The sequence below is a fragment of the Bos indicus genome, chromosome X (assembly GCF_029378745.1).
Source record: "Bos indicus isolate NIAB-ARS_2022 breed Sahiwal x Tharparkar chromosome X, NIAB-ARS_B.indTharparkar_mat_pri_1.0, whole genome shotgun sequence".
Classification (NCBI taxonomy): Eukaryota; Metazoa; Chordata; class Mammalia; order Artiodactyla; family Bovidae; genus Bos; species Bos indicus.
The window spans coordinates 131515121-131587209 of record NC_091789.1 but is presented as its reverse complement, the minus strand read 5'-3'; the positions used below and the strand labels follow the sequence as shown (position 1 = coordinate 131587209).

The 72089-nt window shown below is 43.1% G+C and overlaps 1 protein-coding gene across 1 annotated transcript; it reads right to left on the bottom strand.

Moving 5' to 3' along the window:
- Positions 1-17828: 17828 nt before the first annotated feature.
- On the bottom strand, positions 17829-71166 carry SMPX (small muscle protein X-linked). The gene is made up of 5 exons (XM_019955898.2): positions 70952-71166; positions 67307-67363; positions 55910-55996; positions 49210-49358; positions 17829-18257 (listed from the first exon to the last, which is right to left on the bottom strand). The coding sequence occupies exons 2-4, from the start codon at positions 67343-67345 to the stop codon at positions 49224-49226; spliced, it is 261 nt and encodes an 86-aa protein (XP_019811457.1). The 5' UTR covers positions 67346-67363; positions 70952-71166; the 3' UTR covers positions 17829-18257; positions 49210-49223.
- Positions 71167-72089: the final 923 nt, after the last annotated feature.

Genomic DNA, 72089 nt, shown 5'->3' with positions numbered 1-72089 from the left:
TTATTTATTGAATAGCTCACAGAATTAACAGGAAGGTTTGGAGAATTGGATCTTCTCTGATGGCTCAGATCCACCTGCCAATGCAGGGTATCCAGGTTCGTATCCAGGGTATCCCTGGGTTGGGCATATCCCCTGGAGAAAGAAATGGCAACCCGCTCCAGTATTCTTGCCTGGGAAATCCCATGGACAGAGGAGCCTGGCAGGCTATAGTCCATGGGATCACAAAAGAGTCAGACACAACTTGGCAACTAAACAACAACAATGATTGGAGAATCAGCTCTGACAATGGGTACTTAACTAGGGAAGCCAAGCAGTTGGATCCACTGCTAAGATTACATCATAGGAAGAGTTGATTAAAGAAGTCACCTCTGAACCACTGATGTTGCCCACCCACCCCCTGACTTTCACCTGTGGAGGCCAGTTACTATGGTTGCAGATGTCAAGACTTCTGAACTATTCCCTAGTATCTCCAGATCCAAAATCCCAAGTAGAGGAATTTCATTTTTCTCAGCTCAGATAACATGCAAAAAATTCCAGCCACCAAGGGTCAGAAAAAGCACATAATAGTTTCCTCAGTAGGAGGCAGGACTGTTCTTCCCTCCAAGACTTACACTGTGGGTAGTTTCCTTGACACAGAAAAGGGTGCCAAGTAGATGGAGCTGTCTACCCCTCTGGCTGTCTAATATCTCAGAAGACTCATCTTCTCATACATCTGTTTTTTTAAGTGTTGCCACTTCAAATAATCCAACATATTCTATTCCCAAAGAAAATATCCTAGCTATTTCATCAGTCACTTCTTCCAGCCCTCACCCAGGGCATCTGAGGGATATCTGTTTCTCTCATAATTCCTTCTCAACCACCATCACACTCAGTGCAATGGTGAAGTAAAGGAAAAGGAAACAAAAGGCAATCAGTTTGGGGCTGGTGCACTGGGACGACCCAGAGGGATGGTATGGGGAGGGAGGAGGGAGGAGGGTTCAGGATGGGGAACACATGTATACCTGTGGTGGATTCATTTTGATATTTGTCAAAACTAATACAATTATGTAAAGTTTAAAAATAAAAAAAAAAAAAAATAAAAAAAAAAAAAAAAAAAAAAAAAAAAAAAATATGTAAATAGGGACTCCACCTTCCACTGTGGGTGGAGATGGCAGGGTCGGGGGGTACAGGTTCTATCCCTGGTTGGGGAACTAAGATCCCACATGCCATGGGGTTCGGCCAAAAAGTAAAAAAATAATAATAAAATAAGATGTGTAAATAAGCATGTGGCACAGTGAGGAAGAGAATCTTTGTAGAGAATGTATGGTCCTTGTTTGTGCACCTGATGAGGCGGTATTTATGACTACCCCTGGCCATTCCTCCTTCATGGTCCCATTATCTTCTGCCCCACCTGGGCTGACTGCAGTGGTGTGCTGGTAAGGTTTAACTAGATCTATAAAAAGAAAGATATTCATTACAAATTTTACTGATGTAAAGGATGTTTAGCACATACTTTAATAATAAAACCTACAGTGTTCTTTATTATAAATTCCACATAGCCAATTGATTGTCAAAGGTTGAGGGTTTGGGAAGCATCACTACGAACAAAGCTAGTGGAGGTGGTGGAATTCCAGTTGAGCGATTTTAAATCCTAAAACATGATGCTGTGAAAGTGCTGCACTCAATATGCCAGCAGATTTGGAAAACTCAGCAGTGGCCACAGGACTGGAAAAGGTCAATTTTCATTCCAATCCCAAAGAGAGGCAATGCCAAAGAATGCTCAAACTACTGCACAATTGCACTCATCTCACACGCTAGTAAAGTAATGCTTAAAATTCTCCAAGCCAGGATTCAGCAATACATGAACCATGAACTTCCAGATGTTCAAGCTGGTTTTAGGAAAGGCAGAGGAACCAATTCAAATTGCCAACATCCGCTGGATCATCGAAAAAGCAAGAGAGTTCCAGAAAAACATCTCTTTCTGCTGTATTGACTATGCCAAAGCCTTTGACTATGTGGATCACAATAAACTGTGGAACATGCTGAAAGAGATGGGAATACCAGACCACCTGACCTGCCTCTTGAGAAACCTGTATGCAGGTCAGGAAGCAACAGTTAGAACTGGACATGGAACAACAGACTGGTTCCAAATTGGGAAAGGAGTACGTCAAGGTTGTATATTGTCACTGTGCTTATTTAACTTATATGCAGAGTACATCATGAGAAATGCTGAGCTAGAGAAAGCACAAGCTAGAATCAAGATTGCCAGGAGAAATATCAATAACCTCAGATATGCATATGACACCACCCTTATGGCAGAAAGTGAAGAACTAAAGAGCCTCTTGATGAAAGTGAAAGAGGAGAGTGAAAAAAACTCAACATTCAAAAAACTAAGATCATGGCATATGGTCCCATCACTTCATGGCAAATAGATGGGGAAACAGTGGAAACAGTGTCAGACTTTATTTTTTGGAGCTCCAAAATAACTGCAGATGGTGATTGCAGCCATGAAATTAAAAGACGCTTAGTCCTTGGAAGGCAAGTTATGACCAACCTAGACAGCATACTAAAAAGCAGAGACAGTACTTTGCCAACAAAGGTCTGTCTAGTCAAGGTTATGTTTTTTTTTCCAGTAGTCATGTATGGATGTGAGAATTGGACTATAAAGAGAGCTGAGCGCTGAAGGATTGATGCTTTTGAACTGTGGTGTTGGAGAAGACTCCTGAGAGTCTCTTGAACTGCAAAGAGATCCAACCAGTCCATCCTAAAGGAAATCAGTCCTGGGTGTTCTTTGGAAGGACTGATGTTGAAGCTGAAACTCCAATACTTTGGCCACCTGATGCAAAGAGCTGATTCATTTGAAAAGACCCTGATGCTGGGAAAGATTGAGGGCAGTAGGAGAAGGGGATGACAGAGGATGAGATGGCTGGATGGCATCACCGACTCAATGGACATTGGTTTGGGTGGACTCCAGGAGTTGGTGATGGACAGGGAGGCCTGGCGTGCTGCAATTCATGGGGTCGCAAAGAGTCGGACATGACTGAGCGACTGAACTGAACTGTACTGATGGGTAACAAAACCCCCAAAGGACAAGAAGTGGTTTTGTTTTCTCCCCTCAGAAATGTCAGCAAACCAAGTCTACTGTGGTGGCTCTGTGGACCTAGTTTCCTAATAACACACAGCTTCCACCTCATGGTCCAAGGTGGCCACTCCCGCTCCAACCATTACATCTGCACTGCAGCTAGAAGAAAGAGGAAAAGGGAAAGAAAGAAGTAGCTGACCTCTACCTTCAGGGTCGCTCATCACAAATTATATACACTGTTTTGCTTAATGACCTTTAGCCAGAATTTAGTCACAGGGCTACTGTGAGCTGAAAGAGGAGTAGTTGTGCAGCTAGTTATAATTCAGAGGTTTTATTACTGAGGAAGCGGAGGGAAAGTGAATATCAGTGGACACCTAGATCTCTCTGCCACTTTCAAGACATTTTTACATTTATAGTGGTGAAACTACTTTTGCCCTTTTCTAGGCTCCAATCGGCACCCCACTCCAGTTCTTTTGCCTAGAAAATCCCATGGATGGAGGAGCCTGGTAGGCTGCAGTCCATGGGGTCGCTAGAGTCGGACACGACTGAGCGACTTCACTTTCACTTTTCACTTTCATGCATTGCAGAAGGAAATGGCAACCCACTCCAGTGTTCTTGCCTGGAGAATCCCAGGGACGGGGAAGCCTGGTGGGCTGCTGTCTATGGGGTTGCACAGAGTCGGACACGACTGAAGCGACTTAGCAGTAGCAGCAATCACCCCCAACTCACCGTGGCAGGGAATCCACCCAATGGGAGAGACTTGTTTGCCACCCTTCAACCTCAGGGCATCTCAGGACATCATATAGTGACTTACTCAGCCGCATTTCTGTTGCTGGTGCTTTCATTTCCTCTTCCTTCTTGATGCTGTTACCCTATTTGCCATTTTCACTGCAGAGCCTAGCAGGCTACCAAATCATTGGTATCGATTACACCTTAAGTTCAAGTTCTCTTTCTCTTTTGCTCTTTTTATCAATTCATTCAAGAGTACTTTCTTATTGAACTGATACTTAAGCCCCAAGTTGTGTTCAGTTTGCAATGGCTTACATAAACAAGACTGACAGTCTCGGGTGCTCTGGAGACGTGGGGTTTAACCATGAGGATATTTTATTGGAGCTTTCAAAAACTCCTAATAGATGAAAACATGCTGCTTTTATAGAAAAGGGAAATCTGGGTCTGATCAACAGTTTTTTCTAGGAACATATCTATTTTAGAAATAAAAAACAAGCCCTCATAGTGATAGTAATCTTGTATATTAATTGTATATGGAGCGCAAGATTCATTAATCATGTAATATTTATATTTGTATAGGTATATTTATTTATATATAACTGTATAAGCTGGCTGCAACAGACCACGCATAAGCGTGGCCGAGAGGAGCTACCCCACGTCCGAGGTCGGGGCGGTGGCCAGGAGGAGCTACTGAAACCCCGAGACCAGGGGCGGAGGCCAGGAGGAGCTACCCCACATCCGAGGTCAGGGGCGGTTGCTGGGAGGAGCTACTGCAACCCCGAGACCAGGGGCGGCTGCCAGGAGGAGCTACCCCACGTCCGTGGTCAGGGGCAGCGGCCGGGAGGAGCTACCCCACGTCCGAGGTCAGGGGCGGTGGCCGGGAGGAGCTACCCCACGCCCGAGGCCAGGGGCGGTGGCCGGGAGGAGCTACCCCACGCCCGAGGCCAGGGGCGGCGGCCGGGAGGAGCTACCCCACGTCCGAGGTCAGGGGCGGCGGCCGGGAGGAGCTACCCCAATTGCGAGGCCAGGGGCGGTGGCCGGGAGGAGCTACCCCACACCCGACGCCAGGGGGTGGCGGCCGGGAGGAGCTACTGCAACCCCGAGACTAGGGGCAGCGGCCAGGAGGAGCTACCCCACGTCCGAGGTCAGGGGCGGCGGCCGGGAGGAGCTACCCCATGCCCGAGGGCCAGGGGCAGCGGCCGGGAGGGGCTACTGCAACCCCGAGGCCAGGGGCGGCGGCCGGGAGGAGCTACCCCACGCTCGAGGCCAAGGGCGGCGGCCGGGAGGAGCTACCCCACGCCCGAGGCCAGGGGCGGCTGCCGGGAGGAGCTACCCCACGCCCGAGGCCAGGGGCGGCGGCCGGGAGGAGCTACCCCACGCCCGAGGCCAGGGGCGGCGGCCGGGAGGAGCTACCCCACGCCCGAGGCCAGGGGCGGCGGCCGGGAGGAGCTACCCCACGTCTGAGGTCAGGGGCGGCGGCCGGGAGGAGCTACCCCAATTGCGAGGCCAGGGGCGGTGGCCGGGAGGAGCTACCCCACACTCGACGCCAGGGGTGGCGGCCGGGAGGAGCTACTGCAACCCCGAGACTAGGGGCAGCGGCCAGGAGGAGCTACCCCACGTCCGAGGTCAGGGGCGGCGGCCGGGAGGAGCTACCCCATGCCCGAGGGCCAGGGGCAGCGGCCGGGAGGAGCTACTGCAACCCCGAGGCCAGGGGCGGCGGCCGGGAGGAGCTACCCCACGCCCGAGGCCAGGGGCGGCGGCCGGGAGGAGCTACCCCACGCCCGAGGCCAGGGGCGGCGGCCGGGAGGAGCTACCCCACACCCGACGCCAGGGGTGGCGGCCGGGAGGAGCTACTGCAACCCCGAGACTAGGGGCAGCGGCCAGGAGGAGCTACCCCACGTCCGAGGTCAGGGGCGGTGGCCGGGAGGAGCTACCCCATGCCCGAGGGCCAGGGGCAGCGGCCGGGAGGAGCTACTGCAACCCCGAGGCCAGGGGCGGCGGCCGGGAGGAGCTACCCCACGCTCGAGGCCAGGGGCGGCGGCCGGGAGGAGCTACCCCACGCCCGAGGTCAGGGGCGGTGGCCGGGAGGAGCTACCCCACGCCCGAGGAGCGGCGGCTGTGCGGGCGCAGGAGGGCCAAGAGGAGCTACTCCAAGTTCAAGGTCAGGAGGGTTAGCTGTGAGGAGATACCCCTCCTCCAAGGTAAGGAGCAGCTGGAGCAGTTGCTGGAGCAGTCCTGAAGAGATACCCCACGTCCAAGGTAAGAGAAACCCAAGTAAGACAGTAGGTCTTTCGAGAGGCATCAGAGACAGACACACAAACCATAATCACAGAAAACTAGTCAATCTAATCACACGGACCACAGCCTTGTCTAACTCGGTGAAACTAAGCCATACCTGTGGGGCCACCCAAGATAGGCGGGTCATGGTTGAGAGGTCTGACAGAATGTGGTCCACTGGAGAAGGGAATGGCAAACCACTTTAGTATTCTTGCCTTGAGAACCCCATGAACAGTATGAAAAGGCAAAATGATAGGATACTGAAAGAGGAATTCCCCAGGTCGGTAGATGCCCAATATGCTACTGGAGATCAGTGGAAAAATAACTCCAGAAAGAATGAAGGGATGGAGCCAATGCAAAAAGAATACCCAGTTGTGGATGTGACTGGTGATAGAAGCAAGGTCCAATGCTGTAAAGAGCAATATTGCATAGGAACCTGGAATGTCAGGTCCATGAATCAAGGCAAATTGGAAGTGGTCAAATAGGAGATGGCAAGAGTGAACGTCGACATTCTAGGAATCAGCGAACAAAATGGACTGGAATGGGTGAATTTAACTCAGATGACCATTATATCTACTACTGTGGGCAGGAATCCCTTAGAAGAAATGGAGTAGCCATCATGGTCAACAAGAGTGCGAAATGCAGTACTTGGATGCAATCTCAAAAACGACTGATATCTGTTTGTTTCCAGGGCAAACCATTCAATATCACAGTAATCCAAGTCTATGCCCCAACCAGTAACACTGAAGAAGCTGAAATTGAACAGTTCTATGAAGACCTCCAAGACCTTTTAGAACTAACACCCAAAAAAGATGGCCTTTTCATTATAGGGGACTGGAATGCAAAAGTAGGAAGTCAGGAAACACCTGGAGTAACAGGCAAATTTGGCCTTGGAAAGGAATGAAGCAGGGCAAAGGCTAATAGTGTTTTGCCAAGAAAATGCACTGGTCATAGCAAACACCCTCTTCCAACAACACAAGAGAAGACTCTACACATGGACATCACCAGATGGTCAACACCGAAATCAGATTGATTATATTCTTTGCAGCCAAAGATGGAGAAGCTTATATAGTCAACAAAAACAAGACCGGGAGGTGACTGTGGCTCAGATCATGAACTCCTTATTGCCAAATTCAGACTTAAATTGAAGAAAATAGGGAAACCCACTAGACCATTCAGGTATAACCTAAATCAAATCCCTTATGATTATACAGTGGAAGTGAGAAATAGATTTAAGGGACTAGATCTGATAGACAGAGTGCCTGATGAACTATGGACTGAGGTTCGTGACATTGTACAGGACACAGGGATGAAGACCATCCCCATGGAAAAGAAATGCAAAAAGGCAAAATGGCTGTCTGGGGAGGCCTTACAAATAGCTGTGAAAAGAAGAGAAGCGAAAAGCAAAGGAGAAAAGGAAAGATATAAACATCTGAATGCAGAGTTCCAAAGAATACCAAGGAGAGATAAGAAAGCCTTCCTCAACGATCAATGCAAAGAAATAGAGGAAAACAACAGAATGGGAAAGACTAGAAGTCTCTTCAAGAAAATTAGAGATACCAAGGGAACATTTCATACAAAGATGGGTTCGATAAAGGACAGAAATGATGTGGACCTAACAGAAGCAGAAGATATTAAGAAGAGATGGCAAAAATACACAGAAGAACTGTACAAAAAAGATCTTCACGACCCAGATAATCACGATGGTGTGGTCACTGACCTAGAGCCAGACATCCTGGAATGTGAAGTCAAGTGGGCCTTAGAAAGCATCACTACGAACAAAGTTAGTGAAGGTGATGGAATTCCAGTTGAGCTATTTCAAATCCTGGAAGTTGATGCTATGAAAGTGCTGCAGTCAATATGTCAGCAAATTTGGACAACTCAGCAGTGGCCACAGGACTGGAAAAGGTCAGTTTTCATTCCAATCCCAAATAAAGACAATGCCAAAGAATGCTCAAACTACTGCACAATTGCACTCATCTCACACACTAGTAAAGTAATGCTCAAAATTCTCCAAGCCATGCTTGGATGAAAGTAATATTCAAAATTCTCCAAGCCAGCCTCTTGATAAAAGTGAAAGAGGAGAGTGAAAATGTTGGCTTAAAGCTCAACATTCAAAAAACTAAGATCATGGCATCTGGTCCCATCATTTCATGGGTAATAGATGGGTAAACAGTGGAAATGCTGTCAGACTGTATTTTTGGGGCTCCAAAATCACTGCAGATGGTGATTGCAGCCATGAAATTAAAAGACACTCACTCCTTGGACAGAAAGTTATGATGAACCTAGATAGCATACTAAAAAGCAGAGGCATTACTTTGCCAACAAACGTCCATCTAGTCAAGGTTATGGTTTTTCCAGTGGTCATGTATGGATGTGAGAGTTGGACTGTGAAGAAAGCTGAGTGCTGAAGAATTGATGCTTTTGAACTGTGGTGTTGGAGAAGACTCTTGAGAGTCCTTTGGACTGCAAGGAGGTCCCAGTCCATTCTAAAGGAGATCAGTCCTGGGTGTTCTTTGGAAGGACTGATGCTAAAGCTGAAACTCCAATACTTTGACCACCTCATGCGAAGAGTTGACTCATTAGAAAAGACTCTGATGCTGGGAGGGATTGGAGGCAGGAGGAGAAGGGGATGACAGAGGATGAGATGGCTGGATGGCATCACTGACTCGATGGACTGAGTTTGAGTGAACTCCAGAAGTTGGTGATGGACAGGGAGGCCTGGCGTGCTGCGATTCATGGGGTCGCAAAGAGTCGGACACGACTTAGCAACTGAACTGATATTACTATAGATAGATACTTCCCTGGCTTTATGGCTATAACATTATGATGAAAATGTAGTTTGAAAAATATAGGGGAGTGGGGGTATTTGTGAAATTTATATAGGATGCCCTGTAGAATTTCTAGTTGTTAATTTATTTTCATCATCAATATTGTTTCAAAATGGTTACCCTTGTAGGAAAAGAAACAATGATGCGACTTAGCTATCCAGAAGATATTTTCCCCTTTATTTGTTACGAGAAAATACCAGGAATAATTCATTTCCTGAATCAATTTTGTATATTTAGCTGGTCACATCTTCAATAGAAAATGTTTGTGGTCTACAGTAAGAATTTCGTTTTTGTCCTTTTGTACATAGAAGCTCTAACAGGACCTGTGCCTCACCCATATCCTACTGGCTCCCACATCTCATTACATGACTCAGCTTCCAGGCTGCCAATCACCACGCTCCTTGGTAGTGGGGAGGGTGCTTTCCCCATCTGCAAACAGTACTTTGCCAGCTGGTGGTTAGTTGTTCTTTGTTGATCAGTCATAAGTCATGTCCAACTCTTTGTGACCCCATGGGCTGCAGTACACCAGGCTTCTCTGTCTTTCACTATCACCTGGAGTTTGCTCTAACTCACATCCATTGTGTCTATGATGCCATCCAGCCACCAATAGGCAGCTCTCAATCAGTGATGGATGGGAAGTGGTGTATAAATACCCCAGCTCTCTCCCTTGAGCTCAGACCACTCTGGAGCATGTGTTCTATTCAGACTCCCAGAGCTTCCCCATCGCTGGGTAAGCTCCAGTTACCCATTGTTAGAACTAGCTTCACCACGTCTCTTCAGCTGCCTCTCCTGCCTTATTTATTTCATCTTCCCAGCCCCTGCTGATATTTCCTTCCCTACCCAAATGAGCTTGTTGTTGTTTAGTCACATGGAACTCTTTTGTCACCCCAGGGACCATAACCCCTCAGGCTCCTCTGTCTATGGGATTTCCCAGACAAGAATACTGGAGTGGACTGCCATTTCCTTTTCCAAGGGATCTTCCCCACTCAGGGATCAAACCTGCGTCTCTTGTGTTGGCAGGTGGATTCTTTACCACTGAGCTTCCAGGGAAGCCCACCAAAAAAAGCTACCTTTACTTAAATCCTTGTCTCAGAGTCTGCTTCTGGGGAAAAAAAAAAAAAAAAAAAAACACAGAAGCAAACAAAAAAGAAATGTTTCTTGCTGTGCTTATTGCCCTTGAGGAATCTGGATTGTGGGGGATTTAAATTAAATCAAAATGACTTGAAGCATGACTTAAATCACTAGATAGGTAGATTCATTTTAAGTCATTATTCATAATTTTTTCCCTATGCTTTCTCTCTCCGTATACTCATCAAATATGGCCCTTGTCAATGTCATCCTTAAACCATACTCATCAAAACTGTGGAAGTGTCTGAGTGAAGGAAGGGACTCCACACTGCAGTACTGTTTCCTCCCACAGGGCCCGGCCCTGTACTGGATGGAGGCTCGTTGCCTATTAATTGGGTTGTAGGTTTTATTTTGAAAACATATGCAGCATTTTAAGTGACTGTTTCTCTTTCTGATAGAGCATCCAGGATTGAAATGCCAATCAGCCTGAGTTCAGAGACTAAGCTCTTAACAGTGCAAAAGCCTCGATACTTGCCCCTGAAAGCTAAAAGCAGGAGAAAAGCCTGCTTGGGAGCCACTCAGCGGGCTAGGGCTGAGTTAATCTTGCTAGAGTAAGGAGAGCAAATAAGGGATTAAGAAAGGACTGGGGCCTGAGTCACCTCAGGGCAGTTCCAGGTCACATGTGCATTTGAGACTACGTGACATTTAGATGTCTCAGGTCACCTCAAGCCAGATTATCTTTTAGTCCTTGCTTGGCTTTGCCACATACACTTGGAAGGTCTCACACATCCTCCTTAATACCCTTCAGAAGAAAATAGATGATGAGTGTTCGATTGTGCATGAAAGAGATCGGCTTCTGCTGCTCAGCCAGACCACAGAGAAGCCATGGAATCTTATTCCGTGACCTTGGCTCTAAAGCAAGTACACTCAATCTCCCCTCCTTTCCCCTCTCTCCCTTTCTCATGTTTGCTCTCTTTCTCTCTCGCCCTTTACCTCCTACACACCTTTCTCTTTACTGCCTCTTATGCAGCAAGAGAAGTCTGAAGTTTAAAAGCAGACGTGCTCTGTCTTTGTTTGAGTGAGGTCATATGATACTAGGGCCATGCCCCCCGGCCTCCCAGTCATTCTTCCCAGCTCCCACCTTTCTTGGACCCACTGACCTTGGGTCTGGGTCTCTGTTGAGTTCCTAGTACATCAACAATCAGGTCGAAGGCAATCAAGCTTCCAAAGGAGAAGGCAGTCATTTTGAAAATCTGAATCCCAGAACCACAGCTAGTGATTTCTGCTTATTGACTGGGATGAAAAGTTGGCACATAACCATGGTTCCGAGGATGAGAGACTGTTACATAACCATCCTTTGGCGGAGACAATGAGGTCACATGTTTGCCCATCTAATCACTGATCAGGGACATGTTTGATTGCAGATAATGTGCTCGCTGGCCCACAACTTAATTACTGAATATCTGAATCAACAAAGCTTTCAGATGTAGGTCTGGCCTAATGGTGCATCTATTAGAGACCATCGCCTCCACTCGGCCCCTAAACGAAATGTCTGGGGGATACCAGGCCACTGCCAGTGCTGTGCCCAGTGACCTCTCATAAACAAACATGCCAGTTCCCACGGTTTATTTTCCAGCCAGCAATAGGCATTATTGTTTAGATCCAGAGCTAAATGAAATGAAAGACTCCAGGGTGGCAGATACTGTAAAGCTTCTGGTGGAAGCATGCTCTCCAAGGAAATTAATGCCACAGTCATTTTGGTTTAGAATCTGCAGCTGGAGTCCAGTTATCCAGATGGGAAGATTCCAGAGCCACAGAAAGGGGAGAGTTCCTTTCCCAAACTGGTGAAGAAAATATGTTGGGAGAAGTCTAGGGAAATAAGCAAGGAGTGAAGTAGAGTCACAGTGTTGAATCTATAGGTCAGTGGTCCCGGAAGTTCACCTGGATCTAACTACGGAGTCTGGAGTCTACCGCTGGGCCTGTCAGGCTTCCCAGGTGGCTCAGAGGTAAAGAATCCGCCTACTAATGCAGGAGATGCAGGTTTGATCCTTGGGTCACGAAGATCCCCTAGAAAATGAAATAACCCACTCCAGTATCCTTGTCTTGGAAACCCCATGGACAGAGAAGCCTGGTGGGCTACAGTCTATGGGGTTGCAAAGAATCAGACATGACTGAGACTAAGTACCCACGTACGAACTGGGTCTGTCATTTAGGGACATCTCTTATTTCCTCCTTGTGAATTCCCCACTGTGGGTGTGGGTGTGTGTGTGGTTTGCCTGGATTCCAAGTGGAGCACCTTGCCTCTCCCTCCTCAACCATTATCATCAACCATGATGCCTGCCTGGCAATGACTTTGAGATTTAGAAAATACTAGGTTGGGGATGGGGTGTTTGGGGAGTGTTTTGAGATTTAAAGAATCGTGGTCTATGCACAATTGTTATTAATCACTAGAGACAGCTATGCCTGTTTCCTTGCCTGCAAGTTTAAATAAATGCAACATACCATTTTCAAGAAATTATAATAAAGTTGGGTTCCCCCAGATGATTTTAGAACACTAGGCAAAGGCCTAATTGCCAATACCGAGCAGAAATGTCCAGGACCTGGTGGGTGTCCAGCCCCATAGAAGTGGGTCGAGGAGGGTGAGAACTGCTGAGCCCCAAGATCTTTGTGTGTGTGTGTGTGGCTGGAGCCAGAAGACACAGTAGAAAGCAGAGCAAAACAAAGCTATAAATAAACCTCAAAACCTTCCCTGTTTTTGTTTTTTTTGGTTGTTTTTGTGGGGTTTTGTTTCGTTTTTGCCTAAAGCCTGCCATCAGCTGTGAGGCAGCAGGACTTGTGTGGGCTGGTGGATTGAATGTCATATGTGAAATTCCTCCAGGACCCTCCCTCATCTAGTGCACCATAGAGTCCTAAGCAATATTAGGGAGCAGGAAAGGTTTGCAGAGAAGCCTAGAGCTTCTTCTGTTTGTTGAGAGCAGCCTGCCCACCGGGGTGAAATTCCACTTGTGCCTCCTCTCCCCATCACTCTGCCCAACTCATGATCAGGTTCAAAATGACATTTTTAGAGCGCAGACCACCTTTTGCTTTGCAGCTCAGCTGCAGGCATCTGAAGCCCAAGGGGAGAGTCCTCATTCCCCCTGGAATCTGCTTCTTGACAGTATTCTCACTGAACGAGGGTAAAAGCAGGTCATAAGAAAAAGAGCCCTGTTATCTCCTAGTGTGCACACTCTTAGTCTGGTGTGGCACTGAATTATTTTGCACCGAAGTCAGATGTTATGGGAGTTCTTTTCTCCTGCAATAAACAGGCATAGGGTTGAGGGATATGAGGCCAAGTGCAGCCCAGAATCTGAAAACGATTAGTTAATCAAGGTTGTTTTTCTTTTTTTGAAAAAAAGGTGAAGGTGTTGTTATGGCTGTGATCTTATTTTGCAACTGAATCCCATCTTTTATAATCAGCACATACATTTTTTTTGACAAGTTTGGTCATTCGCTTAGAGAAATAAATGAACTCAGTATATGACCTCAAAGGGTTTTCTTTGCCCAGCAACCTGCTGGCAACTGGTGTTACCCTGAGTAGGTCGCACCGTGCGTAGCTTGTTGACTGAATACACAATTGCATCCAAACGTTGGGGCAATATATCATCTCCTTTGGAGGAGCACAGCAATTTCAGTAATGTTGTGTGAGGCAAGGAACTAGCAGTGGGCCCCATTGATGCATATATTCAGCAGCAGGTTAAAATCCCAAGGGAGCATCAATTACCAAGTTAAATGAAGTTTCTTTTCAAAGCTGAAGATTGCAAAGCAGTGGGATAATGCCACACGCCTTCGAAGGAAACTGGTGTTAATTGATCAACCTGTGGTCCTTGAAACCAAATAAGCTCTGTTCTCATTCTGCCTGAACTTTTCCACATCTTATCTTGCAGCGGGGAACCTAATTCTACATGAGCCCAAGAATGTAAGAGAGGGCATGTCATAGAATGGCATGGCCACATCAGTGGCACTCCTTCTAGGGACCTAATGCTAACAAGAGGCTTCGTGTAAATCCTCTAACTACTCTAGTTCAAAATGAGGGATTTGTTTGGGTAATTATCATGCCCCATGCTCTGGCTGCTGCTGCTGCTGCTGCTAAGTCGCGTCAGTTGTGTCTGACTCTGTGCGACCCCATAGACGGCAGCCCACCAGGCTCCCCCATCCCTGGGATTCTCCAGGCAAGAACACTGGAGTGGGTTGCCATTTCCTTCTCCATGCCCTGGACCTCACTTCAAAAATTCTGGTGTGTCGTTCAGCTACTCAGGAAGTAACCTTGGAAGCTAAGCTATTTACCCTCCAATCTGTGCTCTCAAAATGTAGAAATCATAAGAAGTGAGGGCTTGAGATGATTCCAGAGAGCCTCACTTGTTCCAGATGCCTTCTGCTCCAGACAGAGGAGCTTTTCAGGTGTCCCACGCGGTCCCAGACCCTGCAGGGGCCTTCTCCTCTCACTCAGTCTTGAGGACAGAACACAAATATCCCATTGGGGAGTGGAGGGGCCATGGGGCGAGACGCAAGGGGATGTTCTAGATGAAGATGTGTGTCCCCCCGCCTCACCCACAGTGGGCAGCCAGCTGAGATGGATGAAGGGACTGTATTTTCCCCTCAGACATCCTCACCTGTCAACAGAATCGCTCACTGTTGGACCATTTAGAGCACGGGCACTAAAATCACCACTGTCCCTATGAAAGAAAGTGAACGTGTCAGTTCCTCAGTCATGTCCAACTGTGTGCAACCCCGTGGACTGTAACCCGCCAGGCTCCTGTGTCCATGGAATTTTCCAGGCAAGAACAGTGGAGTGTGTTGCCATTTCCTTCTCATGGGGATCTTCCTAACCCAGGAATTGAATCTGGGTCTCCTGCGTGGCAGGCAGATTTTTTAGCTTCTGAGCCACCAGGGAAGCCCCTATGCTTGCTCTTAATTCCTCGAAACAGCATTGTTTCTCTCTCTTCTAATAAATCTTCAACTGCTTGTATCAATACCTTGTTCCACCCCCGTGGATAAGTTGCATAATAAGCAGTTGTTTACAAACCTGTAAGATAAATAATCATACTGTTTCAATGTGATGTATGAGTTTTTAAAGAGCCATTTAGCATGATACATGTGAGTTTTTTTAAATTATAACTTCACTGAAAATAAAATCTGTCTTTCCCTAGATTATATGTACTGTCCAATGACTGATAAACTATGGAACTTGCTAGATCCCATAGAGTGAATTTGAGTCTTAACAAAATAAAATACCCATTAAGTGAAAAATTAAACAAATACATTGAATATGCCTAATGACTCAGATCTGTGTTATGCTGCAGATTTGAGTTGGGAAACCTCATTAAAATAATGAAGATGGCTTTTATCACATTAAACCTGAATTTAATTTTGAAACTGAACATGGATCATTTATTAATATATATAAACAAACTATTTCAAATCCTAAAAGATGATGCTGTGAAAATGCTGCACTCAATATGCCAGCAAATTTGGAAAACTCATCAGTGGCCACAGGACTGGAAAAGGTCAGTTATCATTCCAATTCTAAAGAAAGGCAATGCCAAAGAATGTGCAAACTACCACACAGTTGCACTCATCTCACACACTAGTAAAGTAATGCGCAAAATTCTCCAAGCCAGGCTTCAACAGTATGTGAACCATGAACTTCCAGATGTTTAAGCTGGATTTAGAAAAGGCAGAGGAACCAGAGACCAAATTGCCAACATCTGTTGGATCATAGAAAAAGCGAGAGAGTTCCATAAAAACATCTATTTCTGCTTTATTGACTACGCCAAAGGCTTTGACTACGTGGATCACAACAAACTGTGGAAAGTTCTTATAGAGATGGAAATACCAGACCACCTTACCTGCCTCCTGAGAAATCTGTATGCAGGGCAAGAAGCAACAGTTAGAACTGGACATGGAACAGCAAACTGGTTCCAAATTGGGAAAGGAGTATGTCAAGGCTGTATATTGTCACCCTGCTTATTTAACTTCTATGCAGAGTACATCATGAGCAGTGCTGGGCTGGATGAAGCACAAGCTGGAATCAAGATTGCTGGGAGAAATATCAATAACCTGATATGCAGATGACACCACCCTTATGGCAGAAAGCAAAGAAGAACTAAAGAGCCTCTTAATGAAAGTGAAAGAGGAGAGTGAAAAAGTTGGCTTAAAGCTCAACATTCAAAAAATTAAGATCATGGCATCTGGTCCCATCACTTCATGGCAAATAGATGGGATAACAATGGAAACAGTGACAGACTTTATTTCCTTGGGCTCCAAAATCACTGCAGACGGTGAATGCAGCCATGAAATTAAAAGACGCTTGCTCCTTGGAAGAAGAGTTATGACCAACCTAGAAAGCATATTAAAAAGCAGAGATATTATTTTGCCAACAAATGTCTGTCTAGTTAAAGCTATGGTTTTTCCAGTAGTCATGTATGGATGTGAGAGTTGGACTATAAAGTAAGCTGAGCACTGAAGAATTGATGCTTTTGAACTGTGGTATTGAAGAAGACTCTTGAGAGTCCCTTGGACTGCAAGGAGATCCAACCAGTCCATCCTAAAGGAAATCAGTCCTGAATATTCATTGGAAGGACTGATGCTGAAGCTGAAACTTTAATACTTTAGCCACCTGATGAGAAGAACTGACTCACTGGAAAAGACCCTGAGGCTGGGAAAGATTGAAGGCAGGAGGAGGAGGGGACAACAGAGGATGAGATGGTTGGATGGCATCACCAACTCGATGGACATGAATTTGAGCAAGCTCCGGGAGTTGGTGATGGACAGGGAAGCCTAGTGTGCTGCAGTCCATGGGGTTGCAAAAAGTCGGACATGACTGAGCAACTGAACTAACTGATAAACAAAGGAAAAACTGAGATACAGTTTGTCACTCTACCCAACTATCCTGATTAGGAAGGGGCGGAATGTTCTGCAGATGATGAGCTGGTGTATTTTGTTCTGCTTGATATTCCCCGCCCTGTATGACTACAGTAGATTTAGATCATCAGCCTAACCCACAGGCCAGTGAGATATCTGGGACCCACGACCAGATAGATGGGCGCCCCTTCAGGAAAACCTAAACTCATCATGCACTGCCTTAATCTACAGCCAGTCACATAGGTGCAATGGTAGTCCTGCTTTTGGAAACCAATCTTGATGAGACAGAAAAGCTAAGGACCAACTTACAGTTGGAATGTTTAAAAGGACATCCAACATTTTTTAAATGGCAGGAAGTTAAGTGATGAAAAAAGTCATGGTGTTGGGGTGTCTGCATACCAAGTAAATGACACACTTATCTCTGAAACAGTGTGAGCTCAAGGACGTGGTCCCTGTGGTCCTCATTTGTACTGGGAAGTTACAGGGATAGCTGAGGAGCTCAGCAGATGCTAGCAGGGCGTGACCAATTCTTCTTGGTTTGTGATTGTTTCATAGAGACTCCATCTTAGCAGTAGGAGACTCATTTCATGTTCTTTGGACAGCTAAGTTATGAGCAGTCTCTTGCTTTCATTCTCATCTCTCAGCTTTACTTTATTGTGCCTTATAATGGACTCTACTCCATCTGGGCCAAGAGAGTTTCTTAGCTTCTATGGAGGTAAAATATACTCACCATAAAAGTTGTCCTTGAAGGAGGAATGTCAGCGATGCCCAGTTCCTCGGGCAATATTTCTTTTGCAATGATCAGTCAGCCATAGCTTTACCTGTGGTACCCAATAATTCAGAATAAGAAGCTCCCATTTAGGTGGTGTGGGATTCGGTTGGTGCTCACATCTGGTTTCTCTCCATGTGGGGGAATATGTAGCTATCTGAACATAGGAAAATTAATGTAGTCTAGAGTCACATTTTACATTTACTCAAATATTTATTTGAACTCATAAAAAGTTTATTGACATAATTTAGAAGGTGAAGAACTCAAATACATTGCAAATATTGACCAAAATAGTGTGGGAAGTAGCTTAGAGAACTTTCCATCAAAATCATTGTTATGCATATCATTGTATCCTTCTCTATAAAATCATATCCCTTCTCAAAACCACACCTTCCAAGTGGTAAATTCTGGAACCGATTTGCTCTGCAAGTTGCCAAATGTGAAAATAAAGTAAGTAGTGCAGCCAACTAGAAGGAAGAGATATAAATGTACAAACAGGACATTTCTGCTACAGTCTTAGGCATTCAGGAGGTACATAATCTTCATACAAATATATAAAACTTTTTATTGAGCCATTTTTGTTTGAATCCATTCTCTTACTCTTCAATTCTTCACATCAAGCCTGCAAAGGAAAAAGCAAAGGACCTGTTAGTGCCCGTGAGATATTTTAGGGACAGCTTGTAAATCAATATGATAGGGACAGGTCGAAATTGAAAACCTCATTTTCACTTGAAAACTTTACCTCTTGAGTCCGTGAAGGTAAAGTGAACTATGAATAGAAGCTGTGACCATCAGTTCTGGCTCTAGGGATCTGAGTGATTCCAAACTAAATGAGGATGACTTCCTTCTGAAGCTCTAGAGTATAAAGTCGACATTAGATCCATCCTCATATCACCGTGAGGAGGATGGGATTCCTCATGCCTGAGCTTGGCCATGTGACTTGCTTCAGTCAAGAGAATGACACAAAAGTGCGCTGGTTCTGAGCCTGCGCCTTGAGAGGGATCACATGTTTTGATTTGCTCTCTTGCACATCTGCCATTGCCACCAGGAGGGTGTGCCCAGGCCCCCTACTGGTCCCCAGTGAAGGATGGGCAACATGAGCACAGCCCCCAGCTCACACCGATACCCAGCCTAGGTCAGTTGAGCCACAAACAGATGAGCCAGAGTAATAAATGCTTTTGTTTTAGGCCAGGGGTCCCCAACCCCCAGGATTTAATGCCTGATGAGCCTGAGGTGGAGCTGATGTAATAATAATTGAAATAAAGTGCACAATCAATGTAATGCACTTGAATCATCCCCAAACCTTCCCCCGCACCCCTGATCTGTGGAAAAATTCTCTTCCACGAAACTGGTCCATGGTGCCAGAAAGGTAGGGGACCTCTGGTTTAAGCCATTAGATTCAGAGATGGTTGGTGATGCAGCCATAGCTAACTGATACAATGCCCTTTCTCTTAAAGGCACTTGCAGTGCCAGGATGGTTGAACATTATTCACCGCTTTGTTTTCCATTATTCTTTGCTGCCATTTCTTGCATGTTTCACTTACGTGGATAGGCTGAATCTTTTCTAAGAAATAGAATCTTTATAGTTTTGTTCTGTGTTTTTTTTTTTGCCAGTAGCTGTAGGAGGGTCACCCCGCCCCTACTACACCTGCTGTGGCAGTCACTATGGCTTGGCTCTCTCTGTGTCCATTCACAATCCCCTTCTCCTTTGCTTTTCTCTGCTACGAAGACTTGTGGCCAAATACTCCCTTTCTCGGTCTCTCTTATAGCCTGGGGCAGCTGTGGGACCCAGCTGTGGCCAGTGAACCCCAAGGAGAATTCTGCAGCAGAGGTCTTTTAGAAAGCTTTGCTTTCCTGTGTATTTCTATAGAGATGACAGAGCCCGTGGCATCATTTTAACATTTATGTAGTGTAGCCATGATGCAGGTTGTATTATACTCATTGTTGGGATGAAACACCTAGAAGTTCAAAGCACCAAGTAGCTCAAAGTCTCAAAGCTGTTAAAGGGATTTGAATTCCAGTGTCCTGGCTCTGGGCCCCTTGCACTCCCTTAAAGGGAAGGTTTGGATGGTTCTAGAACTGGAGGGGAAGGTAGGAATGCATCATTGACTACAGAACTGAAAACGGTACCCCCACTGGCTCCTGTATTTTTATAGCAGTTATTTCCTTTTCATAGCAACTCAGTTTTCAGTGTAGGTCATTCACCAGAAAAAAGCAAAATGCTTCCTCTTTCCCAGTCCATGATTTCCTGGCTGAAATGCACTTTGTTGACCAGCAGCTTCCCAGGGTCACCTGGGGTCCCCCATGCCAGTCTGAGTCTCCCTTGCACACCCTGCACTGAGTTTGTTGCCACTTACTGCTCACATAACATGATTCAAGCCTTCAGGCCTCTCCCTCTTAACTGAAGTTAAGTGGCTGATAACTCTTAACTGAAGTCCCCCCACTCCCGCATGGCTCTCCACATCATCGGTTGCATTGTAGTGAGCTGCCTATACATCCTCTCTCTCCCCTCATCTCATTCCCACCATAGCCGTCCTGTAGGCTGTGACCTTCTGAAGGACATGTTTTTCCACACCCTTGCCTATCCTGGCACCTGACACAAAGCAGAAGTCTAGGGACCAGCAAGTTGGAGCACTGGAGGGCTGAGAGCAGGAGAAGAAGTGGCACTGGAATACTTGTGAGGCCGCAGGAGTGGGCGAGGGGCCACAGAGGCAGGACACAGCAGTGCATCCCCACTGTGCTGTCACACCTGTCCTGGGCCCCAGTCATAGCTCCATCAGGGCCAGTGTGTGCCCAAGCCATGTTACTGCTGTGGTCACTGTGCTCGGTGACATATGGCCAGTCTCTCTGGCCAAGGGAGAGGCCCGTCACAAGCTGCCCTTGAAACCGAGGCATTCATTCCTTGAGCTTCTCTGAACAGCATGGAAAGGGTGATGGTTCATAGCAAATTGTCACCGAAGCTTGTTCTATGAGGAGACATTTCTCTCCAACAAGTGTCCAGACTATAAAGCCTCATCTGCAGCCGTTTCTGAGACAGGCTTAAGATGTACTTTGACCCTCACATATCTGTCTCATGGGGCTAGAATTATAGCTATCCTGAGAAATAGAGGATGAGCCTTTTGCAGCAACCCTTCAGCAACTGTTTTCTTAAAAGCCCTAAGATGCCCCTCATGACTGGGTTCAGCTTGTGGACATCTCTGACTTTAAGACAGTTTTGGAAACATAAGGAAACCTTGACGCAGTTTGCCCAGACTACCATGGCCACTGAGATTTAAGAAAAGCTAACTGTGCTTCATAAGGGGATGCAGGAATCAATGACTTGACATAGTCACCTCGTCTCATCTACAAAGTGAGCCTGGGTCTTCCTTGTAGAAGGAGCTGGCAGGAGGCAGCAGACAGAGCAGAAGAGTCACTGGAGTTGTCATTCTACAGACCACCCTGCCCTCCCTCAGCTTCTCCTCTCCTTCCCCGGCCCCAGTAGAATCTGAGAGGGCCCAGCGGCCCTGGACACAGGACATTGCTGATGGCCAAGGTCACAATGGTCCTTCCAGGAGTGCAGGGCCCCCAGAGGACCAGTGTCTCCATCCTTGGCCTGGTGGGACTCCGAGTGTTCTCAGAATGCCTTTATGTGACCAGAATCCAAGAATTCAGAGACCTGGGTCAGGGCTCACATTTAAAATTGAGAACAATGGGAAGGGATCCAGAGCTAAAATTGCCCCTTCTGTAAAGCACACTTGTTTGTCGGGGTGCTGGAATGCAAGGGTGTTGGGCGGTATCCCGGGCCACACTGCTTTGCCGCCTAGACCACAGCTGTCAGCTATTCTCCTGTGTCCTGTTCTCCTGCCGGGGACATGGGTGAGAACGATGGGGAATGCAAGGCCCCCTGTGGGAAACGTCACTCTCCAGATACCCGGCATCCCTTTTCTACCCTAAGCAAAAAAGTTCACACTGAGAAAAGCACACCTTGGCTGTGGCAGGGGTGATACCCCAGACAGCTCCCATGTGTCACTCTTAAGTCCAGGCTGAGGGCATGTGATGTTTACGCCTTGCCATGACCCATTTATAGCTGTGTTACTCATACTTGCCACGGCCCCACATACATCATTTAGGAAATGGAGTCCACTCAACACCACTCTGCATTTGGTCCTTTACCCAGACACCTGGGGGCGGTGCAATGATAACTTCCTCCTGCGTGGTGCTAAATCATAGAGCCATAAACACAGTGACACTCAAATGTCGTCAAGAGAAAGGCCGTGCCTCATGTTCCACCCAGTTCCATATGGAGTGGCCGACCAGGCTCCCGGAGCACACTGGTTGAAGCTTTGGAGTTTGTTAGAGGGCACTGGTGGAGTCCTCTCGAGTTTACAAAGCACATTCATGTGCGTTGCCCCACATGACCATCGTGACCACACAGAGATGAAGGCGGTGCCGGCTACAAGCACGACTCTTAGTGCCCCTCCACACCAAGGTCAAGGACAAAGGAAGCACACTGTGTGAAACTGCACCAGGGCCACTCCAAACCCAGAACTTTATCTCCACCAGCCACTCATAAAGTAAAAGAAACAAAACTCTCGGTAAAAACTTTTTCCTTAAACTGCAAAATAGCCACGCCAATTGGCTTTGGTACATCACGAAGCCTTTGGTGGCTAAAGTAAAAACTGAAATGTTTCTACTAATTACTAGTTTAAAAAAAAAAAAAAAACAAGGGAGATGAGAAAGACACAAAGAGCAGGACATTTGGGGATTTGGGGGGTGTGATTCTACACCTAAAATCCAGTCAAGCAGTGTACATGCTGGGTGTGAAGAATTTGAGTGATGCTAAGAAGGCAAAGTACATGTCCAGGTGAAATTCATTAAAAATAAGTTCAAAAAGGTGTTTTTTTTTTTTTAATCCTATTATACTGAGAGTTTGTTGGCTTCGATATCAAGTCAGGAACTGGCAGCTGAGATGATATTGAACTTGTTGGTAGAGATCTTTGTGGAATCAGGGGCATAATCCAGGACTAGTTACCATTGGTGGCTCTTGGCTTTGCAGTCAGTGTCTCCATCTGTCAGAGCACAGACCCCCCTGTTTCTAAAGGGGCCACAGATTTTACTGGAAAAACACTGGCCCAAGACTTCTGAGTAAAGCAGGGATCAGTAACACACAGAGGAAGACCAAGTGGTGAAAAAGTCGAGTAGACTGCTGTCTTAAGAGGTTCTCAAGTTTCCAAAGATGGCAAACCTTCTATGTTGTTTAGGCCTGAGCATTTGAGACTTAGGGACAATGGCACTTCCATCAGAAATGCCCAGTATCCTCTTTGAACTGTCTGGCATGGTCTCTGGCAGGCAGAGGTCCTGGGACATCCAAATGGAAAAGCAATTTCTTAACATAAAGTTAACAGAACATATGAAATAAATGTAGGCCTCCCTCCCTGTCTCCAGTAAAGTATCCTGGGAAGAGGGTAGAGATCCCCTTAAAGCTCACTGACATTTTGTTTTGTTTGTTTTCATAGTAACTATGGTAGTGAGTGGTCCATAGTCTCAGTATTCAATTTGAAAACCTGGATATTGGTATACCATCAAGCAAAAGTATAGCTATAAAGCTTTGCAATCTTCCAAAATAGTAAACCTATTTTCAAAGATGGATGAAACTTGAGTTTTCTTATTCCTCTTCATTTTAGAAATTAGGAAATTGAACTCCAGAGGGCTTGAATCACTTGTCCAAGGTCATGTAGCTAGTTAATGGCTGGTCCAAGATTAAATGCTTGTCCGGAGCTCCTAGCCCCTACAATCAGTCTGTACATGTTGATGGTATTAGAGGCACCTCAAATGAATAGCTGATATGTATAAGTGTACCTGTAGTGTAAAAATAATTTGACTTAACATTCTAGTACTTGTCCTAATGAATACCTAATTTTCACTTTAAAAAATATTTTTGCCTTCTCTGAATTTAGTAGTGTTAATATTTTCATTGAGTAAAATGCACAAATCATAAGTGAACAACTTAATGAATTTTTTCCATATGTATATACCCATGTATGGCTGTTATTTTTGCGTAGCTCTTAAGTACTACCATATATGCTTGTATATCATTAAGGTTTTGTTCATTTGTTTGAGAAATATTAGTTCCAAGAGACAATAAAGCAAGTTTCACCTTTGAAAGAAAGGGAAGGAAGGGGGAAAAAAACTTTCCATGGTCAGAAAAATTGAGATTACTGGATCAAACACAGATAAACCATTTTCTTAGTGTTAGGGCACCTTGGAGCTTTAAATGTACAAATATATATTGCATATATTCGGTATGAAGATGATATCATGTAGCATTTCAGAATTTGATTACTGAATCATTTGTCCAGTTTTCTACTGTTTCTATTCTTTTTTTATTTATCATTCATTATGTCACAGCTGGTGGCTTCCCTGTGGCTTAGACACTAAAGAATCTGCCTGCAATGCAGGTTTGATCCCTGGGTTGGGAAGATCCCCTGGAGAAGGGAATGGCAACCCACTCCAATATTCTTGCCTGGAGAATCCCATGGACAGAGGAGCCTGGCGGGATACAGTCCATGGGGTTACAAAGAGTCTGACACAACTGAGCAACTGACACTTTCACTTTCACATCACAGATAGTATGTGTACTATTCCATCAGGTGGGTATACAAGAGCTGACTTAACCATAATCCTATTATTGGACACTTAGGTTCTTAATGAATTTTGCTATCTTAAGTAAGCAAAACTTTTGCCACATATTCTCTTTAGGATGGCTTCCATCAAGGTCTAATTGGGTTGGAGGACATAATAATCCACAATGGCTGGAACTTTCTTCATTTACTAAGGCCCACACCCTCGTCACCTAGGCTGGCATAGCACTTGCTCTACGGAAGACTATCTGTCGAGGATATGAACAAGCCCCTGTTTCATGATCATTTTCCCATTACTTATTGTGAATATTACAAGTAACTTTTTTCATTGAATATCCGTTTAATTACTAATGAGGTTCTCATTTTCTCATGGCTTCTCTATTAATTCTGCATCTGCTTTTGTGAATTGTGAGTTCAGTTCCTTTATTTATTTATTAAGGTATTAATATTTTGCTTCCCAATTTGCATGGGCTCTTTATACAATTGTACTGTTTCATGGGAAACAGTTTTCTTAATAGTGTTTGCCATTTATTTGGGTTTTCTTTTTCAAGTACAGAATTGTTTTATAATTAGCAAGATTTTGAGGGATGTTTTGGTGACTCTTCTATAAAAAGCTCTCCGAGCAAGCTTAAATTAATGCCTTCATTCCCTCCCCCCCCACCCCAAATCATTCCAATCATTATTTTTAATGAGATCAGGTCAGATCAGTCGCTCAGTCATGCCCGGCTCTTTGCGACCCCATGAATCGCAGCACGCCAGGCCTCCCTGTCCATCACCAACTCCCGGAGTTCACTGAGACTCAGGTCCATTGAGTCAGTGATGCCATCCAGCCATCTCATCCTCTATCGTCCCCTTCTCCTCTTGCCCCCAATCCCTTCCAGCATCAGAGTCTTTTCCAATGAGTCAACTCTTTGCATGAGGTGGCCAAAGGACTGGAGTTTCAGCTTTAGCATCATTCCTTCCAAAGAAATCCCAGGGCTGGTCGCCTTCAGAATGGACTGGTTGGATCTCCTTACAGTCCAAGGGACTCTCAAGAGTCTTCTCCAACACCACAGTTCAAAAGCATCAATTCTTCAGTGCTCAGCCTTCTTCACAGTCCAACTCTCACATCCATACATGACCACAGGAAAAACCATAGCCTTGACTAGACGAACCTTTGTTGGCAAAGTCATGTCTCTGCTTTTGAATATGCTATCTAGGTTGGTCATAACTTTCCTTCCAAGGAGTAAGTGTCTTTTAATTTCATGGCTGAAGTCAACATCTGCAGTGATTTTGGAGCTCCAAAAAATAAAGTCTGACACTGTTTCCACTGTTTCCCCATCTATTTCCCATGAAATGATGGGACTGGATGCCATGATCTTCGTTTTCTGAGTGCTGAGCTTTAAGCCAACTTTTTCACTCTCCACTTTCACTATCATCAAGAGGCTTTTGAATTCCTCTTCACTTTCTGCCATAAGGGTGGTGTCATCTGCATATCTGAGGTGATTGATATTTCTCCCGGCAATCTTGATTCCAGCTTGTGTTTCTTCCAGCCAGTGTTTCTCATGATGTACTCTGCATATAAGTTAAATAAGCAGGGTGACAATATACAGCCTTGACGAACTCCTTTTCCTATTTGGAACCAGTCTGTTGTTCCATGTCCAGTTCTAACTGTTGCTTCCTGACCTGGATATAGGTTTCTCAAGAGGCAGGTCAGGTGGTCTGGTATTCCCATCTCTTTCAGAATTTTCCACAGTTTATTGTGATCCACACAGTCAAAGGCTTTGGCATAGTCAATAAGGCAGAAATAGATGTTTTTCTGGAACTCTCTTGCTTTTTCCATGATCCAGCAGATGTTGGCAATTTGATCTCTGGTTCCTCTGCCTTTTCTAAAACCTGCTTGAACATCAGGAAGTTCACGGTTTACATATTGCTGAAGCCTGGCTTGCAGAATTTTGAGCATTACTTTACTAGCGTGTGAGATGAGTGCAACTGTGCGGTAGTTTGAGCATTCTTTGGCATTGCCTTTCTTTGGGATGGGAATGAAAACTGACCTTTTCCAGTCCTGTGGCCACTGCTGAGTTTTCCAAATTTGCTGGCATATTGAGTGCAGCACTTTCACAGCATCATCTTTCAGGATTTGAAACAGCTCAACTGGAATTCCATCACCTCCACTAGCTTTGTTTGTAATGATGCTTTCTAAGGCCCATTTGACTTCACATTCCAGGATGTCTGGCTCTAGGTCAGTGATCACACCATCGTGATTATCTGGGTTGTGAAGATCTTTCTTGTACAGCTCTTCTGTGTATTCTTGCCACCTCTTCTTAATGTCTTCTGCTTCTGTTAGGTCCATACCATTTCTGTCCTTTATCGAGCCCATCTTTGCATGAAATGTTCCCTTGGTATCTCTAATTTTCTTGAAGAGATCTCTAGTCTTTCCCATTCTGTTGTTTTCCTCTATTTCTTTGCACTGATCGCTGAGGAAGGCTTTCTTATCTCTTCTTGCTATTCTTTGGAACTCTGCATTCAGATGTTTATATCTTTCCTTTTCTCCTTTGCTTTTCACTTCTCTTCTTTTCACAGCTATTTGTAAGGCCTCCCCAGGCAGCCATTTTGCCTTTTTGCATTTCTTTTCCATGGGGATGGTCTTGATCCCTGTCTCCTGTACAATGTCACGAACCTCATTTCATAGTTCATCAGGCACTCTATCTGTCAGATCTAGGCTCTTAAATCTATTTCTCACTTCCACTGTATAATCATAAAGGATTTGATTTAGGTCATACCTGAATGGTCTAGTGGTTTTCCCTACTTTCTTCAATTTAAGTCTGAATTTGGCAATAAGGAGTTCATGATCTGAGCCACAGTCAGCTCCTGGTCTTGTTTTTGCTGACTGTATAGAGCTTCTCCATCTTTGGCTGCAAAGAATATAATCAATCTTATTTCAGTGTTGACCATCTGGTGATGTCCATGTATAGAGTCTTCTCTTGTGTTGTTGGAAGAGGGTGTTTGTTATAACCAGTGCATTTTCTTGGCAAAACTTTATTAGTCTTTGCCCTGCTTCATTCTGTATTCCAAGGCCAAATTTACCTGTTACTCCAGGTGTTTCTTGACTTCCTACTTTTGCACTCCAGTCCCCTATAATGAAAAGGACATCCTTTTTGGGTGTTAGTTCTAAAAGGTCTTGTAGGTCTTTGTAGAACCATTCAACTTCAGCTTCTTCAGCATTACTGGTTGGGGCATAGACTTGGATTACTGTGATATTGAATGGTTTGCCTTGGAAACAAACAGAGATCATTCTGTCATTTTTGAGATTGCATCCAAGTACTGCAATTTGGACTCTTTTGTTGACCATGATGGCTACTCCATTTCTTCTGAGGGATTCCTGCCCGCAGTAGTAGATATAATGGTCATCTGAGTTAAATTCACCCATTCCAGTCCATTTTAGTTCACTGATTCCTAGAATGTCGACATTCACTCTTACCATCTCTTGTTTGACCACTTCCAATTTGCCTTGATTCGTGGACTTGACATTCCAGGTTCCTATGCAATATTGCTCTTTACAGCATCAGACCTTGCCAAATCCTACCTTTTGAAGCCATTATCAAAGGTCCTTAATTTTATCACCTTAAAAGTGACAAGAGGTCAAAAACAGATGTTCATGAAAAGAAAAGCATTGCTTTGGAGATATGGGGTTTTATTTAGAAGTTTTGGAAAATCACTCCCTAAGTTGCGGAGGGGTGAGTTTCTTTAAATCCCCCAGAACAGGAGCTCAAATTTGGCTGCACATCGGAATCACCTGGGGAATTATTAAAAATTCCGAGGTCCAGGCTGCCCCACAACTATGACACCAGCATCTCTGGGGGTGGGATCTCCTGGGCCTCTGATGTGCAGCCAAGGTTGAGAACCGCTGGCCTAGAAGCACTTCTCAGACTTTAATGTCCAGAGGAAGCACTTGAGGATCCTGTTAAGCTGCAGATTCTGACTCAGGAAACCTGGGGTGGGGGCCAAGGGCTGTCCATTTCTAGCAAACCTCACAGGGGATGCTGTTGCTGTTGGTCCATGGAGCACACTTTGAGATTCAAGGGTCTTAGGAAGTAGTTCTCAGTGAAAGGGATGGCATTTTGCCCCTGGGGGACTAAATGGGTGGAGAGGAGTATTGGAAGCAATGAACTGAGTTGAAATTACAGAAAAAAGAAGGACCGGGGCAATCAGTGGATAACTGGACTCTGGGGAAAGAATGAATGAGAAGAAATCATAGACTAATAATGGGTCAAGAATTTTTAGGTCACTTTACAATGTTAATCTTAGGTGAAGGTTTGCATTCCTTTTTGAGACCACTTTCAGTGATCAATTGATGTTTCTTTTGGAGGAGACTGTACTTAAACGGTCTTAAAGGTGGAAACCAGATGCCTGGTTTTATTTTGGTTATATTGTATGCCAGAAAATGTATTAGGTTGGCACTGTGGACACACCAATGGGTAGGTTATACCCCTTCATGGCACTGATCATCTAGAAGGAAAATCAGACAATAAAGTAAGTGATGGCAATCCATTCCTCCATGGTGACGGGTGCAGCCATGAGGGGACCAACACAGAAAACTGTGGATGCTTTATCAGTTTGAGGGGCTATGGAAAGGCTTTTCCCAAATCGTATTTAAACTGAGACCTGAATGATGGGTAAGAGTTAGCCTGCTCATGGGAAGGGAAAGAGAGAAATTGGAAAATAATACTCTGAGCATGTATAAAAGCCTAGATTCAGCTTGGCACCTCCATGAGCTGGCTTGGAGCAAGGGATGCCCTGGGTGGGCAGAAATGCCTGTTGGGAGAACCTGGTGAGCCTGAGTCAGTTAGTGCAGGCCCTGGGAGCAGTGAGGAGCCACTAAGGGCTGTTTGTCAGGACGGCCTGTTTATCGCTTTGTGTTTTTACTTTTTTAAAAAAATCCTGTTTGCTGCAGGGCTCTGGTGATGAAAAACCAGGGAGAAAAGGCTTTAGGGAATGAAAGGCACAGGTCACTCTGAGAGCTGTGGGCCACTAATGCTCTGATTGCTCAGAGAGGTCACGTGCATGGCAGCAACAAGCATGGTGGGTGAATGGAGCTCACAAACCTTCTTTCAAGGTAACAACAAGGGTCAGACATCTAAGAAACTCACAGCACTTGTCCAAGTGCTGAAACATCTCCGCTCCAGTCTCAGACTCCAGCAGGGGCTTAGGAAGGTTCCCAAGGGCCTCCCACTTTACTCAGAGAACAAAGTATGAGACAAATCACAAATGACCACAGACTGCCGGCCAGGCTCTCACCTGTCAGTGCCCAGTAGTTTGTGGGCTAGGAAGAATCTGAGCTTCAATAAAGCAGAAATGGACAGTCTTCCGATCTCATGGCTTAATTTATTGAACAGGAAATAAGCCTTGGGAGGGAAACGGACTTGTTCCTAATGATTTAACCATTAATACAGCCCTGCTATAAATGGAACTCAGAAGAAAAGGTGGCTTGTCAGAGGGTGAAAGAGTGGACCCCATTAGACAAAATAGGTCAGGCAGAGAGAAAGTCGTCCTGTCTCCTGACTAGTTATGTTGATCAGAGATGACAGGTCTTGTTGTTTTTTAACTGTTAGAAAAGGGAGAGAGATTATAGAAGTGGTTTCTTTCTGGTTGCTGTCCTTTTTAGAAGATGGCTGTTTCAAAGAGGACCCTGAAAACAAAGGAGCTGATGGTATTTATCGCAGTTTTGACTTTTGTGCTTAAAAATGTGTGTGTGTGTGTTTTCAGAAACAAATTTTTATAGAAGAAAAATTCTGTGTTTCTTCTAGGGAGTCTTCTCTGGTTGATCACTGCCTTTCTTCTTGGACTAATGAGACAGTAACTTCTAAGGAGGATCACCCTTCCATCAGTCTGATTTCTGGTGTTACTCTCTGCTTTTTTCCTGTTTTTGTTTTCACCCTCCCAAATCGAAAGAGAATAGGAACACGATCACAATATGAGAACAAACCGAGGAGAGGGAGCAGTACACAAGCTGATTTATCCCTTCAACCTTGACTTTTTAGCTTACTTCTGAATTTGCCCTACCTAAGAGTTTCTGCTTTCTCCTCCCTCCCTTTGGAGCGCCTGCTGCCTAATGACTCAGGGAAGTGAAGAGAGACCTTTCCCTAGTGCTCAGAGTTTGTGCTTTGCTTGTATGTTGTCTGGTTTATGAAAGCGTCTGCTGTTAAAAACATCAGGGAAACTGGCTTCACATTTGGAAGTAATCTTTCTAATCTCCCCAAAGATAAACAACATTTGGTGTTTTAAATAAATATAAGAAATTGTGAATGATGGGGATCAGTAGGGTTGAAAGAAAAGCAAACACTGAGATGTTAACGCTATGTGACGCTGGGCAAAACCTCACTTCTCCAGACCTCAGTTCTGTCAAATGTAAAAAAAAAAAAAAAAGAAAAGAGGGGTAGGGGTTAGGTTTCTGAGGTAGGCATCCTCCCAGGTGAACCCCAGTGAGTCTTGCCACCTGCTATTCATATTGAGTATTCAACATTGAGTAGGGCTGACTTGTGTAATCAGTAGCATATTACAGAAATGACAGGGTGTGACTTCCAAGACTGGGTCTTAAAAATCATTGCAGCTTCCACCTTGCTCTCTTTTAGATCATTGGGTCTGAGGGAAGCCAGCTGCCATGTTGTAAGGGCACTCAAGCAGCCCAGTGGTACCAAGACCTCCTGATAACTGTCATCATCAATCAGCCAGTGGTGAGAGTACACCATCTTAAAAGAGGATCTTCTAATCTTACTCAAGGGTTCAGATGACTACAGTCCCAGCCAATATCTTGACTGCAACATCATCAGGGATGCCAGAACCACACAGCTCGGCTACTTGTGAACTCCTGACCCACAGAAACTCTGAGATAGTATTCTTGCTTTAAGCTGCTAGGTTTGGGGTAATTTTGTTATACAGCTGCTGCTGCTAAGTCGCTTCAGTCGTGTCCGACTCTGCGACCCCATAGATGGCAGCCCACCAGGCTCCTCTGTCCCTGGGATTCTCCAGGCAAGAATACTGGAGTAGGCTGCAATTTCCTTCTCCATGTTATACAGCAATATATAACTAATACAGTTGCCTTGGGCCAAGTCCAGCTCTTATATTTTATATGTCAGTGAGTAGAGGTTATTAATGGGAATCTCAAAGTTGGCATTTTGTTTATCTCAAAAACCAGATCCTAGCTGCAGGATAAGACCATATTGCTTTGGGCATTTCTAAAAAGACAAGTAGCCAGTCTCTAGAGACTTGCCATCCTAAGAACTCATGGATTCCCCTTTGTGGAAGCAGACCAACACAGCTGGCTGGCCTTGAACCAAAGCTTACAGTGCCATAGTTCAGCAAGCAGCAATTAGTCCTTAGCATATCATACAAACCCCACTTACATTGTGTTTACATCTAGACACTCAACTTGTTAAAGCAAACTTCAGTGGAATGGGGACTTACTTGGGCTCTGCTCTTAATGAGTCATTCCAAAGGGTGCAACTGGAGGAAACAGCACCCCTAGCAGTTTTTAGTCTGAGATGAATTGGGAGAGGGGTTCAAAGTTGCTGAGTTAATGGTTAAACTCAAGTGACTCTCCAGGGCGTGAGAGATATCTGGAAAGCAGGCCCTTTGCATCGGCCTGGACCTTGGTTAGACTGAGAGACATTGATGGCACCCTTACCTGTGATGATATGACTCTGTGTATCTTGGAATAGACACACAACACTAACAAGGCATATAGCACACTCACTAGTGGGAACCACCATATCTTCAGCCCCTTCTAAACCCAACATGGCTATTGTTCTGAACTCATGTGGTAGTCTGGATACTTCAGTATCTCTTCCCCATGTCCTATCCCAAACAGAGGTTGTGGCTCACCAGGGATCACCCTCTGAATAAATGGATATAGATGCTGCCTGGCGTTCAAAGAATGTGTGGCTGTTTTCCACATTTAAGAGACTTTCATTGCAACCATCTTCACATTCAATGAAAGAGATACTTTTCCAAACAAGAAATATTTCAGTTTGGTTTGTCCATGGAGGATCTGAGAAACATTCTCTAACCCAGTCCCTCTGACACAAGTTGCACATTGGACTCAGCTGGGGGTCTTGTGAAGCATACCCTCCCTTATTTTTTGGGAGGGGCTCAGGCAAGTCCAGGTGATCCTAGTGTGTAGTCAGCACTGAGGATGGTCTAACTGTACCCAGCAACCTGCTGCTGCCTGACCCCAAAACTAAAGGAACTAGAATAAAAATAAGTCAGTTGTTCAGAAACTGGCTTCAGTTCTTATGTCATAATATTTGAGAAAAGCTATACAACTGCCCATCAATCAGCCAGGTAGCTGGGATCCTGGCCCTGTTTTGTATTGGACTTGAAAGATGTTCAAATTTAGAACATCTTCTGTGTTTTATTCCCACTGCCTGGACATCCATAACAGTATGCTTGAATGAAGATGATCATACCTGGCTTTTTGGTCTCTGCATATACCTGAAATTTGGCAAGGCCTTCCTTAGAAATATTTCTATAGAGATTGGAAAAGTGACTCCTCTTATTTCTTGCCAATCACTGCATCCAGAGATCTCTGTATTATTTGTTACAACTGCATGCGAGTCTAAAATTATCTCAAAATTAACTAATACAATTATGTAAAGTTTAAAAATAAAATAAAATTTAAAAAAATAAAATAAAATTATCTCAAAATTAATTAAAAGTTTTAATTGAAAATCAGATAATGGGCTATATTTGTTCCCTGGACCCTGGTTTGCCAACCCTTGGACTATATCAGGGTTAAAACTTAACAGTTACAGAAATGAATATTGTATCAGTGAGATTAAGTGACTGGTAGGTAAGTTGATGCCTTATTCCTCATGCATTATATTATGATTATCTCTCATAATTTACACAGTGCATCCTGTGCAACCTTGGGCAAGTTATGTAGCTTCTCTGTGCCTCGGTTTTCTCACCTGTAAAATGCAGCTCTTATGTATAGTAACTTATTTAAGAATTATGAGGTAGAGTACTTGGGACAGTGCCTGACCCTTGGAAGCACTATTGTAAGGACTAATGACTGTTGCTTCATCAACGCATCATGTTATCTGAATTTCAGCAATGAAATGTGGCCAAGTTGCTTTCTATACCTTTGGATACTAGCTATAAAACTGTGGACCAGATACTGGAATAGTTAGGGGATTTGGAATGTCCAGACCTAAACAATCTAGACTGAGGGCTCTAGGTCAGTGGTTCTCAAAGTGTGGCCCCCAGACCACCAGCGTGTTAGAAATACAAATTCTCAGGCCCACCCCAGACCTATAGAATCAGAAAGTCTGGAGGTGGGGCCCAGCATTCTAAGTTTCAGGAAGCCCTCCAGATGGTGCTGATGTTTGAGAAAGTTTGAGAACCACTGCTTTAGGCCAGACTGAAGAGTTTCTGTAGCCATAGCCCACAGGATGCTGTCCTTGGTGCTGCCTTGTCCCCACTCTCCTCAAGATCTCAGTTAAATATAGAGACGAGCTTGCTTCTCAGATTGGCAGATCAGACACACAAAGTCAGCCTGGAGAAACAACTACACTAGTGGATGCTGGAATGTGGACCTGAAATTGTCTCAGTCGGTTGGAAGTGCCAGCCAAAATTTGCAGTTGTTTTGATTTTTAATAGAGTTTTATTTTTACCTAACACAAATTTCTAACTCAAGTTTCTTGGCATTTGAACTCCTACATGTTCAGTGAGGTTGTCAGCAGTGATGTGGGTATCCAGGCACTGTATTTCTAGTTAGCACTGTGGCCAAGATTGCACGATTGCAGCAGGTTGCCCCTGAGTACAGGACTGAAGCCTTGCCCATCACCTCTTGGCATTTTATGATTTCATCACCTAGTGAGGAAGGGTACCACCCAGGAGAAAACAGAGTCTGCAGTTAGTTATGGAGTTGCAGTGAGATGGTGAGGTGACTCAGGGGTCATTCTGATGCAGCTTCATATGCCATCTGTTTTGGTCTCTGGGCATTATCAGCTGTTTTGTCTTATCCAGGCCATGTGCTCTTCCCGTGCACTGGGATTCCCTGCCAACCAGGGGCTCTAAGACCAGCTCAGTTGGTGGTATAGCCTAGTCCTGGCGATGGAAGCAGGTCTATAATTGGCCCTTAATTGGATTGGATTTGGCTCAGAATGACTCCCGGGCTGTCTGTCCCCTGACAGATAACCAGCAGTGAATGTTGTATATAATCCTGTAAGGGATCTCGGATGCCATTTCTTGGCTGTTGCTGACAATGGAGAGCTTTCCAGAAGAGTTGACCTTCAGGATGATGATCTGGGAGTATCTTAAAGAGAAGTTTTCCCCAGGTCCATTTATTTGCCACCTGGTCTTTCTTAAATTAAGACATCCCAACCTGATTTTCAAATTCCAGAATCAAATATGTGTGTGTGCATTGTGTGTGTGTGTGTGTGTGTGTGTGTGTGTGTGTGTGTATATACACATATAGAAATGATACAGTATTTTTTTAATTAGGCAGCAATAAAACAGTAAACAGAGATGGAAATTGAGATAGTGCTTTTCCTTTGAAATATATCTATAGATATAAGTGGGTAACTTAATCCTAGCTCTTTTTCTCTGTGAGAAAAGTCCCTCTGGGTATAGGCAAAACCATCATCTGTCCTGTTCTGGCCCATTGCATGGGTTGTAACTAACCCCACCCACCCCCGGCACCTGCTGCACCCTGAACGGTGGTCCTACCTTTTTGATATATTTGAAATGAAAAGTACTATCTCAACCCATGCAATGGACCAGAACAGGACAGATGTTGGTTCTGCCTATACCCAGAGCTTTTCTCACTGGCAGAGAAAGAGAGCTAGGATTAAGTTACCCACTTATATCTATTGATACAGATGGACTTAACTATACTTAATCAAAAATTAGTCTTAAAACAAACTCTCTTGATGATACATCCCACAGTCTTCTACCCTGAGTGAAGCTGAAAGTCACATAAGAGTGAACTGCAAATTCAATTCCTGTCCTGCCTGTCTCATGGAACTGTTGTGAGCCTCAGAAGAAAATAAACACAGAAGTAGGCTGGACTTTTAAAAATCAAGTGCAAGAACTTGTTAATATTATTACTGCAAGTAGGTTCCAGTTAAAACATGGGATTTAAAACTTGCCATAAAACTCCAAATGAGCCTTTATTTCCTCATTGCCTGGTTCTTGACACCCCCTAAAGTAGCCATTTCATAGTCTCCAAACTGCCATGTTATGTGGCAGTTATATTTAGTACTGACTGCCTACCTGTTTCACTCTTGTTGCAAAGCAGAAATGATTCAGTTGTCAAATTTAGTATCATCAGAAAGAGGGAGAAAACGCCCCTGGAGAATACTAAGAGGAGGAGACTGGATGTGAATGGGGCATAAGCCAGGAGAGGACGTCCTAGAGAAGACACAGGGCTGCTTCTGGATGTTTAGATCAACATGGATCTTGTTTTAGTTTCTGGACCAGACTTCAATAGTATACAGTCTGTGTACAAAAGATTACTAAAAAGATGAGATGCCTGTTTTTGGCCATTAAGCCCATTCAAAATGCTCAGTAAAATGGTGTCTGAAATGCATTGTTTCCCTTTCCCTTGATAGTAAGAGAATGGCAGGTTGACTCTAAATATTTCTTAAACTGATTTTCTTCAGAGAAAGATCAGAAATGCAAACTGGACATATTTGGTTTGAATCAGTTCTAATGAGATGGATGAAACTGGAACCTATTATACAGAGTGAAGTAAGCCAGAAAGAAAAACACCAATACAGTATACTAACGCATATATATGGAATTTAGAAAGATGGTAACAATAACCCTGTGTACGAGACAGCAAAAGAGACATCGATGTATAGATCAGTCTTATGGACTCTGTGGGAGAGGGAGAGGGTGGGGAGATTTGGGAGAATAGCATTGAAACATGTATAATATCATGTATGAAACGAGTCGCCAGTCCAGGTTCGATGCACGGTACTGGATGCTTGGGGCTGGTGCACTGGGACGACCCAGAGGGAGGGTAGGGGAGGGAGGAGGGAGGAGGGTTCAGGATGGGGAACGCGGGTATACCTGTGGCGGATTCATTTCGATATTTGGCAAAACTAATACAATATTGTAAAGTTTAAAAATAAAATAAAATTTAAAAAAAAAAGTGGCCAAGGAGGGTGTGGAAATCCCTTGAGGTCTCCAAAAATCAAATGAAAGTGCTCAAGTAAAATGTGGGTAATTTTACTGGCTTTGGAAACAGTAGCTGCTGCTGGTTTTGAAAAATGGGACTGCAGTGCCTCCTTCTGGAGAAAGATGGTACTTGCAGATTAGAGATCATTTCAGGAGGTCACTGAGACACAAGTCCTCCCAGGGGCTTACAAGGGCCTCGGTGAGCTCATATTAGTCACAAACAATTAATGGGGTTTCTTTTTCAGTGAGCTTTTTCATATTCCCTGGGGAAATATGCAGAACTCCTCTTTAGAGATAATTTCATGTAAAAACCAACCAACTGACACTTGGCCTTGGAAGAAAGGGACGGGGAGCAAAGGGCATGGGTAATTTGAGGGGACAAAAAAGGGAATGACGTTTTCTGGATGCTGATTTGTGCCCGGTGCCCCATCTGAGTCAACTCACTCTCTTTATGTTTGCCTCTCATGATCGAGATAATCATTCCTATTTATAGACGTGGCTCGGAATGGTCGGGAACTTGCCCAAGGTCACAGACTTACTACGTGACACAGCCGGAAGTGAAGCGCAAATGTGTCCCACTCTATCCAGCACGTCCAGTGCTCAGTGTCTTAAGTTCCCTCTCATGGTAGCATACTATCATAATAATAGCTGTTACTGTGTACACACTATGTATGCACCTTGGTGTCTCTCAGCCTCGACACTCCTGAAGTTTCTTGTGGGGGGATGTTTGGTGGCATCCCTGGTCCCTACCGACTAGATGGCAATGGCACCCACCCTGTATTGTGACATCCAAAAAAGTCTCCAAACATTGCTCAGTGACCTTTAGGATGGTGAAAAAACTTGCCCCCATGAGATAGGTATTACTCTCATTTTTCAGAAAAAGAAACCATGATGAGCCAAATCACAGACCAAGAGAATAGCAAAGCCAGGGCATGAACCTGTGCCTGCAGCACCTCTAAAGCATCTGCTCTTCAACCTCCTTTCAATAGAATATCTGTTTTCTAACATCCTGTCTGGAATCTCTGTCACTTGTATTCAAAGGCCACGACTTGTTTCTTTCTTCCTGCTGCAGCCATTATGTGCTAAAGTCCACTTTTACATTCGTCCCCAACTAGACTGGGAGTCTCTCAGGGGACACTGTCTTGCATCACCTACCATTAGTGTCACAGTGCCTGGCATATAGTAGATGCTCAGATGTTCACTTACTAAAGGAGTGAATTCATTCCAGTCCTTTAATCCTTCCCTCCCATTCAAATCCAGCTCATGGTATTAACTTGCTTTATGAAGAAAAAGGTTAATTTGGCTAAAGTAAATTCCAGGTAACCCATATATAGGTGATTCAGAAATGAAAATCAACTTCAATCTATTCTGAATAAATGGATGTTTGAACACGCAGAATTGAATAACCCTGTTTGGTAAGGTTTCAGGATCTGTTGCCTCTGGAACGAAAGGGCAGCCATGATTCCTATCACTTGTATCTAAAATCAGGGGTCAGGCAAAAGCAAGGCAGAAAAATGTATATTATGTGTTCAGGATTCAATTGTGCCTCTGACACTCACGGCAGGTCTTCTGGGGTGGAAAGAAGTGCCACTGTCCTTTCTAGAGGCTTCCAGTGACTTCTGGGTGATAAGACAGGCTTGCTTTCTCCTGTTTTCCCAGCAGTCAAGATGAAATTGTTCTGAGCTGCCTTTGTGCCACCTGCCTGGTCAAAAGCGACTCCAATCTGTCTGCAGCTTAATAGAAATGTCCCTCGGTGAGAAGCCAATTGCCTGACCTGCCTGGGATTAAAGCAGCCACCACCTCACCCTACACATAAAGCCCTAAACCAGAGGGTGTGGACTGATCAGTCCCCGGGCAGGGAGAGGTGGAGCGAAGTACAAGTTAAATGTGCAGGTCTCGTGTGACTCCTTCTCCTCCTCAAATGCCACAATGTGTCGGGGGAGTTAGAGCGAGCAGCGTTGTCACGATGCAGCCGAGCCTGCTGAGACAGCCCGGAATTCACTTCCCCAGTTTTCTGCGTGGGCTGCACACAGCATGAGAAGGAATGAAAGAGAAAAAGCCTCATGGGTAGGAGACTGCCTCTTGATGACACACAGATCCTGCCAAGCCCTTGCTCAGCCCAGGAGCAAAGGCGGGCTCTGCAGAGGCCTGGCCTTCCTCGGACCAGCCGCAGCTTTGTCAGCACCAGGCCAGGGCCACAGCCTCCCAGGCTCGGCCCCTACTGCCCCTCTCCTTCTTCCTCCCCTCCTTCCTTCCTTGCCTTTCACCTCCTTGGCCTTTCTCTCATGCTTGCTCTGATATTTACAGACATTAAGGAACCCTTCCTGTTTTCCATGACCCTTAAAGAGAGCAAATGATTCATGCTTCTAGGCAGTATTCTGCCCATTCACCTGACCCCGGCTAGACTCCCTGATCCGTATTTGAATCCCCAGAGCTGGTATCCTCAGAGCCTGGTGCAGGCTTTATGCTCAATAAATGCTTGTTGACTGACTGAATGCATGCATGAATGGATGGATGAACAAGCAAACAAATGAATGAATAAATAAACCAACATGTCAAAGTTGTGATGTCACCTCTTTGTGTAGATGACAGTTTCTGCAGCCTTTTTAAGCCTTTGCTTGTTTTTCCTGCAAGCTAACACAGTGAAATATTGGCAAAACCCAGAAGACTATAACTAAAAGAACATTTTTAAAGAATGCAGTGGGTGCTAGTGATTAAAAGAACTGGCTATGGAGTGTAATATCTGACCTCTGTGACTTACAAGCTGTATGACTTTGGTCAAGTTAGGCAAACTATCACAGCCTTCTTCCCCCCACATAAATGAAATGGGCATCACAGCATATACTCTGTATAGTCAGCACAAGGAGTAAATGAAATAATGTATGTGAAGTACAGGACACAGTGTCAGGCATATCACAAGTATATAATAAATGTAATGGTGACAATAAAAATGATGACATTGATATTAGTGCTGATGATTACTAATGCTTAATGCCTAACATTCATATTTTAAAAGACTTGATGAGCTACTGAGATAACCTACTGCTTTCTGATACATCTGAGAGGAAAAAGTAACCTACCCAAACTGGTCATGTTTAAGGCCAAATACTGTAATTCAGGAATATGCCATGTATACCATAAATATACTTAGTTTATCAATTAACAAAAGAATATTTAAGAGTGCTTGATTCCTAAGTCTCTGATCAATATGAATTGATTATAAATATTGGGCCATTAATTACTATTCTCTTTTTATTAATGTTTTCATTTCTGTAAAATGCATTGCATTGACTGCTTGGAAAAGAATGTTTGCAAGATGGTCCTGATGTCAGTCTTTGAGGTAGATCAATCAGGGTTACTTACACTCAGCACAACTAACGTTTAAGATTGGATAATTCTTTGTTGGGGAGCGGGACTGTCCTGAGCATTGTGGGACATTGACCAACATCCCTGGCGTGTCCCCCAGTGGCAGCCCATACCTCTCTGAAGTTGTGACCGATTACTATCTCTAGACACTGCCCTCTATCCTCAGAACCACTGGAGATAGAGTAATGAGTTCCGTTGCACTGGGAGTAGGGCAAGTGCCAGTGGTAACCATCCTTTAGCCCAAGGAAATCTACATCCCAGATTACAAACATCTACATCCTGAGTCACCTCTGCCTTCTAGTGAGCTGGCCAGAGCAGATATGCCCTTCTCAGGGCTCAGATCTGCTTTCACCAATTCCAAATCCCTCCAGAGAATCCACACATTAGGCCTTCCAGATCTCTGTTTTAATAGAAACCATCCAGATAGCTTCTGTGTGTTTGCTGTAGAGAGGCTCTTAAAGCAACTGTCACCATCAGCTCAAAGGCTCCTCACATTCACCTTCAAGAATACTTTACACCCACACAGGCTGTAACCAGGGCCTAGAACAAAAGCTTTACCAGGGAGGTTAACAAATGAATAAAACCTTGCAGTTCGAAACCATTGCAAACTCATCTTTATCCTCAGCAATTGGGGAGCAGGAAAAAAAAAAGAGCATCACAAATCAAAAGAAATGTGGCTCCACTAGAGAGTGAAAAATCTCAGCATAAAACCATTTTCTTCAAACAAAGTGAATAGAGCATCTGTAATTGGGTCAAAGCAGGGAACATGTCAAAATTGAGGACAAAAAATTTCAAGCAAACCACAGAGAAGACATTTGGAGAAGTTGTTAGGTTTGTTTTTTGTTTTTGTTTTAAGTTTCATTCTATGTAAAACAATAAATCAGTCCTCTGTCTTCTGGCAGAGGGAAAAGGTTATGAAAACATGATTAAGTCAGACTATGAAAAATAAATCCTCTTAATTCCAAAAGCTACAAGCAGCATAAAACATTTTTATGATAGAGAAAGATAGATACTATACAATCTCACTTATATGTAGAACCTAAAACATACACTCTCATAGAAAAAGAGGTCAGACATGTTGTTACCAGAGGCAGAAGGTGGGAAGAATAATTAGAGGAAGGTGGCCAAAGGTACAAATTATCAGCTATAAGATAAATATTGGGCTGGCCAAAATTTTCATTCGGATTTTTCTGTAACATCTTATGAAAAAACCCAGACAACCTTTTTGGCAAACCCAGTAAATACTAGAGATATAACGTACAACATGATAACGATAATTAACAGTGCTGTATGGTATTTAGGAAAGTTGTTAAGAGAGTAAATTGTGAGGTCTCATCACAAGGAGAAAAAAATGTTTATCTTTTGTTCTTGTCTTCTTTCTTTTCATTATATCTGTATGAGATAATGTGAGCTGAGCCTATTTCTATAGTCATTTTGCAATATATGTAAATCAAACCATCAAGCTGTATGCCTTAAACTTGGCCAGTGATGTATGTCAATTTTTTCTCAGTAAAACTGGAAAAACATTCTTATGAGAAAACGTGAAGTGGAAAAAGATTCAAAACCATACATGTGCTATGAATGATGCTATTTGAGAAAAAAAAATGAAGGAAAAGTAGTTCCCATTTGTGTATAATTACCCCATCCCAGTTGCTGTGCCTAGATATGCTTTTTAAAATACATCTTCCTAATCCTTCATGTCTCCCTAATCCTAAACCCTATGAGGAAGATGCCATTTTCTGCTTTTTATGAAACCAGGAAAATAGAGACACAGAGCTCAAAGTTGCAAAGGTAGAAGGTAGTTACTGCAAATCCCATATTGTTAGCAGCTTTAGTTATATTGCTTCTCCTATGTAAACCCAGGGGGAAAACTGGAAGGGAAGATATCAACGTGAGTACTATACTGAATGATAATTTTATAGGTGAGTACTTTTATTTCCAAGCGTCTATTATGTTGTGACAGTGTTTATACAAATAGATTTTTTAAACGTATTACATTTTATCATTTGAAATGGCTGATATATCCATTCAGACATCAGTTGAATCATCTGCCATTTATGTAGAAATGGGGTAAGCTTACTCTAAGATGATAAAGGGCATGGTTCCCAAATATGGAGCTGCTAGTATTGATTTGACTGGCTGGTCATTAATTTCAGATCTTTGCTCTTTTCTTAATATAGATCTTTACAGCTATTAAATGTAATAGCTCTGATGTGAAGAGCTGACTCATTTGAAAAGACCCTGATGTTGGGAAAGATTGAAGGCAAGAGGAGAAGGGGATGACAGAGGATAAGATGGTTAGATGGCATCACCAACTCAATGGACATGAGTTTGGGTAAACTCCAGGAGTTGGTGATGGACAGGGAGGCCTGGCGTGCTGCGGTTCATGGGGTTGCAAAGAGTCGGACACGACTGAGTGACTGAACTGATCTGAACAGCTATTAATTTCCTCTAAACACTGCTTTTGCTGCATGCCACAGTTTGGTGTCTGTTATTTTCATTTTCAATTGTCTCAAAGTGTTTTCTAATTTCTCTTGTGATTTCTTCTTTGACTCATTGGTTATTTAAGAGTGTGCTGTTTAAGTTGTACACCTTGTGAATGTCCCAAATTTCCTTCTGTTATTGACTTCTAATTTCATTCCACTGTAGTCTGAGAACATATTTGCCATGATCTCAGTCCTTTCAAATTTATTAAGAGTTGTTTTAAGGCCTAACATGAAACAAGTCTTGGACATTATGTCACATGTGTGCCTAAGAAGAATATGTACTCTGATGTTGTTGAGGGGAGTGTTTCCCTAGTTAGTTTACAGCATTACTCACATTTTCTGTTTCTGCTATAGACTGAATGTCTGTGTCCTCTTGCCCCAAATTCATATTTTGAAGAGTAATCCACTGTATGATATTAGGAGGTGGGAACTTTGGGAGGTGAAAAAGTCGTGAGGGTGGAGCCCTCATGAATGGAATTAGCACCCTTATGAAAGAAACCACAGAAAGCTTCCTTGCCCCTTCAGCTGTGTGAGAACGCAGGGAGGTGGCCATCTATGAAACAGAAAGCAGGTTCTCACCAGATACCAAATCTGCTAGTGCCTTGATCTTGGACTTCCCACTCTCTAGAACTGTGAGAAATGAATTTCTCTTGTTTATAAAGCACCCAGTCTATGGTCTTCTTATATACCAGCCCAAACAAATTTCCTGAGACAATTTCCTTGTTGATCTTCTGTCTAGTTGTTCTATCCATTGTTGAAAGTGGAGTACTGAAGTTGCCTGCTGTTATTGTTCAGTTGTCTGTTTCTCCCTTCAATTCTGTTAGTTTTTGTTTCACGTATTTTGTGGGTCTGTTGTTAAGTGATAAACACACTTCATCAAGTGTCTGAGTACATCAATTTTCCCTTCTGCCAACATTCTCAGAATGGGCCTTTGAATCAGCAAGAATAACTGTGGTATGTAGTGCTTAACATTTAGGAGTAATGAACGCCTTATGTTCTCCTCGAGCAGAGATGGCATCTTTCCGGATGACTGGTTGGTGAATATGTCTTATCTGGACATAGATGTTCTTTGAAAAATAAATCCAAAGAACTCTTGAAAATTAAATGATTTTCTTCTGGATTTACATATTTTTCTCCCCCTTTGAGGAAAATGAGCCAATCTTGACATTTTTCCTAATTGTTTTCAGTTTCCCAGAGGAATAAAATTATAATCAATAAATTAAAGTCAAATTTCTGATACCTTTACTGATTGTGGCCAACAATGTTACCTTCAGTCCTTGACAGAAAAGCTAGTCTTGCTTTTAAGTAGTAATCTCCCAGAGAGTGCATGGACCTGGAAAGTCTGTAAGAACACATTTCTACAGACTTGCTGTGGTCAGGGCACCAGTAATGAGGCATGTGTGCTCAAGATGTATCCAGTGTGCCCTGGCCTTTGAAAAGCTATATCCTAGCATAATAAGAAGATTAAAAAAATAAAATGAATAGTCTGATAAGCATTGTGACAGCATAAACAGGTGATGCCAGTGTTGCCACAAAGTACATGATGGAGAAGGCATGCCTCCCCAACAGGGCACATAATAATGGCTCTTTTCAAAACTACAAACTCTAGAATCAAGGCTGGTTGATCAATATTGGGTACAGGATAGAGACTAACTTGACACCATGGGGCTGGATCATTCCAATTCACTCTCACTTACTGCCCTACAGCAATGTTTCTTAAAGTATGGTCCAATGCCCGCTGGGTGACTTTAAAAGACTCTCTGATTCCCAAATGCAAGTGCTTCCCTCAGTTCAGGCCAACTTCCATGGTGGCTCAGATGGTAAAGAGTCTGCCTGCAGTGCGGGAGACCAGGGTTCTATCCCTGGGTCAGGAAAATGCATGGCCAAAAGCTAAGTGGGTTATTAAGAATCACTAAAATTTTGCATTTTTCTAAATCCCTGGTTTTGTCTGCTGTTATCAGATCTGGCTGTCACACACCACATGGCCACGCTGCAATGTCCAACACAGAGAGGAGGAGTTCCTGCCACTTCAGAAGGACAATTTCTTTCTAGTGCTTCATGGCTCCCAGGGCTTTCAATTGCTGCTATCTTTGTGTTCATTAACATAATTGTAGAACTCTTCTTAGGGTTTATCTTTGTTAATCATTCTTCTCCTAATTGCTACATTGCCACTACTTTGATACTTATTTTGTTCCTCTCTAATTCTTTGTTATCACTGAGTTCTTTAACTGCTGGAAAAAGAGAAGAGATGATGTGGGTGGGCTGTAGGATCTTGTTTTGCTCTGCCCTGAAAGTCTAAGAAGTATTGCCCTAGAAGAACTCTTTGGTCTCAGCAGGCTGGTCCGCTAATGATGCTCTGGACAACCCCTACACTCAGAAATTATCTCTGAGCCTCTGTTTAAATCATTCCATTCCTACCACCTCCTTGAAGTTGTCCCTGATGCCAAATCATTGTGAGTCTCCCCCTCTCGTGAGTCATAACCTCACTTTATTCTACTGACTACTAGTCATAGGGGGTCATAAAGCCACAGGATATCTTGAATCACTGAGAGGCTATCTAATTCTTGAATGTTACCTATCTTTTGAAGTATTTTGTATTTATGTTTCCATTAAAATAAAAGTATCCTGAGAGCACTGACCAAGTTTATTTATTCATCTTGTAGAGCAGAATGAAGTGCCCACAGTACAGAAGCTAGTTACAGAGGTTCTTTACTGGGCTCCTGTGGTCTGATCTGAGGGTTGGGAGGGAGCAGAAGTGGACACAGTCTATTGGACAACAGCCCTTAGCAATCCTCCAGGTTTCCAGACCCCTATTCGTGAACTCTGAAGTGGCATCTGCTTCAGCTACAAACAGACAGGCTAACAGTGGCTTTTGACAGGGGACGTGGGGTTGGAGATTCCTGATCATGCAACAAACAAGTAGGTATGTGAGCATAAGAGGGCCCTTGGTTTTCAGGCATTGCTGCTGCTCCTTTCTCTTCATCTAACTCCTAGGCTTGCTTAAATCACCCTCTGGCCACTTTGAATAGCAGCCAGGAGACTCCTGAGAGATACAGGAATGAATACCTGCCTTCCCCTGCCCCAGCATGGCTTAGGGCCCCATTTGGGATTCTCCTGTCTTTCGTGGTCTTGACTCAGTATGTGCTGTCCCTTTGTTGCCTGGTTCTGGTTTCTGAGGAGGTTAAAGGCTAAGTCCTTTGCCATAAGCTGTGATTCAGTTCAGTTCAGTTCAGTTCAGTCACTCAGTTGTGTCCAACTCTTTGCGACCCCATGAATTGCAGCACGCCAGGCCTCCCTGCCCGTCACCAACTCCCGGAGTTCACTCAGACTCACGTCCATCGAGTCAGTGATGCCATCCAGCCATCTCATCCTCTGTCGTCCCCTTCTCCTCCTGCCCACAATCCCTCCCAGTATCAGAGTCTTTTCCAATGAGTCAGCTCTTCACATGAGGTGGCCAAAGGACTGAAGTTTCAGCTTTAGCATCATTCCTTCCAAAGAAATCCCAGGGCTGATCTCCTTCAGAATGGACTGGTTGGATCTCCTTGCAGTCCAAGGGACTCTCAAGAGTCTTCTCCAACACCACAGTTCAAAAGCATCAATTCTTTGGCGCTCAGTTTTCTTCACAGTCCAACTCTCAAATCCATACATAACCACAGGAAAAACCATAGCCTTGACTAGACGAACCTTTGTTGGCAAAGTAATGTCTCTGCTTTTGAATATGCTGTCTAGGTTGGACATAACTTTCCTTCCAAGGAGTAAGCGTCTTTTAATTTCATGGCTGCAGTCAACATCTGCAGTGATTTTGGAGCCCAGAAAAATAAAGTCTGACACTGTTTTTACTGTTTCCCCATCTATTTCCCATGAAGTGATGGGACCAGATGCCATGATCTTCGTTTTCTGAATGTTGAGCTTTAAGCCAACTCTTTCACTCTCCACTTTCACTTTCATCAAGAGGCTTTTTAGTTCCTCTTCACTTTCTGCAATAAGGGTGGTGTCATCTGCATATCTGAGGTTATTGATATTTCTCCCAACAATCTTGACTCCAGCTTGTGCTTCTTCCAGCCCAGCGTTTCTCATGATGTACTCTGCATATAAGTTAAATAAACAGGGTGACAATATACAGCCTTGACGTACTCCTTTTCCTATTTGGAACCAGTCTGTTGTTCCAAGTCCAGTTCTAACTGTTGCTTCCTGACCTGCACACAGGTTTCTCAGGAGGCAGGTCAGGTGGTCTGGTATTCCCATCTCTTGAAGAATTTTCCACAGTTTATTGTGATCCACACAGTCAAAGGCTTTGGCATAGTCAATAAAGCAGAAATAGATGTTTTTCTGTAACTCTCTTGCTTTTTCCTTGATCCAGCGGATGTTGGCAATTTGATCTCTGGTTCCTCTGCCTTTTCTAAAACCAGCTTGAACATCAGGAAGTTCACGGTTCATGTATTGCTGAAGCCTGGCTTGAGAATTTTGAGCATTACTTTGCTAGCGTGTGAGATGAGTGCAATTGTGTGGTAGTTTGAGCATTCTTTGGCATTGCCTTTCTTTGGGATTGGAATGAAAACTGACCTTTTCCAGTCCTGTGGCCACTGCTGAGTTTTCCAAATTTGCTGGCATATTGAGTGCAGCACTTTCACAGCATCATCTTTCAGGATTTGGAATAGCTCAACTGGAATTCCATCACCTCCACTAGCTTTGTTCGTAGTGATGCTTTCTAAGGCCCACCTGACTTCACATTCCAGGATGTCTGGCTCTAGGTGAGTGATCACACCATCGTGATTATCTGGGTCATGAAGCTCTTTTTAGTGCAGTTCTTCTGTGTATTCTTGCCACCTCTTCTTAATATTTTCTGCTTCTGTTAGGTCCATACCATTTCTGTCCTTTATTGAGCCCATCTTTGCATGAAATGTTCCCTTGGTATCTCTGATTTTCTTGAAGAGATCTCTAGTCTTTCCCATTCTGTTGTTTTCCTCTATTTCTTTGTGTTGATCTCTAAATGGCTAGTCACTGGCCTTTATGATTCTTATCCAAAGTGTTTTTTATCTATATTCATGAATAATTCTAGCCATGACACAGGACATGGAACGAGTCTGAAATCTCACTAAAAGAAGTGCTGATCTTAGCTAGAAGGAGGTGCTCCTCTATCTTATGTCTAGAGTATTATAATAGTTATACCCTAGACTTTGAGCCTTGTGGTTTTCATAGCTTGGCTGTTGTTGTTTTAGTCACTCAGTCGTGTCCAACTCTTTGCGACCCCATGGACTGTAGCATACCAGGCTCGTCTGTCCATGGGATTTCCCAGGCAAGAATATTAGTGTGGGTTGCCATTTCCTTCTCCAGGGAATCTTCCAGACCCAATGATCAAACGCTTATCTCCTGCAGTGGTAGGCAGATTCTTTACCACTGAGCCACCTAGGAAGCCCTCATAGTTTGGTACTGTGGAGTTACTCAGTTTTAAGACAATGACCTGTTTGATTAAATCACTGAACAATAATACACAGGGTAGGTGATGAATGGGTGGCCCAAAAAGGAGGAAATCAAATCCAACCAGTGAGGAGCTAGATGATGGCTGGTCCAGGGTATTTACTGTTTATGATTCCAGCTAATCAATCAATGTTAAGAAATCCTCTCCCTCTGTGACCGTAAACCATGACCATAAACCATGGCCATGGAAGTCTCAAAATCTGACAGATTTGCAGAAGAATTGATGCATCAAAATCAAAACAGCTTACTACCTCTCCTACAAAAATAAAGATCACTCCTTGGCTCAAAACAGTGACTGTCTTCATCAGGAGTTCAGATCAACTACCTGGACAATTTAAGTTTTTATATCCCTGTAGAGTAAGGACAAATGGGCTTCTCTGAGTGATTTTGCATTATTAGAATTTTTTCAGGAGGGAAGAATCATTAAAGTCTTCTCTGAGATAATGAAGTAACAAAAAATGTATTCTGGCTATTGTGGTACCATTTTGGTATTTTATTGAGTTGCTATTGTTCTCCATTACCATAACCACAGATTCAAGTCTACAGAATCAATCTCACTGCTGAATAACACCACAGGATCCTCTCTGAACTAATTTTAAAACACATTCCTTTGAATCTTCAAAACCAAATTCTTCTGCAACTGGAACTGGGGTTAAATTTAGGTCAATAAGAATTTCATAAAAGCAAAAACCCTTTAAAGTTTGCATTAAAAATTCATGTGTCTAACTGAACAGCCTTAGTTGGGTGATGATAATAAATATTACCGAAAGTTCATTTCACTTCTGGGGGCTTTCTCACAAGAAACTTCTGCTGCCTCATCCCAGACATACTGGAATATTTCATCTCAGCTTGGCAACGCAAGCAGTACTGAGTACAATGACACACAGTCATCAGTTCATCTCATCCTGGCGTAACGGATACCGAGTGTGTATGGCTTCAGATCAGTTGCTGCTTCTGTCACTTTCTCCTCATCCAGGTTCCTGGATTCACTCTATGGTCATAGAATCTATTGTGTTTTGTTCTCACTTCTTTATTCTTTCATATAACTATGCTCAAAACACTGGATACTGTTCTGTTCTTTTGACTTGAAACAGCTCCTCTCTCTCCACTATAAAGGAACCTTATCAGCAGAAGTTACTTGTAAATGCCCTGGTAAGTCCGCATCAGTGTGACACAAGTAGCGTGGCCATTGTCATGTGTGGGACTGTCTCACTAAGAAGGTGACTAGGAAGGGGAAGGCAGGCCAACATCCTCAGTGGCCATCTGACTGGTCTGGGAATAAGACAGGCCCCAAAGCTTTGTTTACATACTGGAAAACCTTTGTGCCAGAAGCTCTGGTCTAACGTGAGAGCGCCAATACTTAGTAAACACTTCTGGAATTCCAGGCTTCTTCTGTGGAAGGGTTTCATAAACCATTTTTATAGTGGTCTTTTTGAGACAAAGGAAATAGTTTTTCACTCACCTTTTTTCTTCCAACTACTGTTCAGCTTTGGGGACATACTTCAGTTCACTTTTAATGTTCTGGATCTCCGATAGGTTGACTGCAGGTCCTGGAAGTTTCTTAGCTCCTGGAATTGGCTTCTTCTCCTCGTCCGAAGTGGGAGGAGCACCCTAAAGAAAAAATAAAAAGAGAAAAATTTAGCTCACTGAAAAAGACATATGGTCTCTTTGGGTCATGGACATGAAGCCGAAAAAAAGCAAAAATAACATCAGTGTAATTCTAGCAGACTGACTTCTTCTTGTGCTGTTGTGATGCCCTCAGAGTTTCAGGAAGATCTCGTGCAATTTATGGAGGAATAAAGCTGGAAGAAAAACACAAGTAATTTCCCCATGACTTAGAAAACACAAGAGTACTGTGTCTGATACAGTGTCTGATAATTCATAAAAATTAGCACTAGTGAAAAGGATTTATGTTTTCAAGAGAAGTGTCTTACAAAACCAAATTTAATCTAGTGGGAAAGAAACCACCTTGCTGGGGAAAATTGAAGGCAGAGGGAGAAGAGGGTGACAGAGGATGAGATGGTTGGATGGCATCACCAATTCAATGTACATGAACTTGGGCAAACTCTGGGAGATGCTGAGGGACAGGGAAGCCTGGTGTGCTGCAGTCCATGGGGTCACGAAGAGTCAGACATGACTGAGCAACTGTACAACAACAAAGAATCCACCTGCCAGTGCAGGAGACACAATAGACTCAGGTTCAATCACTGGGTCAGGAAGATCCCCTGGAGGAGGAAATGGCAACCCACTCCGGAATTCTTGCCTGGAGAATCTCATGGATAGAGGAGCCTGGTGGGCTACAATCCATAGGGTCGCAAAGAGTCAGATACAACCGGGCCACTGAGCATGCAGGCACGCACGCCCACACACACACACACACACACACACACACACACACACATCATAATATCATAAGATGCCTTAAAGGCAGAGTTTGTAGACCATTAGTACACAGCCACCTCTAACAATGACTTGGTCCAGGAGTTTTCTGTTCTTTCGTTTGGGGCATATTGGCTGCCGGCCTTTGTTCCAATGATGTTTCTGGGGTACAGAAACAAACTGACATAAACAAAGCCTCTTTATATCTGGATGGGAGAGGATGCAGCGGCAGAGGAGGGCTCGCCCCTCCTACTTTGGAAAGTATTTTACGTTTTCTGTTTTTCTGTTGTGGCTTTAGAGCAGGAGCACATTCTATACTTGTTTTGGTGGCTCCTCCAACTACTGGTAGGGGCTTCCCTGATAGCTCAGTTAGTAAAGAATCCGCCAGCAATGCAGGAGACCCCAGTTCGATTCCTGGGTCGGGAAGATCCACTGGCGAAGGGATAGGCTACCCACTCCAGTATTCTTGGGCTTCCCTTGTGGCTCAGCTGGTAAAGAATCAGCCTGCAATGTGGGAGACCTGGGTTCGATTCCTCGATTGGGAAGATCCCCTGGAGAAGTATTCTGGCCTAGAGAATTCCATGGACTGTATAGTCCATGGGATCGTGAAGAGTCGGACACTACAGAGCGACTTTCACCAGTTACTGGTACAGAAGCGCACAAGCACACTTGTGGATAGCTGTTTTGCTGATTAATCCTGAAAATTTCCCATAGTGACAAATCTATGCCTCTGTGTACATACACCAACCACACAGATTTACAGGGGCTGTAAAACAGTAAGATCCATTGCTGTTCGTGACTCCTAGGACCCCAACGAAGTATTGCAGATGGTTGCTGGATAGCTCCTTCCTCCTATTTGCTAGCGGTGAGGTGCCTAGTCTCCGGGGCCCTGGACTGGAGGTGCTGGAGGAACATTTGATCTCTGTGGCAGCCACAAGAGCACGCCTCTCGGATCAGTTTCCTGCAGGGAGGATAATTGAATGACAGCCCCAGCTGCTTTGCCCTGAGATCCGCCCATCACCATGCTGAGGTCACACTTCCCACGGCTGCTCGTGGCCAATGGCTGAGCGTCATAGGATCTGAAGGCGGGCTTGCTTCTGGGAGACCTGGGCCGCCTCTGGGAAGGACTCGAGAATTTTCCTGAGAACAGTACTGTTGTCTAGGTCACTTCAGCCCCACTCTCCGCTCCATGATCCTTCATCTGCATCACGGTCTCATGTTTCCTGACAGGTGTTTTCCCCAGTAAATACTTTGCCCGTCGAATCTCCTTTTTGGGTCTGCTTCTTGGAGGCCCAGACTAACATAGGCTCTCTGAGACTGGCAGAGCTCCACCTGCTGGGCCAGCAACTGAGTGAACCGGTTCAGTTATGGGAAAAAGAATAAGAAAGAGCACGCTTGTCTCAGGTTCAAGCCCTGTGCCGTACGTGTGCCAGCCAGTCCTGTACGTGTGCCAGCCAGTCCTGTAACTCGGGTAGTAAAGCCCAGGCTGTGTTTTAGCCCCCATCGGGCTCCTACATCTAGTTCTCGAGTTGTCTGAACCCTAAAGGGAAAGGGAAGAAAGTTTCCCAGACTTCAACCACTTACGTGGTGCATGTACAGAAACGCTTTTAAATTGTTTATTTAAAGGGCTGAATAGAAATATAAAATAGTGAGGTGCTTGTCTTCTCCTATAGGCTAGTGGTTTTTCCTCTGGTCATTTTCTTAGATTCTGGCACAGTGCTAATGAAATAGCTAACATGTCACCCACACGAAATGAGAGTCATGCAATGTCAACTCTACCTTTGTAAATACCCACAGAATGTTGTTTCCCTGAGTCATTGTACAGAGCCATAGGCTCAGCTTCTTTGCATCCTTTGCACACATTCATCATTTATAAATGCAGATTTAGAAGCAGTAGGTAAAACTGTTAAAGCTCCACCTAGAGGACAAGGTATTCTGAAACCGTGTTCATTAGGCTTTTGAAAATAAATTTTTAGCAAGGCTGTAAGGTGTTCTTTTTAGAAAATATATGTGTAGTGGTGAGATGAAAAATGTGTCCTCACTTATAAACATTCCCATGGTTGTTAGGTGGATAGAGCTTAATACAGAAACATGAAGGAGAAAAAATATTTCTAATTCCTTCTGTTAAGTTCCCGGATAAGTCACAGTCACTTTATAATTTCAAAATGTGCTATATTACCACAATTAACACCTAAAGCCGATGTGTGCAGTTATGTGTCTGTGTGCAAAGATTTATTGTGTGAACATACAGTTAAAGGATGAAAATATTGGACATTAGGCATTTTCCTGGAAATTTATTAAAACCTCAGTGCACTGTGATTTTTATTTATCAAGGTAAAACTTTTAGCTCTTGATTTGGTAGGGTCACAAATAATGGAAAGTTATAAGTGGATATATTTAAGAAGTAGGTTTTAAGACATTGACTCAGGAAGGGGTTAGTGGTGGTACATACTCTTAGTTGAATCTTCTCTCATCTTTTAAAAAATAATGCGAATCAGATTCCATTTTTTTCTATGAATTTGTTATCATAAGAATTTATAATACATTAAGGCATGAACAAGCTGGGTCCAGATGGTGCCATTTGGCTGAGTATGCTCTCTTTTCTTTTTTAAGTAGATATTTGAATTGAGAAAGAACATGGAGGACACTCTTTGGTTTTAGATAAAACTTAAGAGACAGCTTATCAACCCCCAGGCCAGTCCCAGTTTCAGGAATGGCTATTGTCAAACAGAAATGTCCCTTTTGGGGGTGACAGAGTATTTGTAAAATTGAGCAAAATGATTAACCATTTTCCAGCTATCTCACCTTCCTCTTCCTTTTTACTGCCAAGTGCCCTGAGTTTTCCCCTAAATTCTCTTTTGTACAACAGTACAGCCTGATATGCTCATTATGCTCAACCACTGAAGACTGAAAAATAACAGCAAGCACACTACTAACACATTCAATCCTCACATCAATCTTCAATCCACAACCATTATTATCCCTACTCTGCAGTTGAGGAAACTGAGGAACAAAACTAGGGGGAGGGGCAAGAAACTTGCCCATGGCCTCACAGCTAGGAAGTAGTGAGACCAGAATTCAATAGTGTGTTTGCATTGGGAAATAATGAACAGAAAATCCCAATGTGCTATTTTGTGGCTTGATAATGATGGAATTTGAGTCAAAAGTAAGATTTGGGAGACAGAGTAGGGGCTTGTCAGTATCCTTCAAATCACTTTAATCAAGCAACTGCATTGTTTTAGGCAAAAGACCAGCCCAGCTTCTTAAGATCTGGTTGTAAGGCTTCTGTGTCGGGCACACGCCAAGTTCTGGCTGGGCCGAGCAGATGGAGAGTACGCTCCAGCTCTGCAAGCAGAGCAAGGGCTCACAGAGACCTTAGGTGGATGGGAGGCCCAGCCAGTGCTCACAGGCCTTGTCACATGAGCCATCCTGGCTTCCTGCTAGGGTCCCTCCTCTTCTTCACATCTGAGGTAGTGGCAGGATTGAGATGGGGGAGTTCCTGGCTGTGACAGAGATGGGCTGTTCTGTTCAGGGATAGTATATTATGTCCTCGACTCTAGACAGTAGTTATCTTAATGCAAAGCTAGGCAATGAATCCCAAATCTAAGAAAGTGAGCAATTCCAAGGTTTTAAACTGGATAGTAATAGAAAAGCGGGGCAGTACAGGTTAGTTGAATTCAGATTCCATTGTCCCATTCAAACTATGTGACAAGAGGTGGCTCAGGCCTTGCAGCCAAGCCAAGCACCTAACTTTCCCCCTGCAATACTGTTTTCATGAGAACCTTACTCCAACATTCAGCCCAGATACCGCCCCTCCCGAAGATCCCAGGAGCTCTTACAATAAGGGATACCACCCTTCGCCAGCCTCCTGATCCATGAGCCCCACGAAAAAGATGTACCTCAACTCAGGAAACATTCCTGGGGTCTCCAGATCTCTGTGGATACCTCGCTTCCTCTATCCCACAAAGCATGTCAGTTGGCCATTTGTTTATGTGGTTGGTCATAAAATAGGTTTTCACAACCCAGGCTGTTATCAGGCTTTAGCTATTTTGGAATGTGCTGGAACCATCAGACTGGAAACAAGGCAAGAGTAAAAGCAGATTTCCTAACTGGGACACTCGTGTGGAGAGAGTACCAGCTGTAAAGAAGTGAGGGCCATGTCTACCACAGAGGAAGATGAGGGGCAAGCCTCCAAAACAACTGTCATATCAGTCAGTTTAGTGAGAAAAGAGAGTCAAGCTACCTTGCAACTGTTTGCTAGACACAGTGACAGACACAGATTAGGAGGAAGCACAGGAAGAAAACCGAACTAATTAAGAAATTAAGAAAAACAGATGAATGGAGATGTGGGAAGAATGCCTTTCTGCCTTCCCTTCCACCTCCCTGGGCTATTTTCTTACAACATGCAAAATAATAGGTCCAGGAGTCCTTCATAAAAATTGGATAATTCAGTCAGTCAGTGAACAGTAATTTACTGAATACCTGCTAGGTTATGCCATGTCCATTATATCACTGACTCTTTCCTTACAGAGACCCTTGGAGAAATGGAGGGGGGATCGTATTTTGCAAACAGAGGTTCAAAAGGAGAGTTCATGATCATGAGCTAACTGGTGGCCAGATTAGCAGCAGCAGAACTTGAAATTATCTACCATTAAATCAGAGTAGGGCTGGATCTTTTCAGCTTTTATGTTTAAAATGTTACTCATCAAGGGTGACTGAAATTCCAGAACTTGGTGATGTCACTCAAAGATTCTATCTCCTTTCAAAAATTATCTTTCTCTTTATAGGGGGCTGGAACCACTAACTTAGGACCACATCAGTAATTATTTATGAGAAAGCAAAAGGTTAGATGCAGGACAACCAAAGTTTTATTATGAAATTTTGAAATGCTGATTCTTTTGGTCCAAATACCAAAAAGGTCACCTAAAACTTTAAAGAACTCTTCACCTTTTAAAAAACAAAATACAGTTTGCAGTGCCCTGTGACTTTATTTATTGCTCCAAGACCTTAACTTTTTTTTTTTCAGACTCAGACCTTCCAAGTTTCATCAGTAAAGTCACAATTGAGGAAAAATATAAACATTTGGATGGGGAACTATTCTCTATTTTTTGTACCCATGATGAATTTTAGCCCCCATTTTAGAAGACTGGGTATTTGAATTTGGAGGAAACATAAAGAATTAGAGGGAGAGGGAAAATTCAGAAATTGATAGACTCCCTTGCAAGTTTCTCTTTTCAAAGGAAATATCCAGGGATTGGGGCTTTCTGTTTGAATCTGCAAGTAATTTAATGTGCTTATTACCTGTGTTCCCACTGGGGTTCATTGCTCATCAGAAGCTGTACTAAGTGTATCCTGCTCGATTCAATAAAAGCTTGGAGTGAAAACTTACCAAGCTCGTGACTACTACTGAATCAAGAGCATCTGAGAGATTCCACTTCCCCCTACATATACACGTACACAGACACAAACACACACACATAGCAGACACACAAGCTGACATAGACAATGAATAAATAAACTAGATGCCAAACTCAGCATCTTCCAAGTACCTGGGCCAGGCACTTAGAGTCAGCTGAAGGGAAGTGAGAGGCAGTATGTTTCAATGGCTGACTGAGCAAGAAAGCCAAAGAAATGTGTGTTCTATGTGATGACTCCTTGACCCACATCCACCCGTGCCCTCCTCGTCCTGGAAAGCTGGCCCTCGCCTTGCCTCTGGGCCCTGTCTAGTCAGGATATTGGAGGAGGAAGATGGTGCCGAGTTCTACCAGCTCAGTTTTCCTCACCTCCTCTATCTCCGGAGTACATTCTTTTCTTCTAGGGGGTTGCCCAGCTCCTGGCCGAAAGGCTCCCATTGGGATATTGATATTTGCCTAAAAGAGAAAGCAGGGAAGATTTAGCTTAAGAGAAGTAAAAAAAGGCAATAACATTCTGAGACAGTAATCATTGTCAGGCAAAACAAATCTGAAAAGTACATCTTTAAAGCTTTTCACCTCAAGAAAATTGCTATAATGACAGTACAAAACTATGCAAAGGATAATTTGACTTCCATTTATTCCACATTTGTGGTACTCATCCTTAGGTCTGTGCAGTGATTTCACAGCTCCCTACTGGCTGAAAGAATTGGAAGACAGTTTGTTCTGGCTGTTGCCCTCCTGGGGTGCTTAATATTTTCTGCTCTCTGGGATGAGGAAGGAACACATAATTCTAGGAGAGGAGGCAATGGCATTTGCACAAACCATCCCACACCTTAGTCCTCCTTCAGCTTCCTTCAGATTTACCACAGGAGGAGGGCAATGATACCTCCTAAACCGCCTCTTCCTTCCCGTAACGTCCTATGGCTATTCTCACACTTCCTTAGGTCTCTGTAATTGACACTCTTTTACCTTCTCCCTGACGCACCACTGTGTGGATCAGTGCATGAGGAAAGTGCTGGAAAGTCAAGTTCATTGGTACCACAGTTCATAGATTCTTCTCCTTCAAGATGACATACTAATTTCCATCCATTAGTAAAAATAAAAAACTTTCTAGAACACACTAAATATGCTAAACATTAAATTATGTAAGGAAAATAAATGACACAGTAATTCAGACTTGGGAAAGAATATGTAAATTTGAATTTTGTGCATATTTTCATCTGTTATCAAAAGGCAAGAATGTTTAATGCAGACCAAAAACATTTTCACCCAGGAGTATCACTCATATAAAACAAGCATTAAGACTTTTCTTTAAGGCAGAATGTATTCTTTCTCACTTGAGATAAAAGTGTTGCCTTATGAGTAATTGGATATGTGGGCTTGAAAAATTGAAGTTGCACTTTGATGTTATGAATGAAAATGATGCCTGAGCAAAGGGAGCAAAATATTTTGTTACCTTATGACTCAATTTAGACAATTTTGGTACCACAGCAAACGGAATATTAGGAAGTGTATTTGAAACTGCCTGATATGAGTTCTGTTGCCAGGGGAATGTTTAACTCAAGACACAGAAAGTATCCAGTGTCCATGTTCATGCAACATGGAGGAGCTATGTCCTGTTGTGTGTGACTTTTTCCACACAGAGGCTTTAAAACTTTTTTCCCTACTAGAATAAGGCTGATCCCACAGAAAAGAAACAGATTAAAAAGTGTTTGTAGTACGTATCCAGGGAGGTCCATCACCTTTCCTAGGGCAAAAACATGCCAAGAAGTATTTGGGGTCAGTATGTATCATATATGTTCAAATATAATCACAACACAATTTTAGAGGGAAGCATTTTGCAAATACTAAGGCTGAACCTTCTATGCTATTTCTCTGCTTACTGGAAGCATCAGGTGACCTTAAGAAGGGAGGAGGGGGAGCATAAGACAAGGGGGAAAGTATGTCTTATATGGTGGCAAATACTGTAGCATACTTCATGAATTCCAAAAGGCACCTCTTTTAATATCTCTGAAATCAGAGTGCCTTACAGACAATGGTATCTTAATTTTTAATAGGTGCATTGGTTTTATTTCTTAGAAAGACATAAAATACTGGTGTTTTACAATAGACAGTGTCTTAGATTGGTTGAAATATCATTAGGGTCCTGAAATAAGATCAAAACAATGTAAACAAGACTCACTGAGGATGATATATATTGAACCAATAACTTTCCATTACTACAGTTTGGGTGAAAGAGGGGAAAAGTTGATATAGGGATTATTTGGAAAAAAGTTAACTGGCTAAAAGTTTAATTAGATCACCACCATCCTTACCCATTTATTAAGCATTTACAGAGGGCATCTTCCTAATAGGAAGTTCAAGTTAGCATAATTGTTTCTGAAATATAAGATTAGTAAGCTAACCCATTTAATCAAGTGTGTATGCTTTACGGTAGGTTGTGGTTTTCAGTAATGGAACATGTAAAAATCATCCAGGATAATGTATTTAGTAAAGCACATGGTCAGGAAATACCACCTTTTCTTGCTCAAAGATTGATTTTAGCAATGCATGTGGCCTCTCCATGGTCCATGGGTGGCCTATGGTAGAAAAAAAGAGCCCACTGCTAGGAGTGGCTACAGCTACTCTCTGCTTGGAAAAGTGACAACTGCTCTGAGTCATATCTTCCCCATTTGTTTAATAAGAATATTAGGCTTCATGAGTGGTTTTCAAACCTCTTGTCCATGAAACCCTTCTTTTAAGTAAAGCATGGTGAGACTATCTAAAATGCAGACCCAGTGGAGATGGACCTGCTCTGGCCAAGGTGATGGGGTGCCCAGATCCCACCTCCTTCCCCCAAGCCCTGGGCCATGAGCAGTTCCAAGGAACTCGGGGCCCAATCTGATAACCATTGGAAGGGATCATCCCTAAGTGGATGAGTATTGATGTACATTTAAAATGTTCACTCTGCCCATGGTTAAGATGTCTGTAATTTACTTTTAACCACTTTAGCATAGACAGTGTGATATTTTATATACACAGATTGGTTTAAACTGCAGTTGGAGGAAACACCATTGCTCTAACTGGGAGTTCATCTTCCTGGGGTGGTTAGGTAATAAAATATTACTAAGACCGCATTTTCCAGATGGTGCTTCAAGTGTTTTCTGTTAGCCTCGTCTCCACCAATGCCTGAGACTTTAATGTTTGCAGAAATGTCAAAAATAGGTGAGATAATGAAATGAGTGTTAGAAATGGCTTCTCTTGGTGAAGGTGGAGGAGGTTAAAATATGTAGAGTGGTTAAAATATTTGAGAGAACTTTCCCATACTGCTGAACAGAGTGTAAGGATCTGATGCCTATAGTTTGCATCTTTAGATTCAGAGCTCAGAAGAGTGATCCCTAGATGGGCCTGTCTCCAGCCATTGATAATGAGGAATTCCAGCTTACAGCTGCCAGCCTGGGGCAACAGAATCCCCACAGGAATCTTTTCTGCAAACTGGCAGTCACTCAGAGCACTTAAAGGGACGAGAGGCGAGGCTTCACCTAGCTCACAGACAGACTGTGCAGATGGTTTCTGCTTGTTCGCTAACAAATGTGTGCTGACAAAGTGGCAGAGTTGGGTTGGGACTAGCTTTCACCTTAACCTGGCGGTGATACTGTGGAACAGTGACTGCCTCTTCCCCACCCCCACCCACTGCCATATTCACCCCAGACCCCAAGATTCAGCCTAGGCTGTTGTCACACTTTCATCCTTACCACAAACTTCTGAGGTTCAGACTGTCAGCTTCATTTTATTCACAAAGAAATTGAGCCTCACAGAGGTTAGATGACATACTCAATGTCACACAAACAGTTCAAGAAAAAGCCAGGATTCCAGATCCACATTCCCTGACCTTAGGGACAGACTTTTTCACTCTATCAAACTCCTCTCCAAAGAGCTCTTTTCACTTGACCAAAGTTAACTCTAACCACTCTCACATTCTCTAAACCAGCTCTAAAATTGCAAACTCACACCTTGAGAATGGCCTTGAAAAAGGGGCACAAAAATGGATAATTCTAGAATAGGTGTCAAAGGAACACTGAAAAATGAGCCATTAATTAACTGGCTTGATGCTTTTTCATCTTTAAGGCATCACTCAAAAAACCAGGAACCTAAATGGGTTTTTTGACAGGATCTACAGCAGCCTATGAACATGTCAAGTATCCAGTCGTTAATATACACACCAAGGGAATGCCGGCAGAGCACTTTGTAAATAATTAGAGATGATTCGTTAATATAATTGTAGGGTGGTGATATCTGAGTGACAAATTATAGACTAAATTAGAGCCATAGGAAAATTCCTTATAATTTGAATCTCACAGAAATGTATAGAGCTTTAGCGCTCTGTTTTTATTCCATCAGTGGGAGAATTGTCATGTTCTTGTTTCTTTCCGTGTCCTGCTCTGTTTGAACACAAACAGAATACCTTCTCAATGACTTGATTTTTCCATCTGCAAATTGAGCATCATATTCACTACTCAAAATGGGTTTGGAATATGAGCTACATTTTTATGAAAGAGTAAATAAACATAGAAATCAATGACCTTGGGTTGATATAAGGTTGGACTTCCTTCTTTATATAGATTCTGCATAAATGTAAAGGAAGTGGGCTTTTATTTTTCTTTTGTAACACATTCTCTAGCATTTTTTCCGTCCTTGAGATGCATTCATCTTAGATATTTTTAAATATGCCTCTGACACAGCAGACCCACTGCATCACTTTCCCAAGCTATACATAATTTGTTACATCCTCAAAGTCGGGAATGGAAAAAATCTACTAGATCATCTTTTGCCAGAACAGGATACAGTTCCCTGATAATAGACCTATCTGATGTGAAATGAATACTACACTTGATCTCACCAGGTAAAGTAAAGCTGAAAGAATTCCCTGTAAGTTAATTCCACCAGTCCCTTAATTATTTGTATTGTTCTCCTGCTTGGCTCCGGGCTTTGAGCCCGAGAATTCTGGAAACAGTATTCCCTCCAAAGCCACTCCTGTGTGACTTACAATGCAGTGACATCTTTACCCAGTGGGCTGGGTTCTGATCGCTGCCAGCCACTGAGTGCTGACAATCGCACTCCACTTTGCTTTCCAGAGCCATTGTCCTCTGATCTCCCCCTCCTTTTGGTCCCCACTCCATCTCTCTTTTTAGTCTTCAGGCTTTGGGAGTTTCCTCCCATTGCGTATTTGTTTCAGATGACTCCCTGTGGGTTCTAGCTTTCATTTTCAGAAGTTTCCAGCAGCTCCTGCCAGAATCTATAGCATCCCCCATGCCTTTCTCCCATCCCGCGTGTAGAAGAACCCCTACAGGGTTGCATTTTGCAGTATTTCTTCCTGAGCTTTCCTATTCGTACATCCTAGTCCTTCTCTGAATGGAGCAGGGTATGGCATTTTGAGATTTCTAGCATCTTCACAGAATTTCAGAAAGAGATGTGTTTTACCTATATCTAACTAAAAACTAAGATTTCTTATTTAATGTATTAGCCCAAATTAGGAAGTCAGACAGACACACACACACACACACACACACATACATACACCATCTAAAATATATTCAACCCATTTTAAAATAAAATTCTATATCACTGGAATACATAACTTCTTTGTCTGTAGAGATTCTTGAAATGTGAAATGGATTCAGAATACACAAAACTTTCCCACTCAACACCATTTTGAGAAACTCCCACTCAGCCCCAGTTCTTCACTCATGATGTTTCAAATTGAAAGGTTTTTTTCCCCGCTCTGTTCTCAACACTTTTTGTTCTCTTCAATAATTTCCTGAGTGACTCAACCGTAGTCTTGTCATCCAGGGAAAAGCAGATATCAAGAATGTACTGTACAGCTATTAAGATAATGTGTACAATTGGTTGGAGGTAGGTTATGTTTCTGATGTACTTGTGAATGTCAGCCTCAAAAAATGACATCTTTTCGTCAGTATATGGCTGTTTGCCTCATGTCACCAATATGGAGCCCTGGGCAGAGCAGCAAAGATCACCAGCTGGAAGTAGCTCTAGAGTCAAATTGCTCCATTTTAAGTTCTGGCTGCACTTCAAAGAAACCAGCATTGGAAATCATAAACAATGGATTACAGTGGTTTACTTAAGAAAGGAACAGTAGATCCAAGGTCAAAAGAAAAACGTGGTAGATGAAAATTCGTTTTTTTCTCTTTTACAAATTTAAATAAAATAGTAAAGAAAGGTATGTATCATCATTATTATTTTTAGCTTTCATAAATATATTTGATTAACTGACAAACCATGGGTGGTGATAGTCTCTTCCTTTGTACCAAGGACTGTCATATACCTGAAATCTTTTTTTAAACTGAAAATTGTACATGGGATTAGAGTCCCTAACACCTGTCTGTAATTCTTTTTGTCGGGCTGTTTTCTTCTTCCATGGAGCCCTTATGCCCTGGGCAATGGAGTGTGGAAGAGCAATGGTAATGGATGGGGAAAGAAAAGACGTACTAAAACTAGGGGCATCAAGATATTCTGTTCTACACATGGATTGGGTGATAATGGAAACTTCCCATGGTAAGAGGCCACACACCAACTAATGATTCAAGGCTCATACAATCATTCCTCTAAAATGTATGATAAAGAAGTTAGGTCTAGTTTCACAAGCAGCTTGATTAAATCAGTTAAGCAGAGTGGTAGGATTCAGTGGCCATGGTCATTTGTATTTCCAGACCACGTTTGTCACTGAGTTACTGTACTTTGTACTTTTCACTCCTAGCCAACTTACATGTAAGGTGACTTTAATCAGTGTAAACTGTTAGCTGCTTATGCTGAAATGCTGATAGCCGTTCTGCATGTCAGTTTGAGGGCTTTAAAAGGGAGGATTCAGCATCTATAAAACGGTAATTCTCTCTCCAGTAGCCTTGGTCAGTATGATTACCTTTCAGATAGTCTGCTCCCACCCCTCCATCCTTATTCTGTGTGCCAAGGTGGAGATGGTAAGCAATGAGACTGGACAGTTTTGCAGGGTGGTTCCTGACATGGGCTTTGGGATTAAGCAAGTTGGGTTCAGCTCCTGACTCTTCAACTCACGTGCTGTGTGATTTTGAGTGAGTGCTTTTGCTTCTCCAAACCTTTCATTACAATCCATGGAAATCCCATTGCATTGTGCCAAGTACATAGTAAACCCGGAAGAAACTGTGACTATTATAATCATCCTAATAATAAACCTTAGAAATTAGTCTCAAGAAGTTCATAGATCATATGGTAGTTCTATTTTTAGTTTTTTGAGGAACCTCCATACTGTCCTTTTAATAACTATCTGTAATGTTGAAATATCTGAAATATCTGTAATGTTGTCCTTTATGGTGTCTGTAATGGTCAAGATCAAATTGTGAAAGGTAATAGCTATTACTATTTTAAGCTAATAGGTTTTTCAGTGTTTTTGTGTAGTAATGATTAACCTGTAAGTGTGACTTCCAAAGTGATTTAAGGCAGACTGGCATACAACAAAGGGATATAAGTAAATTCGACCAAAGTAAAAAGTTTGTAGACTGTTAGAGGCTGGACAGAGGCTTACAGGTCATTTAATGCAGCATCACTCCCACCCAGCCCCCATGCCCTTTGCAGCTCACAAGGACCATGGGGGCGTGAAGTCACAGAGCCCAGCTATGACTAGGATACAGGACTCTTTTCCATTCAACCATGAAACTCTCAGATCTCGTGGGAAAGGACAATAATACTCTACTCACTTTGATCATCAATGGAGAAAAAGGGCCATTGATGACCCAGAGAACATTGGCTCTCAGTGGGCTGAGGCTCCAGGGAGGCCCCATGATACCTTCCAAAGGGGGTGTGTTCAGGAGGCAGGGGAAAGACAGGCATGTGCTGCCAGTGGTCATTGTCACTTGGTCTCATTAGACTTAGTGAACAGATCGCTGATGGGGTTAGATTTCCCGGCAGTTCTAGCTTGCCCCACCACCTGTCACGTCACATTCTTTCATCTGAAAGTGTCAGATCCACCGTGCCTAGTGTGCTGAGGTTACCTTGGTTGCAACTCCATTCCCATCAACAGTGGGGTTTAAGAAGCAGACTACAGAGTACAAAACCAGGGTCAGCAAACGACAGCCCATGGGCCAAATCCATCCTGCCACCTGTTTTTGCAAAGAAATTTTCACTGACACATAGCCACCCCCATTCACTTGTATATTGCCTATGGCTGCCTTTGTGCTGTCACAGTAGAGTTGAGTAGTGCTACAGAGACCCAGTGATCTGTAAATCTTGAAGTATTCACTATTTGGTTCTTTACAGAAGAGGTGGGCCACCATCCAGTCCAGAACCTTATCAGCTGCTTGGAAGACTAAGGCCCTCTCCAGGCTATGGAAGGATTAACTGATTTATTCAGGATATTTTTATGCCCCTGGCATAAATGAGATTTCATTAATACAGTTGAAAGAAATGTAGACTTAGAATCTTCTTATAATTCAAACACAGTCTCTTCTTCAATGTGAATGTGAAAGACAACTATCCATGTCCTCTAAGGGTGGGTCTCATGGGAGGAGATGGAAGCAGCTGAAGAGAAAGCAAGGCCATTCCATGCATTACTTGGATAATTGGAAGAACCATCTCTTAAGGACTTTGTGCGCTGTAAACCAGGCACTTGCCGTACATTATTTTGTGTATTCATTATAACAATCCCATTCAGTAGTATGATTGTCCTTATTTTACAGAAGGATAAACTAAGGATAACTAAGGTCACAGAGTGAGTGAATGGCCAGGTAGAGATCTGTAACCATTTGGCCTCATGTTGTCTAAAGCACATAGGTACAGTAATTCAATTACCTATGCCTGACTGCTAGAAGTATGGTTGACAGTGGCTTCAACTTGCTCAATCCAGACAAAATAGAGATCTAGCCATTACTTCTAGAAGTTTGCACTGAAAAATACTATCCTACAAGATACTCATTTCAAAGGTCCAATATGTTTAAAAAGTATTGCATATATCACTGCCTTCTTGGAAATTGCAAAGTTATTAGCAAGTTATGGACTCTGAGAAATCCTGCAGTAAGGATCCTATTCAACTTTGCTTAGTGCAGTGTTTCCAAACACTTTTTCATGAAACTTTTTAATTAACAGCATCTCACAAAACAACTCTTCCAAGAGACACACTTTGGGAACCACATGATTACAATGATGATGATTGATAATAATGGCTAATATTTATTGAGCAGTTGCAATAAGCCATGGATTGACCTAGGCATTTACACATATGGATTCATTTAACCCTCACAACAACCCTATGAGCTCACATGTGATGAATTCCCCACTTGACAGATGAGGAAACCGAGGCACAAAAAGGATGAAATAAGTTGCCCAGTCACATAGTCCTGGAGACCATGAGCCCCTCAAACTCCAGGATCAGGTTTCAATTCATCTTTGCATAGCTGACACTTCGTATAGTGACTGGAACAAAGCATGCGCCCAGAATATGACAGCTGAACTGGATTAGAGATAAGAGCCTAATAAAAAGAAGTGGCTAGAGTGTGTTGAATAGAATATTTAAGATCTTTAGTATTTATACAACGAGGGCACTCCCTCATCAGTTGAGGTTTCTATTTGTTCTGCATAAGACCATACCCTAGATAATGTTCCTACAATAAAGCATTTTGTACTGTGTAAACATTTTCATATTTTATTTAATAGACCCTACTTTAGGTTAATGTGAGATGATAGGAAAATATCAGATAGTGCAGATCCTATTTAACCACAAGAAATAAAATTTCCTTTGAAGGGGCATTAAATTAGGCTTTCTGTCTGGCATAAAATACATTGAAAGAGGTGATACCACATCCATAAGGAAGTACTGTATTGCCTTTGTTGGTAGAGTAGATGGATTTTTTTAATTTTTATTTTTATTTCTTAACACATAAAACATTTTGTATTGGAGTATAGCTGATTAGCAGTGTTGTGATAGTTTCAGGTGAACAGTGAAGGGACTCAGCCACACATATACACGTATCCTAGATGGATTTTTTAAAAATGCAGTATAACAACAGCTATTATGAACAGTCAATGAGAGTTTTTTTAAATATTACAGACCTAAAAATATATCAAGGTCAAAATTAATAGAATACTGATGAGTTTTCATTGTAGATTTGAGGGAGGCTAGGAAGCACTAAGGAAGAAAAATCAACACATTTTCAGCTGTAAAAGGAAAAGAAGAAAAGGCAGACTGAGAGACTATGTTTTTATGTTCTGCAAAATAAAAAGGAAATTTTGTTTAGTACTTCAAGAGCTTCAAGTGCAGTGATTAAATGGTATTATTTTTTGTCACTTTAATGTAGAGCATAGAGCATTCCTGAATGATTATTATAATAACAGTTTGACCCTTAAGGAGGGCTTACTATACTGTTTTAAGCATCTTCTGTGTGCAGCCCAGAAGGTGTTTTAAGCATCACCAGGTGCAGCAGGTGAGTGCTGTTACCTGTTTACAGATGTGGAAACAGTACAAAATGGATTAAGGGTTGAAGCTCCAGTAATCTCTGGCTTCACAGCTTGTACCAGTAACAGCTACACACACTGGGTAACACTGACAGTTCAAAGGCTCAAGGATGCCTATGGGCCTGGGAGGCAAAATGAAGTCTACTACCAGTGTGGGGTACATCAGAGACTCATCAGGTGTACACCGGAGGGCAAGCATGGCAATGCAAAGTTGATTCCTGGCCGATAGGCCCTTCCTGGGTGGTTTGTTCTGTGACAGGTTTTCTGAGGTTATTATACATCTTGCCACTTAAGGACCCCCTCCACTTAAGGCTATGCATTATCATGACAGGTAAAGATACATCCCTCCACCCACTTCCACCACCTGTGTGTGCTAGGATCCTTCACCTCACAACCTGACCACATACATGTCCCTTCAACATACAGTCAGTTGCTTATGAACAGGTGTATGTGTGATTGTGCATCAGACCCCAAGTATTCAGGAGCTGCCATATGCTCTGCAGTATTCATGAAAGTCCAGGAAAAAAAAAAAGTTTAAAAGTTCCATTAGAGAAAGTACAGATAACTCCATTTTGATGGAAAGGAAAGATGGAATTTTGCACAATAAAGCATTGTGCCCAGCATCTCAGGGTGGGAGCCATTTGAGAGTTAAACACTGAGCTCTTAAGACAAATAACAAATTTAGTATTGAGTCAAAACAAATACTAAAAGCTTTCTCTGTAATTGTGTTTGGGCTCCAAAATGCCTGCTTCCCCCTCCCCTTATTGTAGGTAACACTTAAGTCTGTTGAAGCAATCAAAGAATTTGTTTGCTGGGAGGGCATGAGGAGACATAATAGAATACAGACTTTAAAAGATAAACGCCCAAGCCTTGGGAAGAACACTTGACAAGAAAAGGATGTTTTTCAAGAACCATGTATTCTGAACAGATGGGTTGACAATGGATCTAAAAATGAAAATGGAATTTTAAAATTTCTATCAATGAGCATATCAAAAACTTACACATCAAAAAACATATCAAAAACATGTGCACTACATTTTTGTAGAAGGCCGTTTAATTCTCATTCATAAACTTTGAGTCCCTTACAATTATGCATATTTACACAGAAACAGCTTCTCCCTTCTCAGCTGTATATTACCAGCCTTTTTTCTTCCTGAATTGTACCTTATACAAGTCTTTCTTCTCTCTGTGAAGTTAATCATCAGGTGGGTGAACGATCACAGAAAGTCTGATTTATTAAGCAAACAGGCTGGAAGTTGCTGATGCGAACACGCAAATGTGTCTACTCACCTGGATGGCTCTGACATTGGAAACTGGCTGTTTCGACATACTGACGCGGTCTTATCCCTAAAAAAACAAGTAAGAAACTGTTAGAGGTGGTGGCGTTCAGATTCTCAGGAGTGATAAATTTGAATTTGACTCATGATTCAGCTGGGCAGTCACCCCTTTCACTGGCCATATATTCTTTCAGTCTCAGTTTCCGGTTACTTAGAGACTCTCCTTCCTCAGGCCTCAGGGACAGGGAACACTAGAGCACTGGATAAATCATTCAGGAGGAGAAATGCTGAGATGCCTTGCCCCTGATGCTCCTGATAGGCAATCAGAAACTTGAAAGGCGCTATCATCTCCTTCCCTGCCCTCCTGCCCTCCTGCCCAGAACGGCAAAGCAAAGAGGTTGTGGGAATAAAACACCTTTGTTTGGGGCCTCGGAAGCTTTCTGGTTGAAACTGAACTTTTGATCTGAACTGAGTTGTTGCCAGGGCTGTGCAGTCAGTCCATGGGGAGCGCCTCCCCTGCGTCAAACACCCAAGGAGAAATGGCCCATACTTCATTCCTATTACTGCGATGCTCTCTGCTTGCTGGGCACGTATCTGTTCCAACCAGAGACCTGGGGGCCGCATCTCCCTGCTCTGTGTGTCCAGAGCCTGGGCTCTGTAAACCCAGCAGCTCGCAAGCAAGCTTCACCTCTGTCTTCTTTGCTTTTAATGAAACACTCTCTGGAAGCACATAGGACTTACATGATGGTGTCAGATCCCCAAGGTGAAGCAGTGCTTCCTTCTGAAAGGACCTTTGCTTTCTTTCAGTTGAAGACCTGACTTTGAGCCCAGTGACTAGTGGTCGTGGTCTACTGGGTTCAGGGAGCAGGGAACAGCCCAGCTCTGTACATGTGTTGTCTTAGCTTGGTCTATTAAATATGACAGGGAAAAGTGGTAAAGTTTGAAATTCAGTGAATTAAAAACATGCTGCTTTTTAAACCCCAAACTGTAAACTGGGTTGATTAGCATTTCCTCAATTGACTGATGTAAGAGTGTGGGTTACTGGTGAGTAATTGAACACAGCAGTGCCTGCATTTGCCACAAGTCCAATGTCACCTGAACTATGTCAGTCAGCATCCTGGGGCCCATTTCCTCTTCTTTAAATTTTACCTGCTTCACAGGTTGTGGTAAGAATCAAAATGACATAAGGGCCCTGAAAATGCCTTGTGAAGTATATAAAGGCATGATGCAAGTATTTATTGTTTTATTGCCATTGCTTTTAGCTGGAGACCTTTAGTTCTTTACTGCTATACAGTTTTAATACAGAGTAAGAATTGCGATAGTGATGCCCCACAACACTTTAGAAATAAAGGATCTGAGAACTCTGAAAAAAATCTTCAAAGTGTTAGGCTCTATTATATGAAGTTAAATCATTACATTATTTTTTAAACTCTCGTAAATAGTACATGCAACTATATGGTCTTTGGAATCACATACCTGAAAACAATGGGTTTTTTTTTTTTAAAGTTCTACCTGAATGTTTTGGTAATATACAGATATAGCCACCATGCATAAGGGTCTAGGTAGAATTATTTTCAATATGGTTAAAAAAATTAAAGAGCTATCACAAATCGAACAATCAGGAATGCATTTTGCTCTGTAATATGTTTCAGATAGATTGCTATCTTTTCTGCAGTGTAAAAAAGTCAATGAAGGATTTTAAATTTTTGGATCTAGGACACAAAGCTCAATTTCAAAAAGAAAAGCTTCGTAGTTTAATATTTAATGTTTCTATTCCTCAAAAGCTATTAGAAGTCAGGCAAAGCAATAATTCTCACAGGACTTTAAATATCTCATCCTATAGCATTCTCTATAGGTGTACAATTAAAGTTTAACTATTAACACTTGAGAACTTTAAAAAATGTATGTCAGTTTGAAATGTGGGGATTAGGAATTTATTTATGTTGTTAAAATAACAAGTTAAAATGTGAAAAAAATAAGGCAATGAATGATTGCATTTGTACTGGATGGGTTTTTTTTTAATTAGACTGATTTTGTTTTTTGCTAAACTGGATTCGTTGTGTGTTGTGGACCCCTCAGCCTAACGGATGGCTATTCCTCGGGCCTTGTCTCCAATATAGCTTTGGTATAACCTTATTTGCATACAGATTCCTTCTCAACATATATGTCAGTCTGAGAGAGAGACACCTCTAGAAAGTTGGTCAGATCCAGCTCTAATTCCTTGCAAACAGGCAGATAACGTTCGTGTTCATCAGTTCTGCAGCCCATCCTGCTGTCCTCATTATTCTCAGAGAAATCAGGGCAAAGCACACTGGTGAATAAAAATAGACAGTGTTCCCTGGCTCTTTCATGGCCCTGCGTTCACCTCCATTAGGGATGCAGGGTGTAGAATGCACCTTCCTTCTGTTTCTGCATGCTGCATCCCGGGCCCCCAAAAAGAGAGCTGTGCCTTAGATGTACAACCCCATTCACATCAGGACCACAGCTTTGCATCCAAGGAGACACTCTTTAGAGTACCTCTATTACTGCGTCTCCTAGTTCTGGCTTCAGTTGAAGAACACAGACAGTTTGACCAGGAGTGTATGGACTTTTACAAAGCCTGTATCATAATGGAAATGCTTGCCAGTTTAGCACGGTTGAATTTTCCTGGCGCTTGTGCAAGTCTGTGGGGATCTTTAATGGTCTATACGCTGAGTCATGAACAGTATTCCTCAGCTGGTATTTGATTGGACAGCATCTATATCTGACTTCTAAATAAGACTCTTTCATGTACTAAACATTTGTCAACATTAATAGCACTAATTTAAGAAGAAGGGAGTCAGAGGAAAATAAATCAATATACGGAGAGAGGGGGCTTTGTTCTTTTTAAAGGTCAATTAAGTGGCTACAGCTCAGTCTCACAGGGAATTATCTTCTGTCCTGCAGCTAAAAATAATTCCCAAGAAGGGTGCAGAAAGATGTTCAGCTGTCCAAACTAACTCTTTATTCAACTGTGCATGAGATGTGCCGAGAGGAAGAGGCAGTCCGCGTGCCACGCATCAGCCTCTGGTGCCCACACAGAGAGACAGGGTTGCTGCCCTCTCTGCTGGGTCTGGAGAACCCTGTGATCGAAGGGTGGCTTTCGAAAAGACAGTATTAACAGTTCTATAAGTTGATACAACTTTATCACTGAGGTCAAGCCTGGCACTTAGGGAGAAGAGAAAAGCGTTTTAAACTTGTAATGTGTTAACAGCTCTGGCAATGATTTGTGTTCAGGTAAACCAAAGAGCTAGCATCATAGCTTTTCTCTGCCCTTAGTTCTCCTAATTATTTCTAGGCTTACAGCTTGAGTCGGGTCTGCAGCTGATCAACTGGAACCCTGGCCATAAGAATCAAAATGACAGTGTTCAGGGTCAGAGTCATCTTAGCTGGACCGTGAAAATTTTCTTCAAGTCACTATCAATGAAAACTACTTTTAGTTCAATATTCTTTCAACCTCCCCACCCTCCGAACAATTTAGAAAACAGAAGCAGCAACATAACCAGTGGAGAGTGAATTTACAAGGAAGTTACACCCTCTAGTTACAAGCCTACAAAGTTAGAAGTAGCCACTTCAAGTTAGGTAGCCAGGGAATTTCTTTCAGAAAACCCGGTTGCCCAAGGTGAGTCCTCCTGCTTACCTGCTTTATGCACTTGTTTCCTGCCTGAGGAAAGTCCCAGGCAGCCAGGTACAAGAACAAGGCTCCTCAGTGAGTGGAAGGGACGCCGGGTGTCCTCTGAGCTGTGATCTCGGTTCCGATGCTTTTCATGTGGCTGAAATAGCTCAAGCGATCTGTGCTTCACCCGGTACTGAGAGCTGCTCCCAGCTCGGGGCTGGAGGGGAACTCGGTTTAAGGATAAGTGTTAAAGAGAATTCCTGTCATAGTTCACAGTTGTTCTTCCTAAATATAGAGTTTGATACAAGCCATACGCTGCCTCCAAAAGGCTTGACCGTGCTGAAAGCAGGGCTCAAATGTCAGCCGGAAGGTGGCTCTGGAATCTTACTGCCCTCCTCATCTTCCAGAAGATGCTGGCTGCGTTTTCTCACAAATTCTGAGGGGGCACAGGCAAGTTTGAAAAGTAGGAAAAGTTTCTATCTTTAGCTTTATTACCCAGAGGCCAGAAGACCGGGAGTGTTGAATAAAAAATTGGAGAGAGGCAGCACAAGCGCCAAGCAGTGTTTGAGTCCTCGCTTGGTCACCGAGGAGCTGAGAAAGTTACTTCAGAATCAGCACTCAGTCTGATTACAATGAACTATAAAACACCGTCCTTTTTGTAGGTCAAAACTGGTCACAGATTGACAAACTCGTGTGCTTCCAAGGCCCAGAGTCTCTCTCTGCTCAATTGCCTCTACTCATGGCAATGACTATAGCCTTACAATATGTGAGGCAACAGAACAAAACAAAAGAGAAAATATCTATTTTATGTATGACAAAGGCCAGGACCAGGTATCAGACAAAACACTTTTTAAAGAGAACACTGCCAAATCCTAAAAAATATGCTCATTAGTTTTAGCACTACTTTTCTTTTCTTTTTTTACTTCTCTAGTCTCTAAAATTACCTTGGAACTTCTCTGGCAGTCCAGTGGTTAAGACTCCACCTTCCAATGACCTTCATTGGAAGTGAGTTCAATCCCTGGTTGGAAAACTAAGGTCCCACAGGCCACAGGGTGCAGCCAAAAAATTTTAAACATAGTAATACAAAATAAAATTACCTTTACACAGAACTCCCCTTCAGTAGAAGGATTAAGCAGTGGACTCACTCATCATTCATCCAGTT

Excerpts from the sequence above, each read along its gene's own strand:
- SMPX (XM_019955898.2), bottom strand. The coding sequence starts at position 67,345 with ATGTCGAAACAGCCAGTTTCCAATGTCAGAGCCATCCAG. Across the intron at positions 55,997-67,306 it reads CCAATGTCAGAGCCATCCAG|GCAAATATCAATATCCCAAT; the intron begins GTGAGTAGACAC and ends TTTCTCTTTTAG. Across the intron at positions 49,359-55,909 it reads GTACTCCGGAGATAGAGGAG|GGTGCTCCTCCCACTTCGGA; the intron begins GTGAGGAAAACT and ends TTTTTTCTTTAG.